Source organism: Chelmon rostratus, chromosome 12 (assembly GCF_017976325.1).
Source record: "Chelmon rostratus isolate fCheRos1 chromosome 12, fCheRos1.pri, whole genome shotgun sequence".
In the NCBI taxonomy this organism is placed as follows: domain Eukaryota; kingdom Metazoa; phylum Chordata; class Actinopteri; order Chaetodontiformes; family Chaetodontidae; genus Chelmon; species Chelmon rostratus.
The window spans coordinates 12,592,952-12,665,040 of record NC_055669.1 but is presented as its reverse complement, the minus strand read 5'-3'; the positions used below and the strand labels follow the sequence as shown (position 1 = coordinate 12,665,040).

The 72,089-nt window shown below is 42.0% G+C and overlaps 2 protein-coding genes across 2 annotated transcripts; both read left to right on the top strand.

The window, feature by feature from the left end:
* The first annotated feature begins 18,770 nt into the window (after positions 1-18,770).
* LOC121614879 (zonadhesin) lies at positions 18,771-60,138 on the top strand. Its single transcript, XM_041948969.1, has 23 exons — positions 18,771-18,864; positions 47,725-48,122; positions 48,864-49,428; positions 49,564-49,760; positions 49,855-50,238; positions 50,591-50,883; positions 51,465-51,730; positions 52,315-52,452; positions 52,562-52,818; positions 52,957-53,041; positions 53,637-53,855; positions 53,993-54,130; positions 54,571-54,827; positions 54,980-55,064; positions 55,158-55,214; positions 56,478-56,675; positions 57,363-57,411; positions 57,801-58,005; positions 58,170-58,326; positions 58,426-58,654; positions 58,760-58,826; positions 59,668-59,797; positions 59,996-60,138. Exons 1-23 carry the CDS (start codon positions 18,771-18,773, stop codon positions 60,136-60,138), a joined length of 4,611 nt encoding a protein of 1,536 aa, XP_041804903.1.
* A 3,370-nt stretch (positions 60,139-63,508) lies between these two features.
* LOC121614878 (circumsporozoite protein-like) lies at positions 63,509-71,158 on the top strand. The gene is made up of 3 exons (XM_041948968.1): positions 63,509-63,527; positions 64,694-65,364; positions 70,925-71,158. Exons 1-3 carry the CDS (start codon positions 63,509-63,511, stop codon positions 71,156-71,158), a joined length of 924 nt encoding a protein of 307 aa, XP_041804902.1.
* The last annotated feature ends 931 nt before the right edge of the window (positions 71,159-72,089 follow it).

Sequence of the window (72,089 nt, the reverse complement as noted above, 5' to 3'; positions counted from 1 at the left end):
TTTCACAATGTCATTTTCGAAGTGCGTTTGCCTCATCTGTCAGTCTACAATTGCTTTACCGAAGAAGGGAAATGTGGAGCGCCACTTTCGGACCGTTCATAAAAAGTATGACACCGAGTTTCCTCCGAAAAGCGAACTGAGAAGGAGAAAGGTGAAGGAACTAAAATCCCAGCTGTCCGGACAGCAGTCATTTTTCACACAGCTAACTTCAAAGGCGAGGGCAGCCACTGAAGCATCGTTCCGGGTGAGTCACTTCATCGTTAAAAACAAGAAATCCTTCCAGGATGGAGAGATGGTAAAAGAAGCATTTGTTGAAGCAAACTCGTTGTTCAGAGATTTTAAAAACAAACCAGAAATACTAGCTTCGATCAAAGCTCTCCAGCTATCAAGAAGTACAGTAACACGGCGCAGTGAAGCCATGGCTGAGGATTTGACCCAGCAACTTTGGAAGGACATCGCAGATTGTGAGTGTTTCTCACTGCAGATGGACGAGTTTACAGACGTGAGTGACACAGCACAATTGTGCATTTTTATTCGGATGGTGTTTACTGACATGACTGCAAAAGAGGAGCTGTTAACAGTACTGCCCATGAAAGAACACACGCGAGGAGAGGACATATTTCAGTCTTTCAAAAACTTTTTCGAGAAAACCCAGCTCCCAGTCTGCAAATTGGTGTCCATCACCACGGATGGTGCACCCGCCATGGTTGGCCGCTCGAATGGATTTATCGCCAAGTGCAGGGAGGACGATGATTTTCTGGACTTCCTCAATTACCACTGTATTATACACCAACAAGCATTATGTGCAAAAATGCTCAACATGAAAGAGATAATGGATGTGGCAACAAAGATCGCCTGTTCTATTCGGGCCAGATCTCTTCAAAGACGGCTGTTCCGTGCACATCTGGAGAAGGCTGAGTGCGACCACTCAGAGTTGTTGTTGCACACCGACGTGAGATGGCTAAGTCGGGGGAAATTCCTGCAAAGATTTCGAGAGCTGTTGCCGGAGATCAAGGAGTTTTTCCGTGAAGGTAAACATGCAGATTATAGCCAACTAAATGACCATCAGTGGCTGCTGGACTTGGCATTTTTTACCGATCTGAATGACCTTAATCTAGAGCTGCAAGGAAAGGACAAAACTGTGATCAATATGACCAGCTCAGTTAATGCTTTCAAACGCAAAATGCAGCATCTCTCCTCAAAGCTCCACCGCCATGATTTGGTAAACTTCCAGAACCTCGCGGCAGAGCTGGAGACACAAGAGCAGTCATGTGCGCAGCTTGACAGTGCACGCTACATAAAGCAAATTGACAGTTGTCTGTCAGAGTTCGACAGACGCTTTCAAGACTTTGCTGTACTCGAGCCAGTCGCTACATTCATGTGCTACCCTTTCCAGGAAGATGCTGAGGTTGTTTCACTGGCATCAAAAGTTGTAACACTGTTTCACCTGAACTCTTCTGGAGTGGAGGATGAGATTCTGACACTTCAAGTCAACATTCAGCTGAAGGCCAGAGCTCATGGACAATTCTGGAACTTACTCACAGAGGACAAGTACCCCAACATCAGAAAATGTGCTACCTTCTTGACTGCATTATTTGGCTCCACTTATTTATGTGAGTCAGCCTTTTCCCACATGAAGATCATTAAGTCAAAGTACCGTTCCACCATGACTGATGAGCATCTGGAAGTCTGCTTGAGGCTGGCTATCAGTAGTTACTGTCCGGACTATGCATCCCTGGCTAATTCCATTCAGTGCAAGTCATCAGAGTAAGGTAATGACAAAAAAAATGTACAAAGTTGTATTGTGCAATATAGGTTGATGCAGTAATGCAAGGTACACCAGCATATACTGTACATATAAAAATAATTCTCAATATATTTATAAATAATGTGTTTTGCATTTTTAGTGGGCGGTAGATCATTTTGACTCGGCCATGTCATAAGTTGCTCTCAGGTTGAAAAAGTGTGTGCACCCCTGCTCTATGGTGTTACATCCCTCATGTAATCCATAGACATCCCATACCTGACTCGTCTTACTCGGAATATTATCAACCCTGGCGATCATCTTTTCAAAAGCAGCAGTCTCTGTCATGAGTTTAAACCACTCCACAATTTCTGGTTTATGTGGGCTCTTCCAGTTGCCTAATATGAGCCGGGCTGCAACAATAAAACCGGTTACTATTAGCCGGAGCTCTGCTTTGGTGAGGCCTGGTGGCATTAAAGCCTTATCTGCCATAGTTGTGGGGATTCTGGTAGAGGTCGTCTAAGCCATCCCTCGAGGTTTTCCAGCACCACCTTCCAGAATGGCAGTACCATAGGGCAGTCCCAAATGGCATGAAGGAATGTACCCAATTCCTTCTGGCATTTCCAGCATGTATTATCCTGAGTTAAACCCATTTTAAACAATTTCAGTGGTGTAAAATAATATCTATGTACAATCTTATAGTGGAAGAACTTACTCCTTGCATCCCTTGTAGCCCAGCCCACATTTGAAATCGCTTCTTGCCATACACCTTCATCAATCTCACCACCAAGATCCTTCTGCCATATTAGTCTCAAGTTTTCACACATTCTTACTTGAATATTTGACATTTTTCTATAAAATAGTGAGGCGGAGTGCAGCGCATGGCAACAATTCTTGGACCTTGTTTTCTCCTTTTTCTGCCCATTCTAATCCAAAAGTAGAACTCACACTACTCCTCAACTGTAAATACATCTGTGAGTATTTTTAAAATATATTGTTAGTATAAATATATAATGTGTATATTTCTGTATATTTGTGTAATTTCATCTAAGTTAGAGCTATTTCACATATCCAGCTAGTTATTGTGGTTTCTAGGCTAGTTGTAAACCACATGTTGGGGATGTTTACCAGATATTTTGGTAATTACATATTTTATACTGATTGTGTATTTTATTTTCTTCATCATTTTAGTTTTACACCTATTTGCATGCTATCAGTTTCAATAAACCTACCAAATTTGACCAGCGTGTGATGGGAGTCATCTGTCTGTCTAGTTGAAGAAGGGGGACTCTTTAATGAGGGCAGAACAGAGCATTTCCAAATATCTCTGTTTTTTCCTCTTAATAATGGGAAAAATACCAATAATTAATTTGAGCATGAATTTGACTTGATTTTGGACTGAGGAAAGGTATGTCATTTTTAGAAATTGGCTTTATTTCTTACAGAGGATGCAACTTTACCATGGTAAATATTGTCATGCTTGTTCACTGGTTAGACAGCTACCCACTGAAGGTTCTGTTACATGGATTAAGAGACGTGTGAACAGCAAAGTTGTGCACACTGTGAACAAAAATCGCAATGTTATCACTCCACGGTGACCCCATGCCATGTGTTATGAGACTTATCTGCACCCAAGTATGTAAGTGAATTGAAAAACGACCACCTCTTGTTCTGTCATTCACCTGGGGCTCTTCTATTTCTGTGTGCCACTGCAATAAAAACCTCTCCCCTGACTTTCTGAAAGTGACTTTCAGTGCCTAACCATGTAGGCCATGATAATGTTGGCCATTTTCATAGGGGGGAGTGAGGGGTACTTGGCTTTTTCAATAAACCTCTGATGTGTTTTGTAATGCATTGGTTATACTTCACAGTAAAAACCCATTCTGTTCCTTCGCCAGCCAGTGCACTTCTCCCTAAATTGCCTTTTCTCCAACTGCCATTCGTTATGCTTTCCACTCCGCTGCGCAGATATCATTTATTTATTTTATGAAACAACAACCCCGTCAAAACAAAACAACCTCAACCCCTACCCACCTACAGACTGACAGTAGGATGGATGGACCTACAGACAGACAGACAGATACTCGGGTGGATGGATGTTTGATGGATGAACAAAATCATTATTGGACTGGATAATAGGGATGAAAGAATGGAATAATGAAAAGATCAATGGTAAGAGGTAAGAAATTAACATCCAGTCTGTTGTGTTTGCCAAATACTTCACAGAAAGATGGTGGAAGAGGGAAAAATGGAGTGGGAAAAGAAGTGGTCCCGAGTTAGTGATTCCCCATTATGTGAAACTCAATTTTCCCTCCTGCTTCTCTTTTATCTGGTGCCATTATGGAGACTGTGTTTGTCTGGTGGCAGGGAAATAGGCCTGCTTTGTTTAGACTAGTGTCAGCTATAATGAAAAAGCACCATCAACTCAGAATGGGGGCTCTGTGCAGTGTCTATCGCGACACTCAGCAGATAATAACTATTGATTGCTATCCAGGGACAAGAAAAAAGACAGAGTGGAAGAAAGAGCAAAGGAAGATAGACAGAGAGAGAGGACAGGGATCAGACTTTTTTTTTCAACTTCATTCAACAATTATATCTTAGCAGTGAAATAAAATTGCTATTACAAAGAAGCCAAGCGATAAAATAACTTAAATAAAAGAAGCTTCGGTCACACTATTCTAACAGATAATCAAACACATGATCGTGACACATTTCTATACAAATTTAATCGAAAATCTTCAGCAGGGAGCTGGCTTTAATTCTGTCAGGCAAAAAGTGTACCCCCTCAGTTTTAACCCAACTTCTGTATATTCCTCCAGCCCTCCATTTGTCTGTGCTCCAACCTCTGCCCCGTATTTTAAGAGCTGTCAGATTCCTGCTGAGGTGCACATAGCTATCGTTAAAACTCCACTTAATATTTCATACCCGGGAGTAAAAAAAGATAGGTAGTGTTTGCATCTCCTCCTGCCTTTGACTTGGCCAATCCTTTCAGCGACGCTGAAACCCACATCAAAGGCTCACGGCAGTAGATAAAGGTGACACTCCAATAACTCATTCTCGTACGTCAGAGGTACCTCTCTTTTGACTCAGCAACTCATCGACCTGAACCCGGGCAGTAAAAGCACAACCCCTTGATGCTGTTTTTTCCCATAATGAATGTTTGTGGCCATTGATTTTCCATTCTAACAACCCTGTGTGCCTCCGGATCGATCCCAGTGGTTTTCATATGTAGATACAGAGTGAAGGCGTTAAGTGTCACAGGTATGACATGTTGGCTCTCTGTCGGTCAGGAAATTTGCAAGCCGTTCACATCATTCTGGCATCACACCTCTTTAAATCAACAGCAACTGTAATCAAGTCGTTTTGTGCAACGGTTCAGCTAACTGCATGCAGTAGGCTCTCTGTGATTGATTAACTGGGTTTATAGAAGTGACTTTCTCATCAGAATTTTCATTTTTCATTACAGTGTCTTTTATTACAAAGAGTGTAGGTGCTTAACAACGCATTACCTCAAACAGTTTCAGAAAAAACATTTATTCATTTCAATAAAGCTGTTTTGCTTGAGCTTGTTTTGTATTCATCTATATGTGAGCTCAGCTATACCAGAGCTTTAGTTGCTTTTGGATCTGCATGTGTTTAATGCTATTTCGCAGGGCCCTAAATCCCGACTCCAAATCCTGCAGATTACATTGAAGCAGCATGTGTGCTACCTGACATGTCTACTACGAAAAGCACTGCGAGTCCTTGTTTTAGATTGAAATTAAATAGGAGACAGTGGATTGAGAGGTGCAATGCAAAGAAGACAATTTACATAATTACAGTGTCATCACATTAACATAAAGGGCAGAGACACAATAACAACTGTAGAGCATATGCTACATCCAGATCTACACTTGAATGTGTAGGGCATTTTTTATGTTTTATTTGTTGAGAGGGTTGTCTAACTACTATTTTTAATGTCCCGTGTCTGTGTTAGCATTCTGGGACGTTTGAATAATTGTCTTCCTCACCTATGTCTATTCACTCCTACAGACAAGGTTACTGAAATCTTTTATTCTTGCTGGTTTGGACAAATAAGACTGGCCCGCAAGCCTTGGGTAACATCTCTCTGTCTCACAAGAAATCTCATATGTGTGGTCAGTTGCATTTCCTGCCCTGCCGCATGACTACCGCCGCAGGCCTTGTAATAGCTTTGATCACTATCTGCAATAGACGGGTTTGGCTAAATATCACCACCCTGGAGAAGAAAGATATGAACTCCTGTTTCTCAGGGCTCATCTCTATTTTCGACCATCTGTGTGATCTGCTCTGAGTATTCCACGTGGTTTTTCCAACATAAGCGGGAGGACTGAGTCCAGTTTCAGTCCAACATCCCACTGGCACACCAAGGCGCAGGTTAACCTTCGCCGCAGCAGCCAATGACCAAGTGTCAGCATTCGAGGGCAGATATACAGAGATTTTATCATAGAGCCATTCTGCTCATGCAAAAAAAAAAAAATGCTGAAATACAGGCCAGAATAAAGCCCAGCAAGGCCAGGGTGATCCTCTACCAGTTATGAAGATACCGACTGCCAGCCCAGTTCCTTTCACTAACTTCAGCTTGGAAAGAAGAACGCCTGACTGATGGTGGGAGTCAGGACCTCCTGGCTCGGTTCAGCAGGCTGGTAGGGCCCATTTAGAGGGGCTATGCCAAGACATTCCTACTCTTTTGCTACTTACCACCCTTGCATCACTCCCAAATCCTTGTGCTATTCCTCTCCAATACCCCTGACCCCACATGGCAGGGTATTTAGTGGAGGAAAGCTACTGATTGGTGGGCTGTCTAATTGCCATCTAAAAGTGGCCTTAACAGAATCTGCAGTTTTTAAATGATTTAGATCACCACATGACTCTGAGTGATGTTTTCCACTCCATCAACTGCAATCACCTGTGAATGGCCTGCTGCTTTACTGCACAATGTAATCACCGTTTTACCAAATCAACATTGCTGACATTACTATAGTATTAAAGTGTGGCACATTATTATTTAGACTTTTTTTTTTACACATTTCCAGTGAATTTGAGGTAGACAAGCATTTCCCTGAACGGAAATGTAGGCTTCATTATCAAAGAGATCATCAATAACCTGGACAGATAATTTCCGGCATTTATCCCACAGAGGCATCGCCAGCAGCAGCTGGTCCCAATGGCTTCCTCAGTGCCCTCCTGCCCAGGTGTCTGGTTCCGGACCAAGGTCACACCTACAGGCCACTTGTCCTTCTGCTGGACTGTTACAAGCCATCACAGGTCACACGGTTCAGCAGGGACAGAGCACTTGGTAAGGAGCGTTTTTGTCAAAACCAGAAACCTTCACAGTTCAAAAGCCAAGCCAATACTCTCCATCCGTTTCTTCTGTCGGTGGAAATGCATTTCTTTACCTTCTCTTCCTGTGAACAGAACTCGAACACAAAGGAACAGCCTGGTGCAGAGAAGCTGCTCAAATGGTTGTTTGTGACCACATCCTTGACTAAGTTTTCGTTTTTTTCCCAGGATGAACAAAGGCTGTCCTCCCAGCTTACAGAGCCTCACCCTGAATCAAACACAGGGGGCACTCTCTGTATTTTAAAGTTGGCCTTTTCTTCAGTCTAGAGCTCAGCACATGGAAATTAGACTGTCGATCCAGACGCAGGATGGGGACCCAGCAGGAGCAAAGCTACTTGGCAAGAATGAAAAGTGTGAGCTGAGAAGCTGCCACAGGGTCAGTGCTTCCTGCGGCTGACACAGTGCTCTTGTTCCGTGTACAGTATGTATTCTGATGCTCAAAGTACATCAGAGACCTACGGTTACGTACGGGGCTCCATTTTTATGAATTAATTGCATCCAGTCAGTACTGCGAGGCAAAGACACACAGGGCATGTCAACTGAATTAGTTAATCTTGCTGCCAGAGGCATGTTGTGCAATTGTCTCACAATCACAAATGAGGCGTGATTAAGTACAACACATTATCATAAGGTGTGGTAGGGACTGGAAACAATCAGCACTAATCAAATAATCTATTCAGCTTGCCTTTAAAAGCAGCACACTTTGAACCATAGTGTTCGGGCAGTTTTTCATGAGATGGATCAAAAGACAACAGAGGTGCAAAATCAACATGGTTGAATATACAGCCGGGGGGGGGGGGGGGGGGGGGGGGGGGCATATTTGCTCATGACAGTGTTCTCGTCCTTGGAGATCCATAAAAATATTTTAAAAAAATCAATGACATTTTTAAAAAAAAAAGAGCCAAACAGAACCAGTGGCAGTCCACAGAGACAGGAGGGCATCCGCTAGATGAGGCCGCCATTGCAATTCGCACTCTGCATGTCTTGGTGCATACTGACAGCTCTATGTTGGCTGACAGCACACCACATGTTTTCACCAAATCTGATATCATGCTGATTCAATCAGAGATGCTTGGAGACATTTCTAAATATGAACATGTGCACACACATGTCCACACACACACACACACACACACACACACACACACACACACACACGACACTGCCCTGTTTCTGTGTCCTCTTTCGTCCTCTTTCTGTCTTGCTTTTCTTTCTGACGATATGTTTCGTTCTCTCTCATATTCTGTTTGACTTAGAGTTACATATAAGATGAAGAGGAAGACAAACCACAAAGCTCTAAAAGCCTTTGTTAAAAATAAGTACTCCTCTCATTTGTTTCTTCTATCAGAAGTTAATTTCAGACTACTGGGCATTTTTAAGCAGGTAAATTGTCTGTAGCTGTAACTGTTAACCTTTGTGAAATAACTTTTCCACTTCTGTGGATCAAGCGTATATGAGCCTTGTTGATTCAGCACTGTTCTGTATGCTGAGGTAATTGAGAAAAACACAGCAGCAATAGTCACATCTAAATAAGCTACTGTGTATCATGCTTCGCAAGCAAGATTATCAGAGATAAACACTGAACATACCCATTCATTTCAGGACTGTCGGAGAGATACAGACAGCAACAATTTTACGTTTAAGTTGTGGGAAGAGAAAGCACAGAGCCAACTCCAGCAAATAAACAACCACACAGGGTGTTTATGCAGTAAAAAAAATCGGGTCAATGATGTCACTTCCATGGTTTAAACTCTAACTTCACTGACCACTGAGCAAAAAAATTGAATTGGCAGTCCACGTGACTCTGAAAAACATAAAAAGTATACTTATGTCTACTACTCCCAGTTTTCACACGCGATATACCTTGGTAGGTGAAAGTTACCTGTAAATACCAGGATAAAAGATGTGATTGGCTAAAGCACACCAGATCACCTCTTAAGGGGAAAAAGCAGCTCAGAAATTCTTAACAATGTAGAAGTATACTATAGGCTATCCTGGTCCACTGAATTAGGGAAAAAAAAAAACATACCATGCCCGACGCGCTGGCTGAAGTTTGTGTTCAGAGAATAACCTGCTCCAAAAGTACTGCTTCGTGCATTTATTGGTGATTAAAACAAAGCACTTACATCAGAAAGGCAGGAATTCTATCAATGACAAAATCAAGCGGTCAGCAAAAAGTAGCACTCCCCGTTCACCCCCTCTCAGTTCAAAAAACCCAATACCAGGTGAACAGCTGACTATACCACCTCTGATGCTAACGTACCACCACCACGTGACCCGCCTACTCCGATGTGACAATACAATAATAACAATAAATTACCGCGGCTATAGCTGCCACAAAGAGCTGGCCTCTACATATACTGAAGCTCTAATGAATTAGAGGTAGAAATTACTGCCACTAGAATTCAGTTTTACTAGATTGAATAGACTTTGGTTTATTTTTTTTTCTTAAAAATATTCAATTTCATTTGCATTTTTTTATTTTAGATGCATACATTTCCCTTTTTATTAAAAGAGTTCATTTTCTTTACTGTGTATAGTAACTCATTATTTTGCTACATTGCTTCCGTGGCAGGGAATATTTTTGGCACGCCGAGACAGACACATTATCATCATAGCCACCAAGCCCACCTTTCCTTCTCTTCTTATAAGCACACGGTGCCTTACAGGTGGATATATAGCAGAATAGAGATTGGATGATGCATGCAATTTTGATGAAAATCAGTGGGGTGCAGGCAACAGTGTTTAGCTGTCACGAAGCACACCAGCGGGAGAGAGGTGAGAAAAGATAGAGAGGACATGGAGGGAGGGAACATAATGCTCTATTCAGAAAAGTGAGGAAGCAAAGGGGGTGTGGACGGCAGTGAGGACACTTTTTAAACACCATCCTTGTATACTGTTGACGCAAATGCTTTTAACTCTCCTACTGACTCCAAATAAAACACTTGTCAAGAATAAATATGAACTGCAATTACAGAACAGAAATGACTTATTTACTTTGATGATGATACACAAGCTCAATTTGTAATCAAAATTGTCTTAATCATCATAATTCATTAAAAAATGCAATGCTGACTGCCATTCTTGGAAAAATGAAAGTGGACAGCTTGTTTTACACATGATTAATTATTAGTACATTACATACATGACTCTAAATCTATCTGATCTGAGACATTATACCAACCATACTTTAAAAAAAACACTCACAAATGAATAATAAATAGTCACTTAAAAAATAGCGTTTCATTTAAATACTACAGCCTTGCTGGAAATGTCATCAGGATGCAGTTAGTGAAAGCCAATTAAAGGCATCAGGACAAAAATGTTATATTCAACATGAAGCCCATAGCAAGCTTGACAATGTTTTCCATAATTCAAAGCTGCATTCACACATTATTTGGCCACTTGGGGGGGAGCAGAGCAAGCATTAAGTATCTGATGTATAATCACTCATAATGTTATTATTTACACATGCAGCAAACTCGGTGCCACGTTACCAACTCATTTGGAGATGCCTTATGTCATAATTCACAACTTATTAGATAAGTAAGCTACAGTAAAAAGGGAAATTTACGTTAGCAATTTGAAGCAATACCTTTTGACTAACAGTGCATGAAGAGGCTTGTTCTTTGTGAGTTGTCAAAAAAAGGTGCTATTTTCTTACGCTGAGATATCTGACCCAAAAAGTTTTCACTCAGAATGAATGTCCACGCAGCTTGCAATAAATCCACTCCACAACGTGTTGAAATCAAAAGTTGAAGTTTACTCTTCTTTCGGATAATCACAAAACATACATGAACTAAGGAAACTAATCTCTGATAACAAAAAAGGGTTCCAATGTATCTAAATTAGGCGCAGACTCAGCTAAAGTCAGGTAAGAAAACTGTTCGCTTCCACGGCTCCTCAACAACTGAAGGGAGAAGCGCGAGACGATTCTAAGGGAGCCTAATTGGCCAGTTCTTAAAGTGACAGTACACATTTTTAATCTATGTAATACAAGCAGTATATGCATATCAATTCTTATTCATTTTAACTTTCCTATGTAATATTTATCATTTAATCATGAAATATACTTATCTACGAAATTACAAATTCAAATGAAATTATTTATCTTTTTTAAACATGAATTCTTATTTATACCAACAAAGCCTACTTTGGCCGCTACATACCCGGCCCCTAATTGCTTTCTATCCTAGAAACAATTACAACATAAAAGGTTAATACTTAACAGTCCTTTTCAATCTGCTTCTTGAAGCAGGCAGAGTTTGGTGATCGGCCGCTCAAGTTCGTTAGTCTTCGTCTTGACTCGAACCTTGCGGACGACTCCATGCTCGTCCACCATGATCTTAACAATTCTTCCCATCAGCCACGATCCTCGAGGGGCTGATTCATCGACAATCAGGACTACGTCACCCTGGGCGAAGTTACGCTCTGGATGGTTCCATTTTTGTCTTTTCTGGAGTTGAGGCAAATATTCTCTGGTCCAGCGTTTCCAAAACAGATCACTCATGTACTGGACTTGCCTCCATCTCTTGCGTGAATAAGCATCATCCCTATCGAAGACACCCGGTGGTAGGTTGGGGTTAGTCTTGAGCAACAGTAAGTGCTGTGGGGTAAGTGCTTCCAAGTAATTAATGTCATTAGAAGGCGTAGTGATAGGCCTACTATTCAAGATGGCCTCACATTCACAGAAGAACGTTTGAAGACCTTCTTCATCCAAACTTTGCTCTCTCAACGTGGCATTCATGATCTTCCTGATGGAACGGATAATTCTTTCCCACACTCCTCCGTGGTGGGATCCGGATGGCAGATTGAATAGCCATGTTATGTCGCGTTGGAGCAAGGTGTTCTCGATCTGTGCTGTATTCCACTCCTTTATTGCCCTCTTCAGCTCATGGTCGGCTCCGACGAAGTTGGTCCCGTTGTCGGATCTCATTTCCTTCACCTGACCTCTTCTCGCAATGAAGCGACGCAGAGCTTGAATAAAGGAGTCGGTCTCCAATGAAGATGCCATTTCTATGTGGACTGCACGACATGCAAGGCAGGTGAATATCACCCCATATCTTTTTACAGATACTCTTCCTCGCTTGACGCTGAATGGCCCAAAAAGATCCACACCGGTTCTGGTGAAGGGTGGTTCATTTGGTAGAACTCGGTTTCTTGGTAAGTCTGCCATCATTTGTGTACCTGATGCACCATGTTGTCTTAGACAGGTAGTACAACGAGACAGCATTCTTCTGATTGACGAGGGAGCATCAATGATCCAGTATCTTTGGCGTACGTGAGACAAGACATGATTACGCCCACTGTGCCCTAGGCGCTCGTGTGCATCCTGGAGTATCAAGTTTGCCACATGATGGTTCTTAGGGATGATCATTGGATGCTTGGCTTCGGCTGGCATGGATGCTCGGCTGAGCCTCCCTCCAACGCGAAGGATTCCCTCTTCAAGCTGTGGATTGAGTCTTAGGATTCGACTACTCTTCTTGATAGAGTCCTTTCTCAGGAGAGCAGATATCTCTTCCTGGAAGTGATCGTTTTGACAGTGACTAATGATTGCAATCTCTGCTTTTTGCAAGTCATCCACAGTCAGGTAAGTACGTTTGAGACTCTTTTTGTAGCTCAACATCTCTTTGCTCAACTTTTGTTTGTCGTTGTGCAATCCTTCCAATTCTTTTCTCTTTTTAGGTAGGTTCATCAGAGCTTGCCTGAGTCGTGTGAGCCACGCCACAGTCTTCTTGAGACGTATCCAAGATGAGAAATGATGAATTAGTTGCTGCATTACATCAGTGCTTTCCTTTGCTGTGGTCGCATTAACCAGTACGGTTTTCTTCACCTCAGGATCCTCAGGCGTGAGCTGTTCTTGGTGATTGGGTTTAACTGGCCACTCTCCTTCTGGTTCACTAAGGAAGCTGGGACCAGCAATCCAGACCTCGCTGTTCATGAAGGCGCTCACCCTTTGACCCCTTGAGGCGCAATCAGCAGGATTCAACTGAGTGTTAATGTAGCTCCATTGATGCACCTTTGATGCTTGCAGGATTATGGCAATCCTATTTGCCACAAATGTCTTAAATCTGATGTTCTCATTGGCTATGTACTTGAGTACGGCAGTACTGTCTGTCCAAAACCTCGACTCTGCCAGAGGCAACTGAAGCTCCTTCTTCAGCATGACATCCACCTTCACAGCTAAGGCAGCCGCCGTCAACTCCAACCGTGGGATGGTGGTTGGTTTCAGAGGGGCGACCCTCGCCTTCCCCAAGACGAACGAACAGTGCGCTTGGTTACTGCTATTCTTCTGAACTAAGTACGTGACAGTACCATAGCCTGTTTCACATGCGTCACAAAAGTGATGCAACTGAGCTTGCACAGCTTTGCCGAACTCTGGTGGCTTGAAGCATCGATTCACTCCAAAGTCAGTGAGCTGTTGGAGTTCGTCAGTCCATTTGGTCCATTGTTGTGCGAGGTGTTTTGGCACAGTGTCATCCCAGCCTGTTCTTAGTCTACACAATTCTTGCAAGATGTTTCTAGCAGGTAGTATGACTGGCGACAACATTCCAAGCGGATCATAGACTGAGCTCATTGTGGACAGGATTCCTCTCCTGGTGAGAGGCTTCTGCTCGATGTTCACCTTGAACTTGAACTGATCTGACCGGATGCACCACTGTACTCCCAAGGCTCTCTTGATGGCGAGTGATTCCTGGTCGAGATCAAGATCTTTAACTTCTGTTGCCCGGTCTTCAAGCGGAATGGTTTCCAACACATTTTGACTATTGGTTGTCCACTTTGTCAGCCTAAAGCCTCCTGTTTGACAGATGGCTGTCAAGTCGTGGAGTAGCTTGATGGCTTCTTGTTCTGAGTTGACCGATTTTAAACAGTCGTCCACGTAAAAATTGTTCAACACTGTCTCCACAGCTGTTGCGTCGAAAGTACTCCTGTTGTCCTCGGCACACCTTCTCAGCGCATAGCTCACGCAGCTGGGTGAGGAGGTGGCTCCGAACAGATGTACCTCCATTCTGTATTCCTCCATCTCCTTTGATATGTCCCCGTCAGGCCACCATAAAAACCTGAGAAAATCTGCGTCTTCAGGTGGGACCTTGACCTGGTGGAACATAGACTCCACATCGGCCATGACTGCAACTGGCTCCTGCCGGAATCGTGTTAAGACGCCAATCAGGCTGCTTGTCATGTCAGGCCCTTGCAGCAGTTGTTCGTTGAGTGTGGTTCCCTGATATGAAGCACCGCAGTCGAATACCACTCGAAGTTTGTGCTTCTTGGGGTGGTACACTGCGTGATGCGGAATAAACCACACCTTTCCATCACTCCTGTTAAGCTCTTCGTCTGGAACTTTCACAGCGTATCCCTTGCTTATGACCTGGTTCATGAAGCTGACGTATTCCTCTTGGAATGTCTGGTTTCTTTGAAGCTTCTTTTTCATGTTGAACGCTCTTTGCTCTGTCATTGCTCTATTGTTAGGCATTTTCACGTCTTTGTTTTTCAATGGCAACCCAATAGAATAGTGCCCATTGACCAGCTTTGTGGATGTGGTAACTCTCTCCATAAACAGTTGGTCTTCCTTGGACATCTCAAGCTGCTCTCCTTGAGCATCCTCAGGAAAATCATACCTGAATTGTTGCATCCACAACTCTTCAAGTCGGGCCACCGATATCCGATTAGTTTGGATCTGTGGGTGTTCATCTTTAGACCAGCTTCTGATGTTCTCACGCAACGGCCCGTTCACTGTCCATCCCAAGACTGTACGAACTGCATACGGCCCATCTTTGACACTGCGAATTACTTCTTCTGGCTCCAAAGCCCGTGCGACATCAGTCCCAATCAGAAGATCGATATCCGCCTTAATCGATGGAATTCGTACGCCTCGTAAGTGTGGCCACCTATCCACGTCATCTTGAGTGGGAATGTTCTCCTGACTAGCAGGTATGGCCTTTTGTGTGAAGACACCTGTGAGCTCGATGAACTCATTGCCTTCCAGACTGCTGACTTCAAGGTCTGGCAGCGCTTTGCATGAGACAGTCCTTTGGTCTCCCATGGTGGTAAGTAGGATGTTAACATTTGTTCCTTGCAGCTTAAGGTTGTTGGCTAGCTTGTTAGTGCAAAAAGAGGCGTTGCTCCCTGGGTCCAAGAACGCATAGCAAGTCAGCACCTTGTTGCCTTTCTTTGCCTTCACTCTCACTGGAACGATGGCGAGGACGGTTCCTGTGCCCCCGGCCCCAGTCTGAGAGCAAGTTTCTCCTGCATCCACGAATCCGCTCAGTTTGTTCTTCCTGTGAAGACTCCTCTCTTTGTTCTTCCCTTGAAGCGTTTTCTTTCTGTGTGTCTTTAGGTTTCTGTTTGATGTGTAACAGCGTAGGGTGTTTAGCTGAACACAACTCACAGCTTTTCTTTTCTTTACAGGTGCTGCTCATATGTCCTCCTACAAGACAGCTGAAGCAGAGTCCCTTGCTTTTAAGGAATTCCAATTTTTCTTTGTGCAACTTCTTTTGAAGCTTCCTGCACTGTTCCATAGTATGATCTCCCTGGCAGAAAATGCATGGTTTCACGAAAGCCATGTTTGGGTTTGGTTTCTTTTCTTTAGCTTTTGTGGACTCAGTACCACCAACGCACATTGCTACTTTCTGCTCTTTAGCTTCAGTGGCTAACGTTGTGATATTTTTCTTGCCTGTTGGCTTTTCAGGTTGGCGCTTGGTTTGACCTGAGATCTCTCCAAACACGGGGTGTGCTGCCATTTCAGCCTGTTTAGTAACAAATGACACCACATCTTTGAACTTGGTTCGCTTATTATTTTTTTGAATGTCAATAGCGATGCTCCTGAATTTTTCCCTGAGTCTATATGGGAGCTTGGAGATGACTGTGCGCATATTGGCGGCGTTCTCCATCTCATCCAAGTACTCAAGCTCAGTCATTGCATTGTTGCAATTTGTCAGAAAAAAAGCGTATGATTCAAGTGCTTTAACATCGTCTGACTTGATAGTAGGCCAATTTAGAGCCTTGTCAAGATATGCCATTGAAATCTTGTATTTGTCACCAAAGCGCTCCTTTAATAATTTCTTGGCTTCAGTGTAGCCCTGTTCTGGCTCCATGTGAAAACAGCTGCGCACTAAGTCATTAGGCTGACCACTCGTGTGCTGTTCTAAGTAATACAGCCGATCTTTACTGTTTTCAGTTTTGCTCTCTATACGATGCTCGAAAGCTCTCATGAAGAGACGGTATTCCATTGGATCTCCTTTAAAGATTGGAATGTTCGCCGATGGCAATGTAGATAGCCTTTGTTGCTTTATTAAGCTCTCAGTTATTTCGTTTTGGCGTTGCATAACAGTAGCCAAATTATCTGTATTCACAGAATTTCCCTTTGGAGTGACATGCACCTGTTGTGCAGTAGGCACTGGTCGCGCCACAGGCATTGCACTGGCAACAGGCATTGCATTGACAGCTATTCCACCACTGTGCTGAGATACATCGCTAGCCTCTCTGCTCCTATTGTGGCTTACATGTTGTCTCCGAGTAGGCATAAGGGGATCCACTCTACTGCCTCTAGAGCCTCTTGACACATATGAGCCTTCTTCAAATTGTCTGAGAATGGCTAACTTTGCATCTGATTCAGCGAGACCTGCTTTTAACTCCAATTCCACTTTTTTAGCTTTGAGCTGTAGCTCTTTTCCTTTAAGCTGTAGCTCGCTTTCCTTAAGCATTAGCTCCTGTTCTTCCAAAGCTCTTTGTTGTTCCAATGTAGCCGCCTTGGCTAACAAGGTAGACTTGGTCAATTCAAGTTTTAAGCGCTCCGCGCGTGCTGCTGATATTACAGTGGCAGAGGAGACAGACTTGGCTGTTTTATTTTTTCTTGATGTACCTGAAGCGCTATCTTCAGGCTTAACCTCATTGTTCATTTGCTTAGACTCTTCAATGCGAATCATTGCATTTTGTTTCCATGAATTAACTTCTTGCACAAAATTACAGTGCTCATCATATCTTGGCTGAAACCAATCACTTTGATCTGCCTTCAAGTTCTCTATGCATTCAAGCTGGGTGTACAGATCTTTAACATCAGCATTTATTTTACTGAATTCTCCAATCAGCTCTTCATACTTGGTTAACACTTCCTCTGTTTTTTCAACATTTGCATCATCATCCATTAAAGCAAGCAATTCATTTCTTTTCTCAGTCAGTTTGCCTAACTTGGCTCTTCTGGAGCTTATTCTTGTCTGCAGATTATTTTCCAATGACAATTGTGTTGGTTTAGCCATACGTCTTACCGTCTTGCTTTCATCATCCGTCATCCTTGCCTTTTTTTTTGTCAGTCCGTTTTTTTTCCCGATTCCACTTGCGACAGTCACGTAGCAGCCACGAGCCACTTGTCCACTCACCAGCCACGCATGCAGCGCATGATCATGCTAGTTTAAAGTCCCTCGGTAAATCCCTCATTGAATCTTCGTCTCCGTTTCTTCAAACCTCTCCAAAGTTTGTAATCCACAAGTGAAGCAAGTTTTCTTACTAATGAAGAGGCTTGTTCTTTGTGAGTTGTCAAAAAAAAGGTGCTATTTTCTTACGCTGAGATATCTGACCCAAAAAGTTTTCACTCAGAATGAATGTCCACGCAGCTTGCAATAAATCCACTCCACAACGTGTTGAAATCAAAAGTTGAAGTTTACTCTTCTTTCGGATAATCACAAAACATACATGAACTAAGGAAACTAATCTCTGATAACAAAAAAGGGTTCCAATGTATCTAAATTAGGCGCAGACTCAGCTAAAGTCAGGTAAGAAAACTGTTCGCTTCCATGGCTCCTCAACAACTGAAGGGAGAAGCGCGAGACGATTCTAAGGGAGCCTAATTGGCCAGTTCTTAAAGTGACAGTACACATTTTTAATCTATGTAATACAAGCAGTATATGCATATCAATTCTTATTCATTTTAACTTTCCTATGTAATATTTATCATTTTAATCATGAAATATACTTATCTACGAAATTACAAATTCAAATGAAATTATTTATCTTTTTTAAACATCAATTCTTATTTATACCAACAAAGCCTACTTTGGCCGCTACAGTGCAAGCTAACTTGTGTCATTACCTGTCCTCCCACAAATGACCTGGTTTGCATTACCATGAAAGGGGCATCCTCTAAAGGCTCAGTTCTTCACAAGTGAGGATGGGGCAAAGTTTAACACTTTGAGAATAACTGTGTGGCAAATATTCCAGCAGTTTAGGGATGTTTCCAAAGGCATAATTACAAGAAATTTAGGGATTTCGCCATCTCTAAACCATATTGTTGTCAAAAGATTCAGAGAATCCGGATAAATCTCTGCACATAAGGGGCAAAGATGAAAACCAGCTTTGGATGGCCGTGACCTTCGATCACTCAGGCAGCACTGAATCAAAAACCAACGTGATTATATAAAAAATATCACTACATGGGTGTAGGAACACTTCGGAAAACCACTGCCAGTAAACACTGTTTGTGTTTACACACAAACAGTACGCTGCACCTACAATTGCAAATTAAGACTCCACCATGCAAAGCAAAAGTCATAAATCAACAACATCCAGAACCGCTGCTGACTTCTCTGGGCCAGAGCTCATCTGCGATGGACTGAATGGAAAAGTGTGCTGTGGTCTGATGAGTCCGCATTTTAAATTGTTTTTGGAAATCATGGATGTCATGTCCGCTGGGCTAAAGGGGAAAAGGACCATCCAGATTGTTACCAGCACAAAGATCAAGAGCCAGCATCTGTCATGGTATTGGGGTGTGTTAGTGCCCACGGCACGGGGAACTTGCACATCTGCTAAAAGGTACATACAGGTTTTGGAGCAACATATGCTGCCATCCAGATGACATATTTTTCAGGGACATCCCCGCTTTTTCCAGCAAGACAATGCCAAACCACATTCTGTCTCGTCGTGTCTGTTAAGCTGTTTGTTTCACTAGCGTCTAGTCTGGTCTTGCACTTCCTGTTTTATTGTGAAACCCTAACTCTCCTCTCGTTTCAGCCCAGCATCTATTCCTTGTTCACCCAGTTACCTTGAGGGAGTTTTTGTTTTTCCGTGCCTTTTTGAGAACTTGAATTATCCTTAGCGTCCTTGTTTGTATTTTTTGAGCCGTGTGCCTCTTGTTCATCGTTTTTGTGAAAAGAATTTTACTTTTGGTATTAAAAAAACAGCCTGAAGCCTCTTACCCCAAACCTGTCTGTGCCGTGCATTTGAGTCCTGATCCTTCTACCGGAGCGTTTGTGTCATCTGCACGTGTTACAGCAGCATGGTTTCAGAGTAGTCATATATCGAACAAGAATGGGAAAGAATTTCAATTTCAAAACTTCAACAATTTCTGTACTCAGTTACCAAACGCTTACAGGGTGATGTTAAAAGAAAATGTGATGCAACACAGTGGTAAACATGCCCCTGTCACAACTTTTTTTGAAACATGTTGTAGGCTTCAACATTAAATATCTTGTTTTTGTACAATATTCAATTGAATATAGGTTAAAAATGATTTGTAAATCATTGTATTCTGTTTTTATTCAGATTTTACACAACAATCCAGCTTTTTTGGAATCAGGGTTATACTGCCTATGCATTACTAACCTTTCTATATGTGTTTTAGGTGCCTTAAGTTCGATTTTCATGGAGTCTTTTATCTTTTACAACATTCTCCCAGTGATGCAGTACACCTGTTTAGCTGAAGGCCTTAAAAGTCCATGAACCCCAAGGCTACGGTGCATGATACAAAAACTGTGAAGGCCATGCTGCAACCAACACAGCTTGCTGTGTGTTGATTCATTTCAATGTCTCACACCTTTGGCTGGCAGGCTGACAATGTGATGTCTTAAAGAGCAAGAGAGGAATGTAAGAATCAAAACAACTTTGCTCCTGCAGAAATGTTCATTATTCAACTATGCCCTTCAAGTCTGAAGTCAATAAAGATGTACTGTTAACTCATTTTAAACGCTGTTAAATAAATAAAGGGGAAAGATAAAAAACAGACATTTGTGGACATGGCATAGTTAGACCTGAGAGCTTCACAAAAATCAAGAGGACAATGCAGCATACACAAGTTCATGCCTCAGTCTTTTCTGACTTTGAAAGCAATGGATGAAGGCATGAATCCATTTTGTGGAACTTAAAAGTGGACAAAGGGTCAGACCATTCAAATGGTGGGGCAAGAAGAGAAAAAGCAGACAAAAAGATCAAATGAGAGTTAGAACAAAACATCAGCTGAGGCTACAACAGGTTCGCCCAGAGACCAAGACAAATTTGAGGCAATATTGCTGCACCTCCACAGCCGTTGATCACCCCAGACACTGCTGAGTGTCTTCAACACTCTCTTATCATCAAACAATGCTACGCCATGATGTGACAGGGCAGAGACCCGTGTTGCTGCTCCCTGACAGGGCAAATCAGTGGCAGTGGAGTGAAGTCACATTCAAGTAGATGGAGCGTGAAGTAACACGCGCACGCACACACACATACATGCTGTATGCACACACAGCATGTGAGCATTAAGTACTTAAAGTAAGTACAGTGATTGCAAGAGTTGTAGTTTATTTAGCTATCTTAGAAAACCAGACTGTCCTTTACCCACACATTCAACGTGTGTGATCCCAAGAACACACAATAGCATTTTGCATTAAGCTTCATCTTAATCAATCTGAAGCAACTCATTTAGTGATTTCATAGGGAAAAAAATGAATAAAAGTGGAATTATTCTGTCACAAAAAGTCCTTCGGTAGATTTTACACAACAAAGGGTTTTAGTGTCACAACGCTTGGCTCATCTTTCCTTTACTTTTAATCTTTCTGGCAACTCTTCCCAAAAACTTTCCATTGAAATAGACTGATTCCATATCTTATTACCACTAGCAAGGTCAATGGGTGTCAGGCATCGAAGACAAAAACAATAAACCATAATTTTTAAACAAGTTTGTATTACTATTTCAGCTCTAAAATTCAAACCCTCTGCCAGTTACATCTGGCATGGACTTGAAGCGTTAATTCACAATCATCCTTGTTAAATTGGATTGTCAGCATCTTGTTAATTATGCAGGAAAATGCTGTCTAATGACTTCATCCACCTAATCAACCATCTGAGCAAACATTAAGAAAATCTGTCCTCGCACCACCGTTGTAATTAGAATTTCCTGTTTGTAAATCCTGAGCAGTACACCCATAAGCCTAAAATCACAGATAATTGAGTCACAGCAGAAAAAAAAAAGATATGGTAGATTTATGCAGCTCTGAAAACACTTTGATACGTCTTTGATAAAGTCAGTCTGTGTTGTTCTGAGGGTACAAGTGAAGCTGCATAACCTGTTCTTATAATTCCCTTTCCTTTTGTTTTAATTCACTGCCGGAACAGCACAGAGGACCTGACTTGACGTTATTATGGAGGTATTGTGAGGAGACAGAATCAGAAACAGACACTGACAGGGTTTATTATTAGTCTTTTAACACAGCAAAAACAGAAGAGGCTTTTACTCTGAATAAAGTATGACCTCAGTGTTCCATCTTTATTATTTCATAGACAGCTGAGCAAGTGTGGTGGTGCACAGTGTCAGCATGAATTTGGTTTTCCCATTTCCTCCCCTTTCTCATCGTCTCAATTTCAGCCTCAGGAGAGTTATTTTGAGAAATGGCTAAGCCAAGAACAAATTCTCTCTCATTGTTGCTGTTGACTTATTCAGTTATTCGACCATGTGGCAAATGGACACGATCTCCACAAATGGAACCTTCAGCTTTGAATGATTAATTGTCAAAAGCCTGGTGGAGCCTTCCAGCTGCAAGGGTTTCTGGCTGTTTCTGTATCACCCACAGAACTGTATGGCTGCTGCTGAGATAAATCAGCAGGAAACTCAAAAAAATAAAATAAAAAAAAGATGACGCTTTGGCTCAGTATAATTTCACTTTATATAAAGTGTAGTTAAAACAGCAATAAATTTACTGAAAATAAACCCGAACCTCCTGGAACAAACTGTGACTCAGTGCAGGATGGAATTGGGCCTGATTGCAGAAAGAATTGACTCACATTATAAGCCAGTTATCTAATTTTCTGAGTGAATGTTGACTGCCCTGGATATTTATGGAGGAATAAAAATAAGGATGAATAATCCATACCGCTTTCCACTCACGTACTGTGGATACTGTCAAATGTATCTTTAATAATTCAGTGTATTTTAAATGCCTGAGTTAATAAGATTATGTTAGCTATGTTTCACTGCAGCTCCAGGACTACTCTGTCATCACCAGCACTGCACTATATATACAGTAATGATGCACACATAGATCCAAAGGATCCAAAGGATCTATGTGCACACAACCTGTCTATAACGACCACACTTTCAGGCCAGAGGCAAAAACAGAGCTTCAACACTGAACTCTGCATGCATATAAAAGGAGAAATATGCATAGACGTTATGTAAGTCATGGTCACCAGTGTCGGTGAAAAATTTATATATATATATATATATATATATATATATATATATATATATATATATAAATACCATTGGCGAGGTCGGGAGCAGTATAGCCATAGCTATTTATAGCTATTTATCGTGGGCACAGCCATTAGCTATTTATAGCACCAACAGTTTCATTAATTCCCTGATTCATCCCAAATTTTCCCCTACACCATCATTAGCACTAATACTGTTATCTAATCATGGTCATCAATGGATAGAAAGGCAATGAATTATTATTTAAACATAGCAATCATATTAAAAGAGAGTTCACAAAATGCTTTATAACAATACAAAGAAAAAAAAATTCCAGAAAGCAGAATAATTTAAAATTCTAATAATACATGAGTACACAACATCCCTAAAAATGAAGTTTATAATGCACATAATTTAAATTATCAACTGTGTAGACAGCAAAATATCTACATACTCACCGACACTGACTAACAGCCTAAGAGAATAACACTGCATATTAGATTCGGTTTCACATATTATTTTTCCATTTCCCCTTCACCATATCACACTCTGCTTGCTCTTGAAAAGTGTGTTTATGCACGGTCTTAAGTGCAAGTGAGGTACGTGCATTCTTATTGCACAGTCTTTTCTCATAAATATCACAAAAATTTGTATGCATGGTTTTTGTGTGTGTGTGTGTGTGTGAATCTGGCCCCCGGTGATGAGCTTGCACAGGTTAGCGTGCAAAAGCGTGTTTACTGTATGTGTGAGCATTTTGTATGTGCTGTGACAAATCTGCCAGGATCCTCTGCGCTCCTGCCCTGAGGTTGTGTGTGGTGAAAACTGGCACTGGGACACAGGGTGATGCGGGGGCATCAACCTGCTCCATTGCCTCCTACAGTGCTGGGCTGCAGTATTTCCAATGCATCAGCCAGAGCAGTGAGTGGAACCAATGCTGGTGTGATTAGTCTGGCTGGGGGGTAAATGAAAACCATTATCAAGGGTTTCTTTCTGCCGCATCCGAATGCAAAGCACAGGAGAGAGGTAATTTGAATTGCTAAAGCTGCACTGGCAATGCTCATTTGGCACTGGACAATCCTGATCGGTGGCTGTCTTTCTACGTGCTGACTTTGTTTTGTTTTGTCATGTGTCTTGAAATGAGCGTCATTATCAACTGTGGCTGATGTTCTACTAGTCGGATCCCGCAGTGCAGCGGTGCTGTAATTTTCACAAAAAACAAAGAATTTAGTTCCTTTTCAGCGATGGCTGAGAAGTAAATGAACTGAAAAAATGAACATGTCTGCCACATAACATATGCTGTAGTTGTATTTTTTTCCGATTTTAAATGAAAAAAATCCTGAAGCACCTTGTTCAGGGACTAATGTCCGTACATATTTAATGATCTACTATCTGAGGTTCAGATTGTTAATACTGTATTGCCCACAGACTGATTGTGCTATACTGAAAGTAATGTCTGAAAAAAGACAAAAACAGAACTTCTGCTGCTTCTAAAAGCATCTCCAAACTTATAATGAACCCATATTTGAAAATGTATTCCATTTTCTTAATATACCGGGCTCAATTATGATTGTAGTCTGGAAAATATGTCAACTCAAAGCCAACTGGAGGGTTTGACTGGTTTGAGTTAGTAACTATCTTTGGTTCCTAACAAGCTTGAAACCTACAGGAATACAGCACACACAACAAAGACACACTAACAACTAAAAGAGCACTTGGAAAGTGCAGAGCTCCGCCAAGGCCAATAGTCCATTCTTCTATGATATGCAAATCTGCAAGCGGTCCAAGTATGGTTGTTCCTAGCTGAAGCCTTATCATCTCAGCTGTGCATTTACAATGTACTTCTAAATTGTGCATTGCTGCAAAACAACTGCTTCATGTACAAAGTTTCAGACATTACATGTGTTGGCTGCCGCAGAGGATTACTGGCACCTGTGACTGTGGATTATGATATGGAGTAATCAAATTTCTACAACTGGCTATATTTTGTCACTATTAAATCACTATCAACTGGATTTTAAGATATATGGCATTTATTCCTTGGCAGAGGTAACAGTGAAACACAAAGTCAAGTCCACAAATGAAATTAACACTGCAGCTTCTTTGTCACTATTTTAACATCTATGCCGGTGAACTAAAGTGTAACAATTCAAAAAGTACACTTTGAATAAATGAATGTGGTGTAAATTTGCAGATGAAGGCCAGAGGTGGAATACTTGTAGTTCCTGTCTCAATGGGGCAAAAACCAAGTTTTCAAAGGGAAGAGATGATCTCAAGATGTTATATTTCAATGGTCGAACCCTTGTTTTTGCAAATTACAAAAAAAACAGCGATATTGGCCTGATGCTGAATGTGAAGAAATTAACGATGCTCTTTTTGCACATACAGTGTGTGTCTATAACTGCCAGGGGTTGCAGAGGTGTGATGAGCTACTTATTTGAACAAAAACAGTTGAAGAAAAGTGAACAAGCAGAATATTTTGGCTTACTTATATATGAGTATATTATTCTCTTTAAATGTGCAATGATGCAATGAAGCATGGCATGCTGAGGAAAGCTTAATAGTCCAAAAGGGACCTATTTAGAATGATGAAAGAGACTAATCTTAAAGATGCCACACTTAGAAGAGAGAACAAAAGCTGGTGCAGGAAGAAGGCTTTCTTTGGCAAAAATGATAAGCAATGGTTTGGACTCAATGTAAAACAAGCTCATTGTTAGCAGGGGGTAAGTATGCAAAACAGCAACAATGTGTTGCAAACAATGCAAAATGGCAGAAGCACCGGAGCTCCCTGCTTTCAGCAAATTCCGGCTGGCTTCCTGGTGGCTGGCTACACCTGTTTTCTGTTTAATTGTTACAGAGCGAGGTCTCTCCCTCTTTCAGTCTTTCTTCTATTTTTACCTCCTTGTATTCCCTCGTTTTCCCCACTCTCCCAATTTCATTGTTGGGCATTCTCCCATGTATAATTCATGAGTGACACGCTTGTTTTACACACCACGTACCAACAGCCATGTTGTGGCGCCCTGAGGGGGTCTCAACCAAGCCAGCCTGTAATCTGCTTACACACAGAGCAACCAGCTCACAGCTCTCTTCACCAATTACACTCAATTCCTGGAATGGCCCTCTCCCTGACACGAGGTTTGTTGTGATCATCATGTCCTTCAAAGAGGCATAGACAGTGAGAGCAGCAACGCGGCATACATGTTTATGTCTGACGGGGAGGTAATTGGTTGAGTGCTCAACATTGGGGCACCGCACCAGGCAGATAAAAGCACCTCTCTGAATTTGACAGTTGGTCTACTCAATGCAAGGTTAGAGGGCTTAGGTAACATCAACACACTGTCCGACCATAGAGCTCATTCACCAAGTTAGAGACTGAAAGCTATGCAGCTACCAGCAATTCACCTAAGAGCGCTCACAATTCATTGTGCACAAACAAAATCATCATCAGCTGCCCGCACCGAGACACACACATTGGCAAGCAAGCACACACCCCAGATATTGCAGGTAAATGGGGTAGAATGTAGTGCTGTGTAGTGGGTAATGAGTGCTGATTGTTTGTGACGGGGCTGTAGTAAGGCTGATTTCCCAGCTGAGGAATGGGGGCTTTGTACACATCACAGGGCTGTCAGGGAAAGACAGAAAATGGGCGCATGCTTCACCGCTCTTCAGAAATAGACAGCAAGAACCACTTCACTATTTAGCTTTAGACAGCAGACACAGGCAGAGAGTGACGATGTGAGTATTTCAAATATTTTGTGATGCATTTCTAGTCTATTTGCATGGAAATGTGCACTTGGGTGTTATACATTTGAGATGTGGGGGGCAAAAAAACATGGCTGTTATTAAAGGGCACAGTCAATTACTGACTCACAGGAAGTATTTATGCTGAAATCTGCATGACACTCGGTTAGTCATATATAGTGGAAAATCTTATTTTTTCTTTATTTTTGGTATTTCAATGGTATTATAATCACCCCTGCGATTAAGTATTGATTTTCTTCACATCCAAAGGTTTTAAGCCCCACACATGTAGGGTTGCTTCAAAACAATGTAGGCATTTCTCAGTCTCTCTGAATCTCAAAGGCTGCAGTGAAATGTGCAGAAGAATTAGTGCACTGTAAAGATGATTTCTTTTTTTTTACTTTTATTGTGCACAAACTACATTTCTATTTTGTTAGAGTAATAATTCTTTTGATTAGTGACCATATAAAGTTAATGGATTTTGTTTGCATACATCGCATTACAGCCTGGACTGATACCACTTTTTCATTAGGGGTTTCCTTACTTGATGACACATAGTCAATAATTCATTGATCTTGGTGTGTTTTATTCATAAGTCTTACAGTGCAGAGGGGATCATTAAAGAGACTTTTTGCAAGCTTTGACTACCACTCAATGGAGGTAAATGATTCCTTCTGAATATGTGATGAGAGCAGCAACCTGCTGTAGTTAAGCTATCCATGATGACCTATAAGAAGCTGTGAGTTCAGAGTCGCAGGCTAATCCACAACAAGTCAACACCAGTAAAACCATAAATCTTTGTTCATGTTTTTAGTTTATCCATTCACTCTTGAGAAGAGTGGAAACAGTTTGTGTGAAGCTTTAGACCAAAATATATATTGTAACAAGGATGGGAATAGCAGGCAACTAGTGCACCACTTGTGCCTTGAAAGTGGGCCAGAAGACTGGATGTTTTTTGTTTTGTTTTTTTCCCAGAGAAGACATTAGACAGGAAAAATGTAAATTGAACTTAGATTTAACTGCACCCCACAACATGTCTTTGTATTAACCGGCTTATCAGACAGAAGTAGGTCTGCCTAAAAGACATACATTTACCCCCCACCCCTGATAACTAAAAAAAAAAACATCTGAGCTCATCAGTGAGATTTATGTAAATGAGTCATCCATTTTTGAGGGGGTTCCTGGAGGGTAAGAGAGCAGAGTTGAGTGTATCATTGCCACACAAGGAGACCTCCCCAGTGATCACCCCAGTAATGCCTGATGCTCTCTGCCGTCAGTGACAGTAGCACCACAGTTGACACCATTAATTACCTCAGAGTGTCAGTTGATGAAATACCACATAAAATAACGCTTATGCTATCATTTGTAACATAGCCTAATGACTTTCATTGTTACTCTTACTGTATCTGCAGTTCATGTGCGCTCATAATAAATGAAAGTTTAGTTTAGAACTAGAATCACCAAACTAAATATTATCTGGTCTAGCTCAACTAAAAATACAAAAACACAGAATCCGTCAGCATGTTAGCGTGTGTCTGCTATGCTCATTGTGTGTGTGTGTGTGTGTGTGTGTGTGTGTGTGTGTGTGTGTGTGTGCGCCTGTGTGTGCCTGTGTGTGAGACAAAGAGGATATTATTAATCATGTAAACTTTTAGCAGCAGCACTCAGAATTCTGCAGAGGCAGTGCAGCGGTGCAGAATGAATGTCGGGGAAACACTGCAATTTAGTAGGTACCATAAACAATAATTAAAACAGAGGCATGTAAAAGTGAATTAGTACAGTAACAAGGAAACTGTATTCATAAAAGTATAGACTAGCTGTCAGATTGTTTCTTCTTCACATGTGAGACAAAGTATCATCAGTGTAAGCTAAAAATAAAGTACCTTCCAAACCAAACACTGACTCAGCCTTTGCCGTTTTTGGTGGCCACCATTGGGGAGGGTGAGGTGGGGGGGTATGCACTTTGCAGCCTCACCACTAGATACCACTAATTCCTACACTGGACCTTTAAAAGTGTATTTTATTGTCAAAGCTTAGAGGGTTTGCAATACACAGAAGTAAATAATCAGCATATAACATTTCACGCCTTTGGTCCTACTGCGTTCAAGATGGCCGAGAATTTATCGTAATACTAAAAAAGAAGCTGGCAGAGTTCGAAGAAATTAGAAAATACATATTAATGTTAATTTAAACTTTGACCATAAAAGATGAGTACATTTTTTTCACCAATTTGGAAAATACAGCAAATGACTGTGATCCAAGCAAATGCTTGCTTGGTGTCCAGTCTGAACAAAAATTTCAGTTTTTCTATTACTGTAAAAGAGAAGAGAATACTGAGCTGCCAGTTTTCACACATTTAACGTCAGACTCAAGACTATAATAATATGCACTCATACCATGATTTAAAAAGTTGACATTTGAAGGTGCTTCCTTGTTTGCAGTAATGTGTAGCTGATTTTACATATAGCAGGTATCAGGTCTGCTGTATCTTGTCCGGTTTTGTGCATTGCCTTTCACAGAACTAGGGTGGATAGTGAGCAACCACAAAGACTAAAAAAAGTGAGTTACGACAAGGAAACAGCACCTCACTCATCTCTCTCTAGCTTCTTCTATAAGTCAGCAACATGCATTGGATTCTATAGCACACAGGCTTTCCAAATAGTGGCACATGCCAATTAAGTATTCCCGGTGGCTCACACAGCCATTCATGATGAAGTATCTAAAACGCTTTTAAATATCTCTCACAGGCCAAATTAGTTAGACAAAAAAGACTTTAAAGGTACTACGTGGAACTTTCAGAAAATCCTTATTATTAATGACACCGGTGGTAATTAAGTGTACTGCCATCAGCATCCCGCTGCTTGCACTCATACTCCATAGGTGCGATCAAGCATCATCCTTGGCACTGGCAAAAACAGTGACCTGATACACAGAAGACTGAACGCTGAAATAAACACTGAATGCTGGAAGAAAAATTTCAGTCATAATTAGAATAACATTACTATCTCTTATGTTCTTAACAGAAACAGAAGCTGTATGGCACATTTCCACCTAGAAAAGCTCAAATCACAACAACAACAGAGCTTCAGCCGGGCCAAAGGAGCCTGAAAGAGGCATTTGGAGCTCCGCTTCTGCATAACAGTCCCAGAGCTGAAGAAATAACATGATGCATCGGTGCAATATATAGCCAAAGACTGAAGGGCGTTAGTAGTAGTTTCTGTGGTCGACAACGATGGATTTCAGAGGATTACTAAACTTGCTGGAGCCAAAGTATAAAAATTCCACCAAGGCCACTGACTGGTGCATTGTTTTTGTGAATATACATGTATACATGAATATACATAAAAATGCTATATACACTAATATATCAATAAAAAGCTTCAAAGCCAAGCTCAAAAATGGATCGATACCAACTTCAAACTTCTGTAAACAATCTGTAAATTCGAGGACAAATATTTGCTATTGTGATGCTTGATCCTACCCACTGTGTAATTTTGAGTTTGAATCAAATTAACCCACATTACAGCGGAAGGTTACACCTTCCAAAACACATGTAGGCCTATGCTTCAATTTCAATACTACAAACATATAGGAACTAATAAAGATATCAGTTTTTTAAATTTTTCTTTCTTACAATTTGTTCCTTTACATACTAATGGAGTGAAAAGAGGTAGAATCATGTTTTTTAGTGTAGAGTAGCCTGTTATTTTTGTATTACCATGAAAAATGGCAGCACCTTAAAAAAACAACGAAACAAACTAAAACTACAATGATATAAATTTTAGGTCGTATCACAAACCGTTGCACACTCTTGGTGCTCTCGGCAAGGCACTCGAGAGTGCATATAATGTCAGTTCCTTTACAAAGAAATCAGTCCACAGGCTGTTGCAGGCGACTGAGAAAGTCGGGTAAGGTCTAATTTTTTAAAAATGATATTACAATCCATCCACATAATGGCAAGACAAAGCAATTAATACACGCAAATCGCTTCACATTCTTACATAATGCACCTTGAAATCTGTTAACAAATTACAGTATAACACATTAATTTTAGAGGTATTTTGTTATTAAAGTTAAACTAAAATTATCCTTTGGCTTCAACTTATGCTGTGCTGTTTAGTTATCATCAAAAACGCTAGTTATTTCAGTAACATGCTAACTTGCTAAAATGATGAAAAAGCTGATGCAAATTATTGCATCAATTTTGTGAGTAAACATAGTTAAATACAGCTCCAAAATGTGTCTCTTTTTTTTCTTTTCTGGGGTGGCATCTGTCTCGGGCTGATACACTAGAATAAGAAGCACTTTCTCGTGCGGTGGTTTGTGCCTGCTGTGAAGAAACTCCCACATGCCCTCTTGCTGGGCTCCCTCCATGGTAGCCTGGATACTGCTGGATAAGGTGAAATCATCTGGTAATTTCGTGTGTGTGTGTGTGTGTGTGTGTGTGTGTGTGTTTGCATGCAAGCCTTTTAAAGTACATGTGAATTGTAAAAAGCGAAAGAGAGAACACCCAAATCAACATCCTGATAAGAAAACAGAATGAAATATCAAAAAGATGACCACAGCATAATCAACGGCGCAATTTAAAATTTTAAACTATTTTACTGAATGAATATGCAAATAGTGAGCGTAAAGCGTGTCCCCAACCAAATGCACTAAATGTGCAAAGTGCTCCACCACAGGATATGGACACCAAGCATTCATGGAACTCATTCCAAGCAATATCCACAGCAGATCCTGTTTAGCATCTGTTGATTACATCTGCAAAGTTGAACACAAGATGCCATTTAGCTTTATGGAACACTGGATCTCAGGGACTAGAAGCATTTACTTCTGAGTAGTTTGGAATAAAACTACTGCTCCTCCATTTGCTGTTGTTAAAGCTATTAACTATCCTCATTTGCATATGTAATCATTCAAAGAACATGATGAAAGAACACTCTTACTTTTTACATGAAGAAATGCTACAACATAAACGCAGAATCTCTTACTTGGAAGATCCCTAATCGCACCATTACTTATCTGTTATCACTATTGACGACAGTACAATTAATCTTCTACAGAAAGATAACTGCACACCAGTCCATGTTGCTCCTACTGTACATATGGTGGACTGCAACAATTTCCTTGTTTCCATCCAAGATGCTATGATACATTTGTATGATTATGTGGCATCTTATTTCTATCTGTATGCATTTATCCTCAACAAGCACAGGAAAAATTATGAGAATTAAAGCAAGCTACAGAAAACTGCTGCCCATGTCTTCAACAGAGTCGCCATATTTCAGACAATTCTGAAAAAAGATTTCAAAAGAAAAAGATTTCCTTTTGGGCATGGAAGAAAAGCTCAACTCCAGCCTGCAGAAAGATTAAGGCTTGCCTCCAAAGGATTCACCTGTTGTAGTTGTGTGTCTCACTGTATTTGTGAGGATTGTGCCTGATAGAAAAGGCTGCACACACTATTTCCCTTCAAGGGACAATAAAGATAAAGATTGATTTGACTTTAAGCTGAATGTTATGCCTGAACAAGTTGGATTATCATCATGTGTCTATGCTCTGACAGCCGAACACAAAGACTGGCACAGCTGAGCTCCACTCCCAGGTACAGTAGTATGTATAAGTGCAGTAAGCAGTATAAGTGTATGCTCATTTTGACCAACCTGGTCAGGTGCGGTGTCAACTGGGCTGTGTGGAATATGACCCACTTTAGACAGCAAGCCATGGTGATGTAGTCGTTTAAAAGAAACCTGTCATCCAGTGGCACTTCAAACTCTCAAGTGCCACTTGGAGTAAGTTTGTGGGCTGCCAAGTCATAGCCAAATGGCAATCAGTCGTAATGAGCTATGTGAAGAAAATCTGTTGGGAAAGCTACTAGAACATGAGGTAAGCATGTTACTGTGTAAGCCACCAGAACATGAACATCTATTGTGGTGAACTCTCACTTGGTTCGTCTAACTTCCAGTAGCTTTTTTAAGTCTCAACTCCCACGCCCACTAGTGTGCGCTGCACCTCTGGCCATTTAGTCTACTCTATTTAGTCACTGACAGGGTAAAAAGGGGGTGGCTATGCAGCATTTAGTGGATGCTGCATGTGCTGGTAATGTTACTGCTCTTCTGTCTTCTGTCCAAAAATTTAGCTATAATAAAACCGCAAATCCGCACATACTGCAAACCCGTACCCCATCGATACAAGTGAAGGCTTTGATTCTTCTCGCCCTTCTTGGTACATTGTCAAATCCCAAAGATGTATTTGATATGAGGAAGCCTTCACCATGTCTTATGATCTAGTTGGTATGCATGCAGTCCCTTTCCATTATCACAGGCTTTACCTTTTTCTGACATTTGCTCTACTATGCAGTCTTTGCTTTCGCATGACATATTGTTAGGAAGTTAGTGCCCAGAATACTATTCAGTGGTTTCAATTTAAGTCAGTCACACTGTGATCTCAATCCTTTTTTGCAGTCGATGCCATGAGTCAAACTGTCCTTGGGGATGTGACCGGGGCAGACAGGAATGGCCCTGACCTTTGTCACCATATGCCTCTCAAAAATATTAGTGATTTGCATTCATTCAGTGTAATTTTCCATATGGCATCAACAGCAGGCCGACAGAATGTTGCAGGCCTCTGACTACCTGGTCACCTTTTATATTTACTTTTGCTCCCTGGCGTCATACCTTCCTTGACCTAGAATCGGCTGGTTGGTCTTTGACCTTGGCTCCATGCCTGCCCACAGTGTCTAATCATCCTTTAGCCAAGGATTGGCTCCACTCTCCCTCTCTTTCGCCTTCTCTCCATTGATTTTGGTCGTTTTATACCTGAACACAGTCATTAATCTGATTATGACTGTGTCTGGGTCCAGTTCATTAGTCTGGCCCAGCTGTAATACAGGCAGATGCCTGCCGGGCCATAAGGATTCATCACAGAGCCGTTGAGGCCTGAAGAACACACCATGTAGGACAGAATGACACATACATACACAGACAGACAAACACGACCATAGGAGAGAAGCTCTGTCCCAGATTTTGGCAATGAGAGAAAGGTACATCAGGAATACTGACAGACAGATGAAGGCTAAATTATTTTCAGCCTCATGGCATTTTGGTTCCCATTTGCAGTTCCTCTGTACACACATGGAATAGATTTTAACACTGGGATTTCAAAATAAGAGAAATTTTCCAGCACCCCGCCCTGAGCCATCCCACACAGTGAATTCTAAAATCACCATTAGGCAACCACTTGCTTTATATATAAGCAACTAGTGCCTACATTAAGTGACTACAGTTAGGTAGACGGCATCAGATTCCTGGTTAAAGGTGAAATGAAAACACAAAAGGGAATATAAAGCACTTAGTTCATTTATGTATTACTTGAAGGATGCGTATACACCACTTATACATTATGGGATCTCGAGAGAGGCGACTGGCAAGTGAGACAATAGGTAGGAGAGGGTGATTATGAAAATGGAGGGGAGTGATAGCATAAATGCAGTCATTGCCGGAGCATGTTTCTGCACCTTTTGGGAGCATTTATGCTTGAAAGTAATCCGTGTGACATATTTTGCAAAAAGCATGATTTTGGCCGACATTGCTCTTTATTAAGTATGGGTAAGCCTCCTCCCATTTGGTGACATACTTGCACAAACTTTTAGCTTGTTCTGGCAGGAACTCCATCCCTCTCATTCTCCTACTTCTCTTCTTCTTCTTCTACTTCACAGGAAATGTCACCTACTTCACTGAAAAGTCCATTCTAAGTAATTATGCAATGGTTTCAATATCGCTCTTGTGTAAGCTGAATACTGGACCAGGATTCGCTCCCAAACTATTTGTGATGTCCCAAATGACGCTCGTAGGCCGGCCTTTTTAAAAACGAATTTTCATTGAGCACAGAGTAACTTTCCACTTTCAGCAGACAAATGGGAAAACTAGTATCAAACTCATACAACATAACTCATTCTGTAAAATGAAGCTCAAACATTCAACTGTGGTAACAAGAAGCAAAAAAGATTTGAGTGGAGGGGGAGTTTAAGAGAATTAAAAGCTTGAGATGCTGTAATAACAGCACCATGAACACAGCGTATACTTTTACAGTTTTGGCTTGCTGGAGAACTTGATCTAAATCAACACATGTGGGCAGAATTAGCAGAATGTGCACATATTCTTGTACATGGTCATGTTGTCTAGCACTTTTGCTTCCCCCTGGCATTCTAAGCATTGTGATATTTACATCTTTCATCGCTTGTTCTTACAGACTACTCAATGTAAGGGTGACTGACAAAAATATCCCATGCCTTAAATATTTCTGTAACTCTGTCAGGGAAATGGACCCACTACTAGAATATTACATCACTGTCTCCTTATCAGAAAGAATGTCAGTTGGGGTTAAAAGCTCCTCACAATGTTCCTTCCGTCTTCCAACAATAGCCTCTCCAAATGGGATTAGTACTGCAGGACAATGGTGGTAATGTAATTCAGTACATTTGCACGTCAGTGATTTTATTGAATGATCTGGACAGCGTATGCAGTATGTATTGCTTTACTACTCTAATAAATTACTGAGAGGTTATATCATTCCTGCCAGATTTCATAAGAAGTCTGCAACACAAAGTATTTGCCATTAAAAATCATTTTAACATTGATCTAGACGGTACTGCTGTGAAAGTTGTGACAAGTCTCCCTCCCCCTGTACTCTCTCGTTGAAAAGGCTGGAAAGCAGAGAGGGGCCGTCTTTGTTCGAACCAGTGTGGAGTAGGGCCAGGTCTCATGATTAATGAAGAATATCACAAAATAACTATGCCTACCTTTAACTAAAATAACCCCAAATCCTACAAATCCTCACTAATGTTTCAATGAAAGAATAGTGAATGGCAGTTATAGTATCTCTCCACCCAGTTAACATTTTTCATATATACGGAGAGTGACCCAAGAAGGTCAGGTGATATAGATGATTATTCACACCTGTGCGGTGGCTGTGCACAGCATCTACAGGAGTCACTGGTCACAATTCTGATGGAGACGACTCTAAACGATACTCTGTTCACTCAGAGAACCAGAATTACTTAAGCAACCTTCTGTGTATTTGCAAAAATTACTACCTAACCTAAGCTTAACCAAGTAGCTTTAGCAGCCTTGACTTATCATACTATTATAACATGGTAAATAAGTAAATAAAAAATTAGAATTTAAAATAATATCATAAATTGCACGATTATCACATATCAACATTCAGTTTTCGCAATGGAATTGTGGTAACATTACCATAATCTAATGATACCTATTCGGTGGAATGTCAAACATAAGTTTGTTTATATTTACCAGATTTAGGTATTATTTAATGACCATGTACTATAAGATTGTGCTGTTGTGTTGACCATGTACTAGGAGATCTGTTCTTATTAATATCTAAGATGTACCATTTTTCTTATGTTGGGGAAACACAGGAATACGTTTTAAGTTTTAAAAAAAGTAAGGAAGCACAGGGCCTTTGAAAAACAAAGAAATGCTTGCCTCAGAGGGAAGATAGCTGGTAGGGCGTTGTGGTTAAAAGATGGAAGAAAAGGGATTGAGTGGATGGTATACATAGAGAATGAGAGATGATGAGAGGAATGGTGGTTGGACTGGTTGAGGAAGCTATCAAAGGGACAGAAAAGCCTGGCTTGATCAGATGGGGAGGTTTCACTGGGTCAAGCGCCACAGAAAGAAAAATATTAAACCCGATTGAATCCACATCATATAGTCTTCAAAGGAAGTGGGCACTATATATATATGAAACAACACTGTTGTCCCTTTGTCTTTCTGTCTCTCTCCAAGCATAACAGTGCCTCTGCCTCTTTCTACTCCTGTTCTGTATAATCAATCCTGTGTGTGTCACTCATTTACATTGCTATTTTTCATTTCTCACATTGGCAGTTAAGGGAGATTATAGCTGGGATTTTGTGGTAAAAAATGGAGCGTTTCGTTTAATCATCTCTCAGCCTGCATAGCTCTTTCCACGGCTTTTCACGAATTGAGCATTTCAAAGTGTTATTTTAATTTCTTTACTGTTTTTCATACACTTTAAAGATTTCATGTGTTTTTTCTGCAATTTCTTAAATAGCCCCTCCACCACTTTGTATCCAAAATGGAGGGAGCCCATAAATTGGGCATAGTGGTCAAATGATGAGCCCATTTTGAATCAATAGAACACTGCACCCTTGGAACAGCTTTTTCATTTGACATTTTAAAAGGACGTGTTTGCTGGGTGGGCAATAGAATGGTGGCTATTGTTCCTTTGTGGTGCTCAGATTGTTTATCGACTAGGTGAGCATGCACCCGAAGCCCGCTGTTAGTGGTCGAGTCCTCTGGAGACAACTGCAAACCCCTGTTCATCTGTGCATCAATACACGAGTTGCATCAGAAAAGTGAGGGTCAGACAACTTTTACCTGTAATGCAAACACATACATGGTGCACACCCACCCAATAGGGTAAACACAACACACCCAACTCTCTCACACACACACGCACGCACGCACACTCACGGATAAACCTCAAAAAAGGCAATCAGACCTCCAAGGAAGGAACAATCTTTCTTAGCCCATGTGGTCAACCTGATGCAAACATAGAGCAAACCATTGTAACAACCCTGAACGATACTTCTATGACAGTCGACCGAAAGATGAGAATTGTTGTACTCAGGCGCACACAGAGATTCTACACTGCTCATTCTGTTTTTTGATGGCAGGGCTGGCTCCTAAGCATTGTTGATTGATCCGGTTAATGATCTACCGTGGGACAACTGAAATGTACATCATCATGCTAAATTTTCAGCGTTGTGGCATGTTACCCTGCACTGAGATTCTGTACTCTCTAGTTACTTCATCCCCATCAGCAAAAATAGATGGGTTATACAATGTTAGTTATATGCTGAGGGATGATTAAAAAAGATTCCAAACATGCACCCACTCAGATAATTACAAATTAGCCAGTATTTGCATAAATAAAGCAGTGCATCGATTATTAAAACATACCTCCTACCATGCCTATTCTTTATGCATCTCTTATGAATTGCTTTCATTTTGCATTCAGGGCTGCATTAGGCAACTTCAAATTAATGCCATTCAGTTCCCAAGTCTAATCCCCAATATCATGATTAAAATTCCCATGGCTTTTATTCGCCTTATCAGAGTAGCTCCATGTTGAGATAATGTGCGTCTTTACGACTCTGACAAAGTTGCTGTGCCATTTGTAGCTTCTTCTCTGATATTTGACAGTTGACATTCAAATGCGGTCCTTTCTACCTGGATGCCGCTGCTCACTGTTATCTATTTCAGCTAGGTTGAGCAAAAAGGTGCACAGGTTGGGTGCCGCAGGCAAAGACAGATCTTCAAAACATAATGAGGATTTGCCAGGGTGCCTCAGTGCCTGGTCCCTTTACAGAAAAGGAGAAACATACTTTTAATCTCCCTGTCAGGGCATAGAGGCCCTACCTTGGGCTAATACGCTGTTGTTTGAATATATGCAGATCACTCAGTAATTATAATACCAAAGCTTTCGTCTTTTCACTGTTTTTCTTTTAGCTCTTGTTAAATGAAAGGTGGTGCTCAAGTCCTATTGGCTGACCATTACAGACCACAGCCGCATGCTTTTGAGTAGTAAAAAAAGGTAAGAGACAGGAAGGAACTAAGACACAACTAAGAAGCTGTGCAAAGGACATGTGTGTGTGTATGTGGGTGAGTGTGTGTGTTTGAAAGCTTTGATTGTTCTTATACGCTCGACTGCACAGGATTTTGGGCAGGCAACCTTTTTGCTTGAAGCTCCAAGACTTCTCTCCCCTTATCTCTCTCTCTCCCTCTCTCTCCCTGCCTGTTTGTCATTCTTTTTTATTCCTCTTTTGCTTAGTGTAGAAGCTGTATGCCTCAGCTAAGGTGAAACAGCGTGGATGTGATTTCTATAGCTCTGTTGGAGACCAGCATCTCATCACAAACTGGTCTCGGCTGGTTGGGCAAGCGAATCAAATCCTGGATAGCACGACCGAAACTATTTCAGTTTGAGACTGGAGACCCTGCCTCACATCTCAGTCATTGGGGCACGTTCAATTGGATGCATTCGATTCAATTCAGCTCATATGTGGAAGGAACAGGGGGACCAGTGTTGAAAAACAGCTGAGGTTATGAAACGAATGCTTGAGAGGGCCATGCAAACATATGGGATTTTATCCATGGCATCCTCTCTGTTGGAAGTTTCTGGGAGTCACTGGTCTCTCCCACACATTGTCTTTATATGCAACTTACAACCCAGGATCACACCAAGACTGAATAAAACATGCAACAAATTCTACATTTGCATTGCAGTGCTGATTGGAGGTTACTCAAGGCAGAATGACTCATTCTGTGGGTCTTGCTGATGCTGGAGGCCCACTGTGTATGACATCACCACATGCTACTCATATGCACTACTTGGTGCATTATTAATTAGGAGACTTTCCTCTGAGTGGTTAAGTGGCAGTTAAGCTCCCCTGGCTCCGTTGCCTCCTTGTGTTTTCCGTCCGCTGGTGTCATACTTGTATCACTAGCACACCACTATTTTAAAGGTCTCACAAAAGCACTGGTGCAGAAAAAAAGTCAAAATTCTGATACAAAACAAAACATTAAAATAGTATTTAGAGCTGCTACAATCCATATTTCAAATGACTCCTTATGACAAACTCAAAGAGAAGCTCTACAGAGCATGTCAGCATTTCAGGCAGTGTTTATTTGTCTGATAAATCCATTGCGGTAATATATAGTATATCACTGGAAATCAGTTGTTTTTTCAGACAAGTATTCCTAACATTGCTCGGAGTGCAATAAAAGCACTTCGAAATTCTAGCAGAGTGTGGCTGATTTGTTGTGTTTGGAGGTAGGAAAGTGGAGCCACAATGCCATTGGCCAGTTAGCTCAGAAACTACAGCTACTCTCTGTACATGTGTCTGTGTCTGTGTTGACCTTTTGCTGATTGTGAATTAAGTGTCGGTGAGTGCTTCAAGTTCCTGGCCTTTGAAGGTTATACGGACTAACTGCCCAGCTCTGTTCACTACTGGACCAATAAACAGCAAGTACACAGGACAACAACAATCTCTCTGTCTCATGCTCTTTCCCTTTTTTTCCCCCCAGACCTCCTGTATCCTTCTATCTTTCTGAACATGGGATATCTTCACACCCACTCCCTAGGAGATGGAGGGATGCTGAAAATGAAAAGAAAAACAATTAGTAGCGCTGATGGGTCTGTGTGAGGTAATGAAATTGCGTGTCTCATTGTAGCGTGTAATGGAGAGCAGTTTGAAGTTAATTGAGGGGAGATAGGACACTGGGCCACTGTCTGCCGGAGTATTGTAGCTGGGCTCAGGGTTTATCAGTGAGAGAATCACTGAAGCCAGAAAAAAAACAATTCCTTATCAGGCCTCACAAATGGGAATTATCTTGCTTTAACAGGCTAGATAGTGAGATCAATTGTTATTGTAATTTAATTCATATTCTTTTCATTACTTTCTGGGTCAGGTTCACGGGTATGAAAGCACCATTCAAACTAAGCGTTTCAACAAATCCATGTCCAAATGTGGTGACATTACTATTTTATTATTATTATTATTATATATTATTATTATTTCTTAAAAATGTATTTCAGTACCTTTCCTGAAATGTAAAATGAATATTCACTTCAGTTTAACATTATACATTTCCATCAGCAGCAAAAATCAAAGCTGAAGTTTCTATAAGGTGGCTCGTAAACCTTCAGAAACTTTGCAGTCATGGCTCTGACACTCGGGTAGTTTTCAAAAGGAGACAGAGTGCCACCTTCTGGTGGAATGACTGAATGACTGTTCACCAGCTTGTACTAAACATCCTGATGACTGTGGCTTGTAATTAGCAAGCATAGCAATTAAAAAAACTGCCTAAGGATGGTAGAAATAGCTCAAATAAAGCACATGAGTTCTTGAACCGGCAATAGTAAAAGGACAACATTTGGTGCATGAAAAGCCTCCTGGTTTGAAATTATTTTAAAAAGCCTTTTCTAACATGCAGTCCCATATACAGTATTATATTTGGACTTATGATGCTAATCTTGTGCTTTTTTATTTTCTTTTTACACAACCCAGCAATGATTGATTTGACCCTGTTCTTCCTAAGAATTCCTTCTAAACTTTAGTATTCTCAGATCTGAGCCACATTTTTCATGCCTAACTGGTAGCTGGGTGTTGAAACACGCTGCATGCACACAAAAGCCAGACGAAGGATAAAGAATGGAATAAATCCTCTGGTTTGGGCAGATTTAGGGGTTAGGGGAATGAAGAGTGTTGACAAAAGACAATTAAACGCAGCTTGCCTACAGTATTGATCATGTCTCCCTGATAGGCAGAGCAGAACCACAGCACCTGTATTCATTAAACAACCTGTTTAGCAACCATGCAGCGGAAGGAGAAGTCAGGCTCTGTTTGTGAAACGAAGCGCCACAGGCCAAGAAACACCTGCAAGATTGCACGGAAACTTTTCAGTGGAGCGTGACGGAAGCAAGGAACAGAGAGGAAGGGGGAGGACAGCTCATGACCTTGTCTTGTGAAAAAGGAAAAGGCGGAGGAAAAGAAAGAAACAAACAAACAAACCAAAAACAAACGCTAACAAATATTAAATTGGGTGTGTTTATTGCAATAATAATTTGAATGCGTGAAAGGTCATTTATTGCTTTATTGCTTCATAAACACTTATTCACTTTTGAGGCTTGAGGGTGAAATGTTAACAAGTTTGACTTGTCCCTGTGAAATTAAGAAATGCTTTCGCAAGTCAGATGATTCAATGAATATTAAATAGACGGCGCACCATGAGGCCTAATTTGTTTTGATAGGCTTGTTTTATTTCAAAAGATTGAGAAAATTGCTTTAACCTATACCTTTGCTACTTTACATTCCACAGAAGGGAGTTCCACTGCTTTCTTTCACCCTTCAGTGGTAACTCTTCATTCTAAAAACCTCATTGAAAATAGGTCATTTTCCAGCAGACAGACTATAAATGGCAGCTCCTGTAAAAATGTGCCCATAAATAGTCAGGGGATTTAAAATGCAATGTTATAGACCTACTTAAGCAGTTACGTATGTCCTCAACATTCATGTACCGATGTAATTTACTACTATAATTATCAACGAGGTTCACAAGCAGTCAATCCTCTGTAGTATTTTGAAGGCCATACATTATGTTCTGTACGAGCAGTAGAAAAGAAATCACATGCAGAGTTTAGATATGCCAAAACATCCACATGCACTTCAAAGCTACAAAAGAGTGCTATTTATATTCCTCAGACTGCAGAAATAGACCATCAACAGAAAAGCTCAAAGATTTCAATTAAAACCTGAGACATGAATGAGAGCCTGTAATCTGGCCTGTTTTCCCACTGGTCTCCATCCCTGATGACCTTGACCCTACACTGAATCATTGTACACTGCCCAAGACAGCAAAAAAGGACAAGCGGCGTGATCTCAGTTGTCCTCATTTAATTCCCACATCTAAGGGAAGGGAGCGAGTATATGAATGAGAGCTCAATAAAAGAATAAGTGCTAAAGCTCTGACATGAGGGAGAGCTCAGTGTCTGCCCTGTCTTACCCAGTGTTATCTATCAGCCGCGACCTTGACCTGCTGCTACAGCTGAGGACATCCCCAGGGACTGCAGACTGTAAAGACACAAGCAAACTGGAAGGAAGGCAGAGAAGATTTTCATATGCCATTGACTGACCTATTCGTAGATGAAAGGCTGCAGCGTAGATTGATTTTCTTTTTTTTTTTTCAGCAGGGGTGACCTTTAGGTGCAAACCTGGTATAAACTGAACTCTGACAAAAGGTTGCTTGAACTAGGATGTGTGGGTGGAGGACAGTTTTTCAAGATGAAGGGACAGAAGTTTTGCAAGGGACAAACAGACTTAGAAGCATATTTTTTTTCCAGGGGCCATGTCCAGCTCTGTCATGTACATGTGGTCTGACCACGTCAGAAGTGTTTATAGTTGTTCTGAATGGCCACACATGAAGGCGGGGTTAAAAGCCAGCCATCATAGTGGGGGATGAGACATGATAATTGTTTAAATAAGGCAGGAAAACTTTTTCCTATCAAAAACCATTTCAATTTTTCTAACATCCTTTGAGGGCCATAATAAATTATTAAACATATATATCACACTAACTTCTAAATTCCATGGCTGGAACTGCTTCTCTTTGATGAGGCATCTGATCTGATGTCAAATGGTAGTGATGATGATGATGGTACTTTGGTTCCCTCAGTCTGGAGCGGAACTGAGTCTTTGCAAGAGTCAGTTTTGAAAAGAGCTGCCCTCAGGAGTATGTTGTCCCAAACAGAGACAGAAACTTCAGCGTATGTCTCCTCAGAATGGGAAAATCCTCAGGGCTAACATACAACTATAGAACTCAAGTAGAGGGAGGTTACTGTACCTAGCTTTGAGCTTGTTTTTGCTTTGCAGTTCAATGATTTAGTGTGGTGGGTTGTCAGGCACCGTTTTTCAGATCATCTCTCCTGGAAGGCATTCATAATGATGCACTCATTTGTACAGAAATCAATAGTCAAAAGTGACACAAATAGATGTGTCAAGAACGGCAAAAGGCCTGGCAAAGTGGCCATGAATGTTAGATTATTGGTTTCAGAAGGTTTCTGAAATTGTTGAGCGCAGCCCCCAAGCCAACATTGGACAGGTTTGGGAGGTGGGTGTTTCCAAATCTGTTTGACCAGCCCATGCATGCTGACCCCTTCACTCCCACCCAAGTGCAAATGGAAGATTACTTGTTACATATTACAGACGGTTCATGCATGTTCAGCAGCTGATCAAAATCTGTAACTTCAGACTTTCTTAATCATTTTTTGTCTTAAGCAATATTTAATGGTAAACTCACTCTCCTAAACAGAACATGCAGTAGGTCACGCTCTCTCCTTGAGATTTGTAAAAAGTACAACATGGCTATTGCTCCATTTTTCCAAAATAACATTCTTTCGCTTACTAAGGTGTTCTATTTTTACCTACGACATGGCAGAGGCAGCAAAGGGGAGATTCAAAACGCAAACACAGGCTTATTAACTGTTAGTCATGGATCAGGGCATCTGTAGAACACAATGATCCATGGAAAAGCTCACAGTATATTGCTTTGTCTTGGCCCCTTGTTGCTCTTTCTCTCGCTTCCTCTGTACAAGGTTGATTATTAATGGATCCTTTATTTGTCGGCGGTAGGAGTACAAGTATTGATTTATGGACTTATAGGTATGTAATTGGGCAGCACTGTCTAACTGATGATTTCATACCATCACATTTTACACATCTGGGTGGGGCAGAAAGGCTACACTGGTGACTGTCTTGGTTACCAATAAGATCCATCATAATGGTCTACTCAAAGGCAGATATCTTGATAAAGTGACTTGAAGTCCTTATCAATAGACAGACAGATGATTTCTTTCTAGTAATTATCATAGCTGTTACTCCCAAAAATGGAAGCCTTTGGAATTCATTATACTTCACATGCCTAAGGGAGAGATTGTACCATTTACTAGAGTGGTGTTGTGCCAAATATGTGCACAGTAAAAGGAAATAAGTAACTGAGGGTGAGAAAACATTAACTGAATGATTTCAAATATATTTATTTGGATAGCTGTGTGTGTTGCTGCCTTGGAGTGCAAATACTGAGTTTTGGCAAGACATTACAGAGCAATACACCTGTTTTACTTCATGTTCAAGCCTTTCAAAATATCAGTCCCTGCTGGGCACAGGCCTGTGTAGGTCAGTTTATAGGTAACTCGCTTCCTGTGGCATTAATCACACGCCTAACACTGGGATAAAACCTTGATTATCCTTTGAGAAATCAGGCTGTCTTTGAGGACAAATATAGATTCTCTCTCTAGTTATTGTATTGCCTTGTCTTTGCCAGTGAGCACAAAAACTTGTGAACAGTTTTTATACACAGGTACTATGTACAGTAGTATTTTGTAACTGCTCCCTAACAAAGACCCTCTTTTAGGTTGGACAGGTTAAAAGCTCTAATATTTGTCTTAGGCCACCCTCTCTATTGACACATACCGATGGGGCTACAGGAATGTCCCAACAGGTGGATCAGACAGTGGCTCTTTCTTGTCACTCTTTTTCCACCTGTTCTCAGTGTGCGCTGCTCTACGTACACTAAACATATTCTTGTGGACTCTTCGTGAAGCCTGTTTTTCCAAATATAAGAAGTCACAATGTACACATGCCTCATTGTGTACTTTTCAAGAACATGGATTGCATATGTTAACGCTCTTAATGACTCATCTTTTTGATTTATCTTTTCTAAGCATGTTGGAGTCAGTGGATTCACTCTGATCTGCAAATTTACTTGTTGCCCTTTTACTGCATGTAGAGGATAATCAGCTTTGATTGTCTTAACAGAACACAAATACCTTCGCACTAATAGCTTGTTCAGTAATGTTTTGAGATATACATGTTAGGAGCTAAATCCTTCATAATTAACAGTGATTTCTGTTTCTGTAAGGCTTTAAGGTTAACAGTTCTCAAGAGGTTCCGTGAATATTATTTCTATTTCAATAATCTTACCCTCATCTGATAACGAAGACATGCTTTTTAATCACAGTAATTTGTTCAATGGCTGCAATCCTTTTTTATCACTGAAACTGCCAACAGATTATTAACGTGTATGTTTTGGGGACAATGATTAGCTACAAACTACAACACCATGTTTTTTCTTTCTACCTTTTTGTACCCAGTACAATCTTTGAACACTTGTAGACTGCAGACTTTACATGAACCATTTGACTTTTCCCTGGTACCTACAGCAGGCTCAAGTGGAGAACTCAAGTGTCAAAATCCCACATGTTTTGTACTTCAAAACCATTAAAACTTTACCTCACTATGTCCAATAACCACTGAAAATCTCTAATAGATCATTTTTGGCCCTTGCCAAATACAGCTTTTATATGAGCAATGAGAAGTCAATAGAAGACACTCAATTGATGTGTTAAAAAAAAACATACATCACTTTTTGAAATCATTCATTTATTTTTCTTAGCAATGTGGGATCACCTTGGTCTCTGTGATTTCTCTGACTGAGCAACACTAAACCCTGACCTTGCCTATCACTATTTACTGTAACTGTGTTCGCTGCTGTTGCCACTTTTGGAATATTTTCACACCACAGACGTAGTCCAACCCCTTTCGTGTCTTCCTGTCCTCCAGTCTTGTTTCTCCGCCCATTGCTGGAGTTACCTGGCCAGGGAACGGGTTATAAATGCCTAAAGCCTGTCGCTCTGCTCTCAGAATGACACAAGAGGGCCCACACCTCTGTGCTGGCAGTGACGGGATCACATAAGCTGCGTTTCCACAGAGAAGCTCCACAGCAGTTTCTGCTCATCACTCATTCTTCAATTCATCAAAGAGAGAGAGGGTATTAGCAACGGGAGAGCGGCTGAGAGGCTGCCGTTAACGGATCAGCCATGCTTGGAGGCATCCACACAGATTTGTTGGTCACAGTGACTCTCTTCTTTCTAACTCAGACAGGGACTCAGTGCAGGTGGGACTCAAGAGTATTCAACTTTTAACTGTCAGATTATTTAAAATATTGTTGTTCTGGTCATGTTAATTTTGTGAACAGGATCTTGTTTTCAAATAAATCAGGTATATTATTAATTCATGGCAATCGTTCTGCTATTTCAGGGCTGACAATGACATTTCATTGGTTACTTTACCAGACTGGAGGGCAAACTCAGGTATGAAGACCTGTAGATGCTCCAATAATTCAATGTGACCATATTGTCTTAACAATCAGGATTGAAATCCACATAGTGAGAGAGATATATTGCTATTTATGACTCCTTTCTTTTCTTTTGTAGAATATGTCACACAGTGTTTCTTCGACAAACAGAACAATCCAATATGTGACTGGACAAGGGGCCAACAAACTTCTTCTGCAACAGGTACAGAAGATAATATTTACTGCACAATAGTACAGCAATGGATTTGATTAACTAAATGAAATGAAGAAATTGAAAGCCAAATTCTAATGTCATCAAGCTCGGTTACAGTTCAATTCAGTTATGAATTGAATTTGGCACACAGATCATTTGACTGAGGCAACCTTTAATTGTGTCCCACCCTTTTGGAGGGGATGTGGAACACCAGGCCACAGTTCTGTTTTATTTTCTACAGACAGGCTGTGACTGTGTCCGTGCCTCGCTGCCTATCACTAATTGATCTGAAGCAGGCTAATAATCTTTTATAGCCTGGTGCTCTCCCAGGGGCAATCAAAGTAGAGGGCCTGCACTTAGGGTTCAAATTTAGCACAAAACACTCTAAGCAGCTATTTTGCATTTAATGATAATTGCACGACAACAGATGTACTTCCTATTTTATTACAATAACAAAGACGAGGGACTGGTCTGCTGTTTCCAATGTGATTAAAATTATGATGCAACATAAAAGCTCATTCCTAACCTGTGTAGTTAAAAATATACTTTACCATTTATATTGTGTGATTTAAAAAGAACGGAGTAATGAGGTCACTGAATGTATACTTTAGAAAAAAAGTGTTAATGTTGGATCGATTGAAAAAAATAGTTTAGTCACTTTCTATTTTACGGATGAAAGCCACTTGTGTATTAAATTGTCTTACTGGCCTTTTCACCTCCAGAGGATGTTGCACTAAATATTTTAGAGAGTGGTCCACTGGGGCTGGAAGGCGAGGCTTGTCTGGAGTTTTGGTACTTGCCCCCGGTTGCAGCTAAAGGGTCAGAACTCCACGTTCTGCTAAAAAGTAGCGCCGGTCTGGTGCAAATCTGGACATCACCTGCCCTCCCCAGGGATTCCTGGAGACAAGTGTTTGTCCCTTTGAACATCAATGATGCAGGGACTCAGGTAAAATGGCATATAACCACACTTTGCAATTGAACTTCATTGGCAAATTAAAACATAGTGCATTTATATATTCAAAAAGATCATCTGTTTTTATATCAGGTTGTATTCAAAGCAGTTCAAGCAGTGTCCACGGAGGAACAGGTCGCATTTAATCGGATGGGTGTCAGAAGAGGCTCATGTGGTAAATATTCTCTTACTCTTCTTTTACAACAGCCTACGTTTTGGTCCTATCAGTTAATGAAAAATGAAAACTCATTCCATATTCAGGTACAAAAGGTGATGACAATGTGTGTGCAAAACCATTAAACATTACTCTCATAACACAAAACTGGATAAGATCCGATATCACAAAACCCACTTAAGATATAAAAGACTCTTTAATTTACCATGTTTCATAAGTTCACAAGTCTAGTAAGGTGGTAGGAATGTTTTTCAAAATTATTATTTTGACATAATAATAATAATTCATTAATGTTACTGATCCGTTATTCCTAGCCAGATGGTGTTATGATTATAAAGTGATTGATTATGCGGTCACATCCCCCACAGGACACCAGTGTGAATCGAACACAGAGTTATGGACAGATGAGTCCACCCGCTGCTTCTGTTCTGTTGGCCAGCTCTCCTGTTCTCCCTATCGGTGCCCTACGGGCCAAATCTGTGGTCCTCAAAGAGGACGCTCCAGTGGGATTTCTGCCTCTGGGACGTGCACCATGCACAGTAACACAGACTTCAGCACTTTTGATGGAGTGCTGTTCAGCTTCACAGCACCCTGCACCTACACATTGGCTAAAACCTGCTCACCCACTGAGACCCTGCCCACGTTCAGTGTGGAAGTGGTCAATGAGCAGAACGGGAACTCATCTCTGCCAACTGTTCAACGGGTCATTGTGGAAATAAGGAACTTCAGAGTGTCCCTCCTGAAAAGGCAGACACACCGGGTTGTGGTGAGTTACTTTAACCTGAGATACAGATTTAAGGAGGTAGTTAATGTGTTAATAGCATCTGCCAATGTATGTACAGGTGGCAAATGCTAAAATGTTATGCTGCCACACCACCCTGTTTCATTTACAAAGGGAAAGCAGCTTTGAATGACTGTTAAACTAATGTTAGAATTCCTTGGCCTAAAGATCCCAATAATCCTTATCATTGACATTTAATGTTATGTCTTTGAGTTTTCTTAGCAAAGCTGTTTATCATAAGACGTGACATCACATGGACAGTATGAGTATTTTAAATCTTTCACAATTAAAAGAGATAGTGACTCACAGACCAAACAATCCATAGCCTGTTTGTGTATTTTTTCCCCCTTTAAACATATACAGTATTCCTGTTCCCCATTTAAAACATTGCTCCCTAAACTTCAAAATAATTTAAGTACTGCCTGTACAACTTCAGTCTTGTGGCATCTTGCCATTATGCTGTAATGAGTGTTGAGCTGTGTAATGTACTGGATCAAGCAGTTCCCATATCTGCAGCCCATTCTACTGATAAACTGAGTTTATCATTAAGTGCACTGTTCAGTGGCATAACATCCTGAATGCATACAGGGCTTATCAGCCTGATCAATTCTCAATATACACCATTTATCACCAGAATGCCACTTTTTAGGCAAACTGCCAGATAGAGTAAGACCATATTGCTGATGACAGCTGGAAAGGAAGTCTAAAACTTAAACTGTTCTTCAGGTTAATGGGGTCTGGAAGAAGCTTCCACTGAAACTCAGCAGTGGTGCTGCTGACATCAAGAGCAACCCCGCTGCTGTTATACTGGAAACCAACTTTGGACTTTCCGTCATATATGACAACACAGGTGCTGTCCATGTCAACTTGCCTCCCACTTACTCTGATCATGTCTGTGGCTTGTGTGGAAACTTTAACCAACTCAGAGGAGATGACTTCAGACAGCCCGTTGGCACAAATGTCCAAGACGCTACAGCTGTGGCTGAGAGCTGGCAGACTGGACAAACCACCGCCTCCTGTGAAACCTTCCTAGTACCTCATCAGTGTGACCCACTGAAGGAGGCCAAATATGCCAGTGAGCTGTACTGTGGAGGTCTCCTCTCTAGTACTGGGCCCTTCGCTGACTGTGAATCAGTTGTGGGAGCAGAGAGCTACTTCAGGGGCTGTGTGGCCAGCATGTGCTCTACTCATGGTGACCCAACGGTGTTATGTGAGACATTACAGGTTTATGCTGATATCTGCCAGGAGGCTGGAGTTGCTATACCCATATGGAGAAACTCTACATTCTGCCGTATGTTGCTTTATCTCTTCCACCTTTAGTTTCTTTGCCCGTGTTGAGGGAAATGGTGTCAAATAATGACTATACAGTAGGTAATAATACAATAACAGTTACGGGCATGCTCTCTTCTCTTTCCTCCCTTCTTAGCCCTTCAGTGTGGTGAGAATAGCCACTTTAACTCATGCGCTGATGGTTGTCCCGAAGCATGCTCTAGCATGGATACAGCTGGCTCCTGTGGAAGCTGTGAGGAAAGATGTGAGTGTGACTCTGGCTTCAAACTCAGCGGGGGAAAGTGTGTCCCAGCAGAGGACTGTGGGTGCTGGTATAGTGGAAAGCACTATGAGGTACGAGGGGTAAATGAACAGGGAACAATTTCATATTCACCTATTCGCTTCCATATTGCTAGAATTTATTCACACAACTCCCTTTTGCCTGCAGAAAGGAGAAACACTGTTGGAAGGCGAGTGTGTGCAGCAGTGCAGGTGCATGGGTGATAATGACATGCAGTGCACAACAATGCAATGCGGAGAAAATGAGGTTTGTAAGGTCAAGGATGGGGTCAAAGGCTGCTTCCCTTTCAGTCCCACCACCTGCAGTGTGTATGGTGATCCACACTTTATCACCTTTGATGGGATGGCTTATGATTTTCAAGGAGGCTGCAGTTACACCCTCACTACCACATGTGGAGGAGAAAGCTCAGTACAGTTCACTGTGACTGGGCACAACATGCATCCTCCGCTTCAGAACGTCACCTTGTCCAAACTGGAAGCTGTGGCTCTTCAGGTTGAGGGTCTGAACCTCACTATGAATCAGAGCGGGGAGGTCTACGTAAGTATGAAAAGCCCTTGTAATTCTCTATATAGCAAACTATCCAAAATGCAACTCTTTTATAGCATGTAACAAAGGTTACAACAAAGGAGTGTCAATCTGTTAATGACAGCGGCCAATGACTTTAGCATCATCACACCAATGTTTACAGGGGTCAGACATGTATCTCTGGGGCCCTTTGGGGCCTTAAATAATACAAAAACTAAAAACTGACCCACTTAACTTTGCCCTGAACAAGCAGTTGGTAACTAATTAGTTGTACTAACTATCCCAGTATAAAAACTAAACAAAACAGTGCTGTTTCATGTATAAACTCTAAACAAATGATAGATTGTCCTCTGTTTAGGTGAATAATGGCCGTGTCGGACTCCCCTATTCCAACAATGGCACATATGGCTCAGTATGGGTCTACATGAAGAAGAACTATATTATCTTGGAGACAACCTTTGGCCTCAGAATGATGATAGACGGGCAAAACAGACTCTTCCTGCAGGTGGATGAGAGCTACAAGTATGAACTGTGTGGACTGTGTGGCACCTACTCTGAACAACAGGATGATGACTTTGTAACACCAGGAGGCCAAAACGCTACTGGGCCATTTGAGTTTGGTGACAGCTGGAGGGTGCCAGGCAATAATGAGTAAGTTATTCTATTATACAGGGTATCTGCACACATTTTAGTACAAATTACATGAATGGTGCAACATTATAGTACCTCCAAAAGGAAAAACATATTATTCAACAGCAGATGAGAAAATTCTTTTTCTAGCCATCCTAGCACTACTTATATTCCCACCAGCCTCAGCTGTTCTTGTGTTAAGTGCTAATTAGCAAATGATAGCTAACACATTAATCTAAGATCATGAACATGAAAAACATTATAGCTGCTCAACCAGCACCTTAGCGTTGTCATTGTGAGCATGTTAGTACACCGATTTAGCTCAAATCACCACTGTGCCCCAGTGCAGACGTATCTGAAATATCTTGTGTGTAGAGGTAGTTGTTTGTGCTTTACAAAGAGGTAAGTAATAATCCATTATCATGCACACAATCTCACAGCATGGCTTGAGTGGTTAGTTTATTAATAACCAGATAAAAACACAATTACCATATTGATTACTACCTAATTAATAGTCTAAGGTTTGCTTAGTCTTAAGTGACACAATAAATCCAAATCCAAATGTCTGGATCTTTATTTGTTGTCTAAACATTGTTCTCCAGATGTATTGCCCAGCCAAATGAACCCAAAATCTGTGATTATGATGAGGAGAATGACGCCTACAGTGAGTGCTACACACTGCTAGGGGATGCCTTCAACCCCTGTCATGAACACGTTCACCCAAGCATCTACCTCAATAGTTGTGTCTTTGACTACTGTGCCACAAGTGGTGACCAACACACCTTGTGTGAATCTCTGAAGTCCTATGCAGCAGCATGCCAGGTGTCAGGAGTGGATCTTCCACCCTGGCAGGCAGACACAGCCTGCGGTGAGTGTTTGAGTCAGTCGTGGTTATTCTGTGATTTCTGCAAAATGTATGTGTAATGACATTGCTTGTGACTAAATATCTATTTTTTTTAACAAAATAAAATTTGATTAATCAGAACCAAATCCCAGTTAGATTAAGTCATTCAGTTTCATCTCCTGTATTTCTTACTTATTGATTCTCTTATCAATAATATCTTCAAAACTCTCCTGCTTTTTGTTGTAATTATGACACAGCCCATTGCATAAGGCAACTGCCTAGAGCCCTGCCCGAGTTCACCTATTTTTTGTTTGTTTGTTTTATCACTGGATAATCAGTGTCATGGGCCAATTCATAATTATTTCCCAACCAAACATTACATTTGAATACCTTGTCTCCAAAAGCTGTGGATTTAAAGATATCTTATATATAAATGCATTTAAATACAATTGATTAAACTTGGTTATGTATAGATTGAATGAAATCATATTTTTGTGGATGATTCATTTAAAAATAAATTCGTATTTTTTATATGGAAATTAACCTCCAGATAATTAGCTTGTAATATTACATAATCCTTTCCATTGTGTTCATATGCATTTTCAAAGCCTGCCCCCTGAATTGCAACTTCGAAAAACATCTGTGTGGGTGGAGGCAATTGATAAAAGACAGTTTTGACTGGACAAGAAATTCAGGACCAACGCCATCAAACCTAACTGGCCCAAACCAAGATCACACCACTGGAGGTAAAACTCAATGTCAGGCCCTGACATCACATATGTTGTGTTGCTACATCTTATTATTTTCTTTTTTTTTTTTTTCATGTTTATTGTGCTATTTTCAACATTCCTCTAGCTGGTTTCTACATGTTCATTGAGGGAGATAATGTAAACCAAGGAGATTCAGCCCGTCTGTTGAGCTCAATGTGCCATTATAATAGCCCACTCTGCCTGCACTTCTGGTACCATATGTATGGTTCAGCTGCAGCTATGGCCATCAATATCTACCTGCTCAAAGACAATAAAACAACCAAGCTCTGGTCAATGATGAACAACCAGGGACCAGTATGGCATCAAGTATATATTGACATCAGGGTATCTGGTCCATTCCAAGTAAGTCTGACAATATACAACATACTCACAATGTCTGGGCCGACAAGGTGCTGTTTGAATGTTGCAGACATTTGTTGCAAGGACTAATGATCTTATTCTGTACAGTGACACATTATTTTTTTCTACTACCTCGCTCAGATTATAATGGAAGGAATTCGAGGCTCTAATGCTCAGTCAGATGTGGCCATAGATGACATTTCCATTCACCTTGGCTCATGCTCAGGTGACATTCAGCAAGGAGGTGAATATAAAATTGAATGTGTAATTGAGGATATACTGTATTATAACTTTAATGGTTAGATTTTTAATGGTGCAAATACATTAAGGACATACCAGATTTGTCATGGTTTAAACAAAGTCGATAATCGTTTCATTTAGACTTCATCCCTGGCCTGGTTAGTGGAACTGAGCTTCCTTACACAACTGCAGAAATCCTCCTCTCTCACCCAGGTAAGTGCAGAGGAAGCAATATTTTATGGGCCATTTGTTTCTGCATCAGATATCTGAAACATGGTTACATATTAACATTTGTGCATAGGCCAATAAATACTGAATGTACTATTTTAATAGCAATTGAAGTTAAGGCTTATCTAATTTTTCAGGAAGTTGCATAAGGGTTTCAATACTTGTTTTGTGTTAATGTTTTGCAAATGTTTCCGTTGCAGTCTGCAATATTGACTGTAGCTTCGGCAGCAACCTTTGTAGCTGGAATCAGATGATCACAGCTTTTGACTAGACATGGCAAAATGGTTCCAGTGGTGTAGCTTAATAATGGTTTGAAAATTTTGAAGTTATCAACCTTTCTTGTACTCTTGCAGATATGAGTGGTATTGTGACAAATCCTCTAAATCCTGATGGAAACAACACAGCTCCAAGTGTCCCTGTTCCGACCACTGCAGCTCCCATGCCTCCTCTGGTTAATGTTACTGTTCAGCTCCCTGTAACAGCTCAGCCCCCTGTAGCGAATGTCACCATACCTTCCGTAATGGAAGAAACCACCAACTTAATTAATGAGGACAATGTGACTAAACCTTCAGGTAACAGACCACCATCACATTCAGGTTCAGTGCTAATTCTATAGCAGCACCATAATTTATTCTTTCCACATCCAGTTTTCGTGATTTCAGAATTACTGCATCAGTGATCTAAAGACATGTCTGACCTTTGTTTCCAGTGTGCCAACTCCACTGTAATTTTGAACAAGATCTATGTCAGTGGAGTCAACTTCTTGCTGATGTTGTTGATTGGACAAGGCATAGCGGCTCCACTCCTACTATGATGACTGGCCCTTCTTCAGATCACACCACGGGAGGTAATTAACTTTCTGACACAAGCCAAGCAAAACCGTAGTTTAACTGTCGGGGATAAAATGAACAGCACACTCTTCACCGATCAAACACAGTTACACCTATAACTGGAAAAAAAACTATTGTTGAAGCAGTTCTTCCTTGTCAAACCAGAATGGTAGACTGATAAACACTGTCTGACCAAGGGTTCCTGATGTGTTTCATCAAAATAATATTCTTTTTCTTTTGCTTTGTCCTCCTGACGATGTGCCTGTAAAGCTACTGCTTAGGATTTTTTTTGTCCTTTAAGTGTTTAAAATACATTTACATTGTCAACATTTAGAAACCAGTTTGAGCTGCAATTGGGCACGCCTTCATTTTAAAATAAAATGAGAATGCATAACATTATCTAAGAAAATTTGCTTTGCATTACTTTAACTTATCTAACACTTATGTTCTTGATCAGATGGCCATTATCTTTACATCGAAGCAAGCAGCATGACATATGGGGACACGGCTCATCTTATCAGCTCGGAGTGTTCTGACCTTGGTCTTCAGTGTCTGCAGTTCTGGTACCATATGTACGGTTCATCTGATACAATGGGCCTCCATGTCTACTTGCTCCAGGACAGAAAGGCTGACGCCGTTTGGTGGAGGAGGAATGATCAAGGAAATATGTGGCACCTGGCTCAGGTGGACTTGACAACAACTGGAACTTTTCAGGTGAGTCACCAACCAAATATGTTTCTCCTCCGAGACTGTCTTAAGTTAGAAACTTGCACAGCAAAACATTAATGGTGTACTAACTAGAACAACAATCTATATGCCATGATAGGGATATTGTGCCCTGTATAAACCTCTGTACTTAATTTTAGATCATTTTTGAGGGCCGACGAGGTTCAAATGATCACTCTGATGTGGCCATAGATGATGTATCACTTCATCATGGGCATTGCGCAGGTGATTCTGTCCTACTGGTACATACAATTTATACACAATTTTTCTCATAACTGAAAACTGATGCGACTTACTTGATGTGAAATCTTGTTACAGATCTGGCTAAACCAACAAGCCCTACTTCCACAACCTTCAATCCAGCTGCAACAGAAGGTCCAGAGCTTCAACCTGCACACAGCTCAACTGCTACACAACCAGAAGCATCAACTTCATCAAAATCACAGCCACCATCGACCTTCACAACAACCACCGCCACAACAACCATAGCCGCAACTGATTGTGACCCACAAACCTCCAATCCTGATCTCCCAACAAGACCACAGCTACCAATAACATCAAGCCCAATAACAACAGCTACAACTGGTCCCCAAACAACAGCTAGACCACAGCCTCCAGCGACAGCCAATCCACAACCACCAACAATAGGTCAGCCAGAGTTACCCACCACCGCTCCACCACAGCCATCTACAACAGCTAGACCACAACCTACAACCACAGCTCAACTTAAACCACCAACAACAGCTCAGCCACAGTCATTAACAACAGCTGGACCACAACCTATAACTACAGCTAGACCACAACCGCCAACAGCTCAGTCACATCCATCAACAACAGCGAGAACACAACCTACAACCACAGTTCAACCAAAATCACCAACAGCTCAGCCACAGTTAACAACAACAGCTGGACCACAACCTCAAACTAAAACTCAGCCAGATACAAATAGAACAGCTAGGCCACAACCTACAACCTTAGCTCAACCAAAACCACTGACTACAGCTCAACCACAGTTTCCAACCACAGCTCAACCACAGTTTCCAACCACAGCTCACCCACAGTTTCCAACTGAAACACAGCCACAAACAACAGATAAACCACAAGCAACAGCTAGACCACAACCTCCAACCACAGCTGGACTACAACCTCCAACTGAAACTCAGCCGCAGCCACAAACATCAGCTACACCACAACCACCAACCACAACTCAACCACAGCCACAAACAACAGTTAAACCACAACCAACAACAGCTCAACCACAGCCATCAACAACAGCTGGACCAAAACCTACAACCACAGCTAGTCGACAACCAACAACAACAGCTCAATCACAGCCATCAACAATAGCTAGACCACAACCAACAACAGCTATACTACAGCCTCCAACCACATCTCAAACAGAGCCACAAGCAACAAATAGACCACAACCTCCAGCCACAACTACACCAAAACCACCATCAACAGCTAGGCCACAACCACCAACAACCGCTAGACCACAACCAACAACAACCACTAGACCACAACCACCAAGCACAACTCAACCACAGGCACAAACAACAGTTAAACCACAACCAACAACAGCTATACTACAACCTCCAACTACACCTAAACCACAGCCTCCAACCACATCTCAAACAGAGCCACAAGCAACAAATAGACCACAACCTACAGCCACAACTACACCAAAACCACCATCAACAGCTAGGCCACAACCACCAACAACCACTAGACCACAACCAACAACAATCATTAGACCACAACCACCAACCACAACTCAACAGCAGCCACAAACAACAGTTAAACCACAACCAACAACAGCTAGACCACAGCCTCCAACCACAGCTAGAGCACAACCTCCAACTGAAACTCAGCCACAAGCAACAGCTAAACCACAGCCTCCAACCACATCTCAAACAGAGCCACAAGCAACAAATAGACCACAACCACTGACAACAACTCAACCACAGCCACAAACAACAGTTAAACCACAACAATCAACAGCTATTTTACAACCTCCAACCACAGCTAGACCACAACTTCCAACTGAAACTCAGCCACAAGCAACAACTAAACCACAGCCTCCAACCACAACTCAAACAGAGCCACAAGCAACAAATAGACCACAACCTCCAGCCACAACTACACCAAAACCACCATCAACAGCAAGGCCACAACCAACAACAACCATTAGACCACAACCACCGACCATAACTCAACCACAGCCACAAGCAACAGTTAAACCACAATCAACAACAGCTATACTACAACCTCGAACCACAGCTAGGCCACAACCTCCAAGTGAAACTCAGCCACAAGCAACAGCTAAACCACAGCCTCCAACCACATCTCAAACAGAGCCACAAGCAACAAATAGACCACGACCTCCTGCCACAACTACAACAAAACCACCATCAACAGCTAGGTCACAAACACCAACAACCACTAGACCACAACCAACAACAACCACTAGACCACAACCACCAACCACAATTCAACCACAGCCACAAACAATAGTTAAACCACAACCATCAACAGCTAGGCCACAACCACCAACAACCGCTAGACCACAACCGACGACTACAACTCAACCACAACCCCCAATACTTACACCCGAGACCACAGCAACATTTAGACCGCAACCCACCACAACATTGAAACCGCAACCTACAACAACAGCTAGACCACTGCCATCAACTACAGCTGTACCAAGTAAGTTATATGTTTGCATTTCCCTGTTTAAACACGGACTGGGTTTTTTAATCATGTACGCTTTACACCTCACATGTTAGGCACTGTGGCAAAACTCACCTGTGAGCTATAACACTTTAAGAAAAATGAAAAATAGATTAGAAATATGCAATATATACAGTACACATTGATTGCACAGACCATTTTTATCATTTTAAGCTTATAACTAAGTATACACCATGTCTCTACCTTTGTGTCTCTCTCTATAGCACTCTCTTGCCCACAGAACAGTCATTACACCACTTGCATCCCTGCCTGCAGTCCCACCTGTCTACACCTGCATGGCCCACCACACTGTAGTGACAATGAGGGTTGTGAGCAGGGATGTGCATGTGATGAAGGCTTTGTGCAAACAGGAAGGATTTGTGTGCCTATCCAAATGTGTGGATGTGTGGACAGGAATGGCGCCATGCATCAGGTGAGTCAGTTCAGAGTGACTCTTCATCAATAGAACAAGTCATATGCAGTGTTGATTTTCAAATACATAGAATTACTATCTTAAAGACAGAGCATTATTGCCAAAAATGGTACATGTGGAGATTAAGGTCCAAGCAGCATGATGACTCTCTTCTTTCTGGTCAGTTTGATGAAGTCTGGTACACAAATCACTGCAGTCAGAAATGTGAATGTGAGAAACACCATGGCGTGGGAAACATTGACTGCGACGAGAAAGATGAGTGTGATGGAAATGCTGTCTGCCTTCAAAATGAGGAGGGCGACTATCACTGCCACTCTACAGGTGCTGTAAATGCCAACATGTAACATACAACTGTGATGTATCTGAACCACACATCCTACTTAGTAATTGATAAACTGCTCTACACTTGTTGCTCCCCAGGCTTCAATGAGTGTTCTATCACAAGAGACGGTGATTACAGAACCTTTGATAAAATGAAGTATGACTTCGAAGGTGAGCACTCATACGTGCTGGTCCAGACCAAAAACATGCCAAATAACCTTCCAGATGTCTACATCGAGGGCATCAATACACACACCGTACATGATGATGATGACAGTCAGCATCATGCTGACAGCAGCACTGAAGAAGACCACAGTCACAGAGTCAGGCATGGAGATGATGAAGATAATGATGATGATGATCACGATGAAGATGATGATGATGATGATGATGATGATGATGATGACAGTGAAGCTCATGACGAACACCACAGATTAGAAGAGATTAAAATCAGAGTGTACAATCACACTGTGGAGTTCAAGAAGAAACGGCGGCTGGTTGTAAGTATCAAGGGCATTTCTAGGAACATGCTGCCTCCATCTAATTTTCCTGTGGCACCTTTCCAGCAGACACAATATTTTGTTCAAGGGATAATATCAGATTTCTGCCCACCCACAAACATTTGTGAAAGCGCTGAGGGAAATAACCAGCACTCCCTCACATTTCCTCTGTGAGGTGTTACGACAGCAGTGAGGCAGATGATGTGTTATGTGCAATGTGCTAAATTATGCTCTGTCATATGTTATTTCCCTATTGGCACTTGATACATGCTTGTGTGTGTATGAGACAGAGAGAGAGAGAGACAGAGACAGAGACAGAGAGAAAGAGCGAGCATGTAAAAAAAAAGCTGAAATATCAACATTACACATATTTAGGAATGAGACCTTATCATCCAAGTAAAAAAAGCAGTCTGAGCTAGTAGCTAGTATATTGTATTTAAATAACCAAAGAACATTGGTATTCGAGCTTGAATGTACAACTTTCAACAATATCTGAGACCTTTAAATATAGTCAAACTAGACTAAGCGTCTACATTCATGAAAGCAGCCCTGTAGATGATGAGAACGTATAATTTTTACCGTGCTCACCACCTTAGTTTAACATAGTAACATTTGCTAATTAGCATTTAACATAAAGTTAAGTGCTAACTTATGGTCCTGTGGGGACCACGAACGTCTGCGCCAGATTCCATGCCAATCCATCCGATAGATGTTGAGATATTTCAGTCTGAACAGTGCTGAACTGATCTACCGACTGACAATGTCATCCCGAGAGCCATTTTGTGAATCCCTGCACCCAGCATACATAATCATACACATCCCCTTCTCTGCCTCCTTCCAGGTGGACGGAAGGAGAAGCAATAGTCCTGTTTCACCAACTGCTGGTCTAAACATCTATGAACATTCTTCTCACATCTACCTGAAGACAGACTTTGGCCTCTCAGTGAAGTTTGATGGACACAGCACAGCAGGTATCTAATTGTCACCTCATTAAACAATACAAGTCTAATAGAATTAGCAGTAGTCCTGGATCTTGCAGGATTCATAACAAATCCTTGAAATCACAATTCATCATTCCATCCCATGTCAATGTAAGTGACTTTTTCTGGGGAAAAGCTATACAATGAGTTAATTCACATTGTAATGTTGTGTTGATTTTGTGCCTGCAGAGATCATTCTACCACGCGTATATAAAAGGAAGGTGGGAGGTCTGTGTGGGAACTTTGACAGTCAAAAGTGGAATGACTTGATGAAGCCAGATGGTACCAGGGCCAGAAGTGTTCAAGAGTTTGGAGAGAGCTGGAGAGTGTGAATATCAGATGGAAGTAAGGATGAGACACTTAAAAATACCCTGTAGAGGTTTTAACCACTAGCAGAAACTTGATTGTGGCAGTTTACAAGAAGACTCCACACTAGGGCTGCACAATATATTGTTTCAGCATTGGCAGTGGGATGAGCATATGTGCAATAGCCACATTGCAGGATGCTCAATGCCAAGTAAGGCAAATCAACTCCAACACATACTAAGCACACTCACTCATGCTCCAACTTTTTTGCTCCTTGATACAGGAGGAAAACTTGCAAGGTTCTCATTTCCTGTGATCAATCTACAAGAAAAGTCCATCTGATATTACAGTCATATTGCAACCAAAGCAGGGCCCAATAGTCACCGGCCACAATCTGAAAATGACCACTGCCTGTTTTGGATGTTAAAGGAAGACGTTCATTTACGTGAGGCGCATTTTGAGTGCATGTACTCCCGTTGTCAGCGACACCTCTTCTCGGTACTGGTTGAAAGATAAAGGGGCCGGTCTGTGCCCTAATGTAAGAAATGCTTAATAACCATAGTACACACACAAAATTTGCTGTATCCATATCTATTAGTACTGACATCTTGCCAGCATATACTGTGGATAAATTTGTTTCTTGCTTGGCTTTGAGAAATGTCCCATCTGCAACCACGCTGGGGGGCCTGTTTATCTTCCACCATGCAGATTAAGCATACATTTGAACATCGTTAGAAATTGATTACGTGTGAATGATGCAACTTTGATACACAAGTCCATTTGTGTTTTTAAGAAATGTGTTGTTTTCCCCCCAATACCGTTCTACCTATTCTCCGTCCACTTGTCCATGCCAGCGTCAGAGTTGCATACATGAATCCGGAAGTGGAGGAGTCCAAGCTGATTTCTGAAGGGGTGTCAAGGGGCTGAACCAAGTGTTGTGGAAGCACAGTGGGAGGGGAGGGGGTTGTTTGTTGGAAGAGGATAGTGTGATACTGTACCCAAATGATGAAAATTATGATTTTTAATTATTTACTGTACATAAATAACACAATGCATGTATTGTATTCAATGACATTTGGGGGATTTTTTCTCATGACAATACGCCTATATATCACAACATCATTGTTTTCCAAAATCATGCAGCCCTACTCCATAATATCTGTCACATTATGAAATAAGAACAGACAGAATTCATTTCATTAGATAGATTTTATTTTTTCCATAGACAACACACCCCCTCCCAAACCTGTCCCAAACAGGACTTGGCATAAAAACAACCAGTGGTAATGATGTCCAGTTTTTATTTTGTTTTTTATCTCCAGCTTCTCAAGACAATAAATACAGGATGATGACTACTTCTTGCTAATATACAAAGAGTGTACCATAGTAAAAAAGACTGCCTACTAATGATGCTGCACTATTTGGGGATTTTGATTGTTTATCTATTCTATTATTTTTATTTTTACTATAGAGTATATACAGTGACTCATCTCATTCTCTATCATCTCTATCGTTTTTGAACAAATCTTTGTACTCTGTGATAATGTATCATACTTTTGTTTGTGTCATTTCCATGCAAACTATATGTACAGCTGTCCATATATTGTATGCCTATATTACACGTAAATGGCCACACTGAAACAAGTGATTATGCATGACTGTAAATTGATTATTTATTACTATCTGATACTGTTGTAAAGAAATTCAATGTGCAATAGATGATTATTCAAATTTGCTTGCACTTGTTGCACTGCTCAAATAAACAGTATAGTTGGATTTGTGTCACCATTTAAGTGGTTTAGCAAGTTTAGCTCCAACTACATTCTTGAAATATCTACAGTCTGAATGTGGAGCCCATTATCTACCTGTGGAACTACATAAAGTCTAATCATTACAGAAAGACAGACTGTTACAGAATGCCTGTAACAGGATAGTATTCCCTGAAGACAAGATGTTTTTTCTGTCAGACAATAGGATTATTCTTGTCAGGAGTGTACCTGTGGTAAGTGTGTGTTTCTGAATGTCTGTGATGTTCATATGCGTGTATAAATAAGCTCTGGTTACACTCGGCAGCCACACACAGTCATGGACAGGTTTGCATTGCACTTCTTTCTCCTGTTTGTGTTGCTACCTCTCGATGATGGTGAGTGAAACATTATCACATTTAATAATGGATGGTTAAATTAACAAAGTCATGGCCTAGTTATCTCATTATACATAATTGATTGTAACTGATAAAGTTACAACCCTGTTGTAACTTTGTATCTTATTTAACTTGTAAGCTTGATGTTATTGTTCTTTGACTTGATTGTAAAAACCTAATAGAAATTACTAAATATTTTAATACTACATGACTCAGCTGATTGGATTATTCCAAAACATAATGATAAATAGTTCAGTGCTCACAAGTGCAGTAAATTCAAAATTAAGTTGCTGCTATACTAGGCTATGTCAGGAAGGTGGGGACTTAAGGGAGACTATGAGGGGAACTAGGGGTGAATTTAAGGGTTGAACCCAGGTGCAGACACAACGGGAAGCATGGATTAACAACACGCAACACAACGAGACAAGACTAGGACAACACAAGGAACTCACTAACACACAGGGCAAGACAATGGATAATACAATAAAAGGAAAACTCAATCAGGACATGAACACAGACAAACCAAGGGACAGGCTAGATTGTAATTAATAAATTTATTGAGACAACGAAAACCTACAACTAAGGAAACTAATTAACACACTCAATAAACGCAACGGGGCATGGATGGAACAGGGACAGCACAAGAACTAACTAACTTAGAACAAGACTACTAAAGACACCAAGACTAGCAACAGGAGGTAACATAGAACATGACAAAACTAAAACACTATGGCTACAAAACTAGAAAACCAAAAACGCTCCTTAAGGAGGAAAACACAAAAGGCTATGAAACGGACTGACCAACTGAAGAACTTGGTAAGAGAAACTAACAACTCAAAATGCACTCCTAGCAAATTGAGGAACAAGAATCTGAATAACAAAAGTAAATAAACAGAAAATCGCTCTTAAACGAGGAGAATAAATCGGCTAAACTATAACTTAAGACAAGAACACAGAAACTAGATTATAATGTAACAAACAAATAACACTATGAAAAGAACATGGCAGGGAACGATAACTAACGAGGGAAACGCAGACAACAATAAGGACGCGGACTCTACATACGACAAGACATGAACAAAGACAAGAACACGGCAATAAACAAACCAGAACTGTGGCAAGTAAAGACAAAGTCGAAACAAGGAACAACTCAAACCTGAACAGAAACGCGGACAGGAACAAAGGAAACGCAACATGAAACACTTACATGAAACAAGACAACACTCTTGGAACTAAGGAACTAGGGTAGAACTATGACTATGGTGAAGATGGGTGGCAGCAAGGTTACACAGACAATGACCCGACAAGGACAAAGGGAAGACACGGACTTAAATACACTAGGGGCAAACACTAATGACGCACAGGTGGGAACGATCAGACAATCACACGGGAGGGAAAACACAGGAAGTAAAGTAACAAAAGACACATAACATGAACCTTCAAAATAAAACAGGAGGTAACCAAAACCAGGCAAAGACAAGACACAATGGGGAACTTAACAAAATACGAACAAGACAGGGCAAGGGTACAGACTAAGACAATACAGAACTCTAACATAAAACATGGCATGACTATGAGGACATTAGGAATACACAGTAGAACAGAGAAACGAACCTGAACAAAGAAGACACTACAATGAACACTTACAAGGAACAAGGCGAAAGATCAACAAGAGAAAAACTAAACTAAACCGCCGTGCATGGCACGGGTCATGACAGAACCCCCCCCTTAAGGGACAGATCCCAGATGTCCCTACATGAAACAAAAGGAGTCCAACAGTTCAAGTCAAGCAGGGTGGGTGGAGGGGGATCTGGAGGAGGGACTCAAAGTCCAGGCTAAGGCATAGTCCAAAGAGTTCAAAAGTCCAACAGGGTGGGGGGAGGGGAAACTCAGAGTTCAGGTTAACACAAAGTCCAAAAGGTTCAAGAGTCCAAATCCAACAGGGTGCGTGGAGGGGATCTGGAGGGGGAACTTAAAGTCACACTGAGGCAAAAGTTTCTCCGGTGGTCTGGCCAGTGGCCAAAGACCAAGGCATAATCTGTCTGGAGGCCTGCGGCGAAGGCAGAACCTCCATTGAGGCCAGTGGCGAGGGCGACACCTCCGTTGAGGCCAGCAGTGAGGGCGGAACCCCTCTGGAGGCCGGCAGCGAGGGCGGAACCCCTCTGGAGGCCGGCGGCGAGGGCGGAACCTCCATTGAGTCCAGCTGCGAGGGCGGAACTCCTCTGGAGGCCGGCGGCGAGGGCGGAACCCCTCTGGAGGCCGGCGGCGAGGGCGGAACCCCTCTGGAGGCCGGCGGCGAGGGCGGAACCTCCATTGAGTCCAGCTGCGAGGGCGGAACTCCTCTGGAGGCCGGCGGCGAGGGCGGAACCCCTCTGGAGGCCGGCGGCGAGGGCGGAACCTCCATTGAGTCCAGCTGCGAGGGCGGAACCCCTCTGGAGGCCGGCGGCGAGGGCGGATCCCCTCTGGAGGCCAGCGACGACCAACAAGGTTGGAAGCTGGTGATGAGGCCGCAGGACAGGAGGCCGGCAGCGGGGCAGCCGGACAGGAGACCGGCGACATGGCAGCCGGACAGGGGGCCGGCGACGTGGCAACAGGACAGGGTGCCGGCAACGTGGCAACAGGACAGGGTGCCGGCAACATGGCAGCAGGACAGAGGACCGGCAACATGGCTACAGGACAGGGAGCCGGACAGAGGACCGGCAACATGGCTACAGGACAGGGAGCCGGACAGAGGACCGGCAACATGGCAACAGGACAGGGTGCCGGCAACGTGGCAACAGGACAGGGTGCCGGCAACGTGGCAGCAGGACAGAGGACCGGCAACATGGCTACAGGACAGGGAGCCGGACAGAGGACCGGCAACATGGCAACAGGACAGGGGGCCGGACAGAGGGCCGGCAACATGGCAACAGGACAGGGAGCCGGCAACATGGCAACAGGACAGGGAGCCGGCAACATGGAATCAGGACAGGGAGCCGGCAACATGGCAACAGGACAGGGAGCCGGCAACATGGCAGCCGGACAGAGGGCCGGCAACATGGCAACAGGACAGGGAGCCGGCAACATGGCAACAGGACAGAGGGCCGGCAACATGGCAACAGGACAGAGGGCCGGCAACATGGCAGCCAGACAGGGGGCCGGCAACATGGCAGCCAGACAGGGGGCCGGCAGCAAGGAGGACTGTAATCCTGGTCGAGGTGGTCGCTGCAGCTCCGGTTCAGAAGGCTGCGGCGGCGGCAGCAACTCGAGGTCAGAAGGTGGCGGCGGCAGCAGCAGCGGCGGCGGCCGCACCAGCTCGGGCGGCGGCGGCAACAGCAGCAGCAGCAGCTTGAGGACAGGAAGCAGCGGCAGCACCAGCAGCTCGAGGTCAGGGGGCGGCAGCTCAGGTTCAGGAGACGGCAGCATCAGCTGCTCGAGGTCAGGAGGCGGCGGCAGCGGCAGCTCGAGGCCAGGAGACGGCGGCGGCGGCAACCCAGGAGGCGACAGCAGCGGCAGCAGCTGCTCTGGCGGCAGCACCAGCTCAGACGGCGGCGGCAGCAACGGCTCTGGCGGCTCTGGAACTGGCGGCGGCGGCAACAGCAGCAGCTCTGGCAGCAGCGGCGACGGCGGCTCTGGCGGCAGCAGCGGCTCCGGCGGCAGCACCAGCTCAGACGGCGGCGACAGCAGCAACGGCTCTGGCGGCTCTGGAACTGGCGGCGGCGGGAACAGCAGCAGCTCTGGCAACAGCTGCGACGGCGGCTCTGGAGACGACAGGGGGCTAGCAGACTGACGGCTAACCGACCCCTTCGGTCGTCGGGATCTCCGCTTCCTCCTTGAAGGTGCTGGCTGAGTTGCGGGGGGTGAGGGCCACTCGGACACTGGAGACGACGGGGGAATGGCAGGCTGGCTAGCCGACACCTTCCGTCGTCGGGATCTCCGCTTCCTCCTCGCAGGAGGATCGGGAACCGGCAGAAATCCCCAGAACCGGGCACCCGGAATATAGTCCTCATCAGAGCTGTATAGTGGATCGGCTCTGTACAAGACCTGAGGCGGGCGGTTCTCCCCCGAGGAGGATCTTTTGAAAACCACTGGTGGTCCCCAGTATGGAACATCCAGGAGGTCATCTAAGTCTATCTCCGAGTCGGACGAGAAACTTATGTCCGCTGGGTTCATACTTGGTCGGGTCATTCTGTCAGGAAGGTGGGGACTTAAGGGAGACTATGAGGGGAACTAGGGGTGAATTTAAGGGTTGAACCCAGGTGCAGACACAACGGGAAGCATGGATTAACAACACGCAACACAACGAGACAAGACTAGGACAACACAAGGAACTCACTAACACACAGGGCAAGACTATGGATAATACAATAAAAGGAAAACTCAATCAGGACATGAACACAGACAAACCAAGGGACAGGCTAGATTGTAATTAATAAATTTATTGAGACAACGAAAACCTACAACTAAGGAAACTAATTAACACACTCAATAAACGCAACGGGGCATGGGTGGAACAGGGACAGCACAAGAACTAACTAACTTAGAACAAGACTACTAAAGACACCAAGACTAGCAACAGGAGGTAACATAGAACATGACAAAACTAAAACACTATGGCTACAAAACTAGAAAACCAAAAACGCTCCTTAAGGAGGAAAACACAAAAGGCTATGAAACGGACTGACCAACTGAAGAACTTGGTAAGAGAAACTAACAACTCAAAATGCACTCCTAGCAAATTGAGGAACAAGAATCTGAATAACAAAAGTAAATAAACAGAAAATCGCTCTTAAACGAGGAGAATAAATCGGCTAAACTATAACTTAAGACAAGAACACAGAAACTAGATTATAATGTAACAAACAAATAACACTATGAAAAGAACATGGCAGGGAACGATAACTAACGAGGGAAACGCAGACAACAATAAGGACGCGGACTCTACATACGACAAGACATGAACAAAGACAAGAACACGGCGATAAACAAACCAGAACTGTGGCAAGTAAAGACAAAGTCGAAACAAGGAACAACTCAAACCTGAACAGAAACGCGGACAGGAACAAAGGAAACGCAACATGAAACACTTACATGAAACAAGACAACACTCTTGGAACTAAGGAACTAGGGTAGAACTATGACTATGGTGAAGATGGGTGGCAGCAAGGTTACACAGACAATGACCCGACAAGGACAAAGGGAAGACACGGACTTAAATACACTAGGGGCAAACACTAATGACGCACAGGTGGGAACGATCAGACAATCACACGGGAGGGAAAACACAGGAAGTAAAGTAACAAAAGACACATAACATGAACCTTCAAAATAAAACAGGAGGTAACCAAAACCAGGCAAAGACAAGACACAATGGGGAACTTAACAAAATACGAACAAACAGGGCAAGGGTACAGACTAAGACAATACAGAACTCTAACATAAAACATGGCATGACTATGAGGACATTAGGAATACACAGTAGAACAGAGAAACGAACCTGAACAAAGAAGACACTACAATGAACACTTACAAGGAACAAGGCGAAAGATCAACAAGAGAAAAACTAAACTAAACCGCCGTGCATGGCACGGGTCATGACAGGCTATTGTCCTCGGGTGCTTAGTTTTATTTTAAATTAATCACTGACTTGGTTTATAGGTCATAAGCAATTCAAGTAGTAAGTAAACAGCATCCATGTGTTATCATACTACATGCTGATGAAGTGTTAATTGTCCTGACCTAAGTGTGAAAATTACCTTAATAAATAGGCACTAACAATTACAGATCACTAATTCAGTTCTTATCTTAATTAAGAAAACAGGTTTAATTATGTAAAAGTTTTAAGTCTTGATGATGGTAAGTGACACCATTCAGAGAACTGCTAGTTATACAGACACAGGTGACCAGTGGGGAAAGGAAGGAAATGTGGAGAAAACTGTCAAAAGAATCAATGTCAACTACGCTCATTTCACTATATTGAATGAACATGTTTTTGTGTGTCTCCAGATCTTACATTGAAAATGACATGAATGCCATGTAATCTAGACAAAGTCTAGATGTAATTCATTGAACAAGTACTAGTCTTCCAAAGACTCTTTTGTGATCTTCTGTTGCACCTGGAAATCAGCCTTTCTCTAAGTGTTGAAGGGCAACTGAGTGTATCTAGCTGTCTGAAAACCATCAGTGTCACATCTTACAGGGAAGACTGAACAAGAGCAATGCCCACTTCAGCTGCACCAGTCGGTTCACTGTGACATCCATGCCAGTCTTCTTCTCTTTAATGCAGAGCAAAAGCTTAACTTAAATGATGTTTTTTCCTGAATTCCAGTGAAATGGCATGTCACTGTCCCTTTCCATTTTCTAGCTCAAATAGCAGCTCCCAGCACCACGCCAACAGGTAATATCCACCACATCACTTCACAGCTCCCATTCATCCAGTCCAATATATTCTGCCTCCACCTAAACCCCACGTGTCTCTGAGCTGCATCCAACAAAGACGTATCAAACATTTTCACCACTCTCATTCCAATTTGGAGAAATCCTTGCCTACCTGTCCCTGGAAACTAACAGCTCTGACATGCTGCCACAAAATATTTCACAGACACCTCCATCAAGAGACTCTTAATTACAACTACTACTACCATTACAACTATACTCCCTGCTATAACACAAGCTGTGCTATCACCTTGCTGTACCATTGATAATGATTTTGTAAGTCACCTCAGTGATCTTGAAATAACATGCTGAAGTTACAGTTATGAATGGGTACAGTGTTGATCTTTTATACAGGTGTGCTGTATGTGCAGGCTGTGCAGGTCCACCCATTCTGTGTTGCTCTGGCCAAAGCCCCAGCTGCTTCAGGGGCTGTTTCTGTGATGAGTTTTGTGTGATATTTGGCGACTGCTGTCCCGACTATAAGCCAACCTGCACACAACGTAAGTGAGAGTGACCACAAAAAGTAGAATTGTATAGAATTTTGTCAGTTTCGGATTTGAGAGTGAGATAGGGTTTAAGATTTATAGTGCAACTCTTTGTGCCTTGATTACAGATCTTACCACTGCAGTGGCAAGAAAGTCCAGGACAACAAACAGTGCCACATCTGAACTGGCAAATAATGTCACAGCTTCATCATTCACGGTCTCAACAGCACCTAGCACAACATCTGCGGTATTAAATTTGAGTACAACTTCAGCATCCGTAGTCTCTGCTACTACATCAAGCAGCCAAACAAGCAACAGTACATCTAAACCTGCAGACAACAGCAAAACTTCATCAGTCTCTGTCACGACAGCACCCAGCACAACAAACAGCAATGCTACCACTATGCCTGCAGATATCAGCACAACTTTAGCATCCACCCTGTCTGATTCTACAGCAACCAGCACAACAGGTAGTGCTGCAACATCTACACTGCTGGAAGAGCTCACAACCTCAGCATCCGTAGTCTCTGCTACCACATCAAGCAGCCAAACAAGCAACAGTACATCTAAACCTGCAGATAACAGCACAACTTCATCAGCCGCTGTAACGACAGCACCCAGCACAACAAACAGCAATGCCACTGCTATGCTAGCAGATATCAGCACAACTTTAGCATCCACTGTGTCTGATTCAGCAGTGACCAGCAAAACAGGTAGCGCTGGAACATCTACACTGCTGGAAGTGAGTACAACTTCAGCATCCGTAGTCTCTGCTACCACATCGAGCAGCCAAACAAGAACTAGTATATCTAAACCGGCAGATAACAGCACAACTTCATCAGCCTCTGTCACGGCAGTACCCGTCACAACAAACAGCAATGCTACCACTATGCCTGCAGATATCAGCACAACTTTAGCATCCACTGTGTCTGATTCTACGGCGTCCAGCAAAACAGGTAGCGCTGGAACATCTACACTGCTGGAAGTCAGCACAACTTCAGCATCTGTAGTCTCTGCTACCACATCGAGCAGCCAAACAAGCAACAGTACATCTAAACCTGAAGATAACAGCACAACTTCATCAGCCGCTGTAACGACAGGACCCAGCACAACAAACAGCAATGCTACCACTATGACTGCAGATATCAGCACAACTTTAGCATCCACAGTGTCTGATTCTACAGCGACCAGCAAAACAGGTAGCGCTGGAACATCTACACTGCTGGAAGTGCTCACAACTTCAGCATCCGTAGTCTCTGCTACCACATCAAGCAGCCAAACAAGCAACAGTATATCCAAACCAGCAGATAACAGCACAACTTCATCAGCCTCTGTCACGATAGCACCAAGCACAAAAAACAGCAATAGTACCACTATGTTAGCAGATATTAGCACAACTTTAACATCCACTGTGTCAGCAACCAGCCAAACAAGAAGCAATACTACATCTACAGCACAGGATGTGAGCACAGCCTCAGCATCCACAGTCTCTGCTACTACAGCAGCCAGCATAATAAATAGAAGCACTACATATACATCAGCAGATACGAACCAAATGTCATCTTCCGGAGTCTTTGATAATTCAGCACCCAGCACAGCAGGGAGCAGCACTACCTCTACACTTGTAAACATTAGAACAACTTCAGCATCTACAGCCTCTGATACGACACCGCCAAACACAACCAACGGAAGTAAATGTATACCAGCAGATGTTAGCACAACATTAACTACATTCTCTATTTCTCTGGCACCCTGCAAAACAAACACCAGTACTTCTTCTACGCTAGCAGACACCAGCACAACTTCAGCATTGCCAGGCTCTCTTACTACAACACCCACAACAAAACACAGCAGTGCATCGACAGATATCAGTCCATCCCTGCCATCCGCAGTCTCTTCAAGAGCAACAACCTACCCAACAAGCAGCACTACTGCACTGCTAGATGTGAGCACAGGATCAGTGTCCATAATGTCCACTACAACAGCAACCAGTCAAAAGAGTAGTAGTACCACAACGACACTATTAGATGGCCTCACAACCTCAGCATCCACAGCTCCAGGTTGGTCATTGTGATTGTTACTGCTTAAGACTATTCCAAAATTCACATTTGAAGAAGTACATTGAAAGGAAGACGTTCATTCTTTCTGTCAGTGCTGAAAATGCATTGGCAAATTTTTTGTCAAATCTTTTTTATTATTATTATTATTGTTTGCATCAGGGTCTGAGTCAGCAATGATACTGAGTTAGTGAGTCACCTCCTTTGGCATGCTCACTCAACACCTCAGGCTTTTGACAGTTTCCTTGTCCTCATGGCAGGGACAACACTGACAGGAACAAGCACAACTGTTGACACTAGTAGTTTCACATCTTTACCAGCAGATGGGAGCAAATCTAAAGTTTCCAACAAAAGCAAAGACCCCAAGGCCACCACCAGCTCAGATAATGGTACAGTCAGTCACATGTACTTCAGTGATGAAGCAGTTTGAATGGTAAATAAATTTCTATTTACATATTCCTTTTTTCAGATGCTGAAATAGTGACGGTTCACCTTAAAGTTTCTGTTTTATCCAGTAGTGAGGAAAATAAGGATTTGATGTTACAGGCTGTATCTAATGTAAGTACAAACAACATAAATATATACATCATGCAGTTACAGGATCACATAAACAGTATTGTGCACAACTCTGTTGCTCATCTTATCAGTGAGTGTCTTCTCTCTCACAGTTTATATCCCAGACCCTTCTCCAGCAGAACTGTGAGAGCTGCACTGCAACTATCAGACACATCAAACCCACCTGAGAAAGGGGCTCATGTTTCAGCCACTGGAAGCATCAGTTTGACTGCGGATAAACTGTGACAACAGGCGGCACAACGCTCAGAAACAACAGAGTAATCTGTTAAAATTGAGTAAATTAGCCTAAAGTAATAAAATAA

Bases quoted from the DNA above. Each gene is read 5' to 3' on its own strand.
- LOC121614878 (XM_041948968.1), top strand. The intron at 65,365-70,924 runs GCCGGCAACATG...AACAAACACCAG, and splicing joins ACATGGCAACAGGACAGAGG to TACTTCTTCTACGCTAGCAG.
- LOC121614879 (XM_041948969.1), top strand. From the start codon at position 18,771: ATGGATGTCATGTCCGCTGGGCTAAAGGGGAAAAGGACCATCCAGATT. The intron at 56,676-57,362 runs CCACAGCTAGAG...TAGTTAAACCAC, and splicing joins AGCTAGACCACAGCCTCCAA to AACCATCAACAGCTAGGCCA. The intron at 58,327-58,425 runs GTGCTGTAAATG...GTTGCTCCCCAG, and splicing joins CTATCACTGCCACTCTACAG to GCTTCAATGAGTGTTCTATC.